The 72089-nt window shown below is 43.0% G+C and overlaps 3 protein-coding genes across 3 annotated transcripts; 2 read left to right on the top strand and 1 right to left on the bottom strand.

Moving 5' to 3' along the window:
- The first annotated feature begins 22951 nt into the window (after window positions 1-22951).
- LOC131284942 (zinc finger protein rotund) lies at window positions 22952-52784 on the top strand. Its single transcript, XM_058313801.1, has 5 exons — window positions 22952-23566; window positions 24139-24693; window positions 34655-34741; window positions 35121-35438; window positions 51375-52784. Exons 1-5 carry the CDS (start codon window positions 22952-22954, stop codon window positions 52782-52784), a joined length of 2985 nt encoding a protein of 994 aa, XP_058169784.1.
- Window positions 52785-57057: 4273 nt separating this feature from the next.
- Window positions 57058-58035, top strand: LOC131287327 (tRNA-uridine aminocarboxypropyltransferase 2). The gene is made up of 2 exons (XM_058316366.1): window positions 57058-57230; window positions 57290-58035. Exons 1-2 carry the CDS (start codon window positions 57136-57138, stop codon window positions 57990-57992), a joined length of 798 nt encoding a protein of 265 aa, XP_058172349.1. The 5' UTR covers window positions 57058-57135; the 3' UTR covers window positions 57993-58035.
- Window positions 58036-60408: 2373 nt separating this feature from the next.
- Window positions 60409-68141, bottom strand: LOC131288380 (synaptotagmin-4). The gene is made up of 3 exons (XM_058317510.1): window positions 68102-68141; window positions 61721-62399; window positions 60409-61087 (listed from the first exon to the last, which is right to left on the bottom strand). Exons 1-3 carry the CDS (start codon window positions 68139-68141, stop codon window positions 60409-60411), a joined length of 1398 nt encoding a protein of 465 aa, XP_058173493.1.
- Between the last annotated feature and the right edge of the window lie 3948 nt (window positions 68142-72089).

Raw genomic sequence — 72089 nt, 5'->3', positions numbered from 1 at the left:
TGTGTTTCCTAGAGATTTAGTAGGAATCTACCAAAGCTGAAAATAATAAAATGTAAAAGCTCAGAGGTGTAAGAACCGGATTGTTTACAATGTACCAAACGTTTTAAGAGTTCTTTATAGCGATAATCTAGCTTTCGCACATACAAGTGACAACAGTTTGTTTTGCTGCTTATTTTTCGTTCATTTCGTTACCTGGCAAAAGATTACCGAAATGCACCGCCACCAAAATGACGGTCGGTCTCTCCGCAAATTAATCCTTCACCCTGCAGCAACTGCTCACCTGGGTGTAATAACAGTCATTTGCCATCAATTGGTCGGCGGAGCGTAAATACTAGCGGCGAGCGGCCGTCGGCGCGGTTCTGATGTCGGCCGGACTCGGGGAACCCGGTGCCCTCAAACGCCTCCCGTAAGGTGTCTAATGAGATAGTTGGCAGGTACGCTGTAATGACAAATGTGCCTGCGGCCACATCGGAACGGAACGGAACGGAACGGAAACGGAAAGCGGGTGCGAGAGGGCGAGACCGACAGTGTGAACTAATGTCGAGTGCGTGTTGCTCCGGGGGAAGATTTGCTGCGCCACTGAAGAGGGCCGATCGTACACATTTTTTTGACAGCTTATCATAAGAATTATGTTTTGTTAGCAAACTGTGTGAATGAGCAATTTATGTTCAGCCCGGTAATGATATTTTACGGTTCATTTAATCTCGCAGTTCTATTTCGTTCGTTGCGTTCACACTCAGCGTAATCGTGTTATGTTTGTTCAGAAGTCATGCTTCCGGTTTAATTTAATTTGACACAAAAGTTGCAAATTTTGTCACGAAATAATAATGTACAACAAGAAAAGGCCGTTCAATAGTTAAATGAGACATACATGAGTTGCTTTGAAAAAATATTTTTTCCTAAAATGGACTGTACAACGACAGAAAAAGAGATTCACTACTCTTCCATACATATTTTAATGTTAGTTTTATTCAGAAATATTTTAATCGCACTTGAAATTAGGAAAACCATGCCAATAAATAGCAGAAAACGTCTTTTCCCAATTTTCTGTCGCTACTCGATCCAAAAACTAAAGCGAAATGATTTATGCACTGAATTCAGCCTTTTCGAAAAACCATTAAAAACACTTTATGCAAATAAACTCACGCCGGCATACGTTAACTCGGCGACACCTTCTGATCGCGCGAAGGAAATAAAAAAATACGATCCTCCGGTGCCAAATCCCAAAGGGCTGCCTTGACAGGGTGTGCGTACAAATCGGTTTATGATAAAGATGTCACAAATATGCCAGCCTCGGTATGGTGAAGTTTAAACGAAGCTATAAATGTGTTTGCGAAAACAAAAAACCGGTCTCGTTCTTCAAAACTCGAACGTCGAATGGAGACGAGAATTTGTAAAACCATTTGTCACCGAAACCCGGAAGTGGCGAATCAGCTGTGCTGCGTGAAGTTTAGGGGGAGAAAAGCTGAAAAATCTCCTGTGAGAAAGAAACCCACAACCCATGCACTGGTTTGAAGTGAATAGTTAGAACCAGAATAAAAAACGCGGTTATAATTCTAAGGCGGAAGAAAAAACCAACATTCGCCATTCCACCCTCGGGCGCCGTATCAAGAACACGGAACCCAGGAACAACGAACGGATTCGTAAGAATTACATACAAACTCGCGCGCGCATAAACTCACATAAATCATTGTTTAAGCATTTTTTTTTTTCTTTTCCCGACCTTTACTAACGCCCTATCTCTCCCTCTCTTACCTCCGATGTAGATCTTACGCTTAGTCGCACGTTTTCCCAGTATCGCTATTTGCTCCCGAAGGTTTACGGAAGGCGGCTGGCTTACTCCGTCACTGCTTGGCACACACTTAAAAGTCGCCCGAAGGGCCCTTTTACTCATTTCCCACCGGCCCACCAGGGAACGTCGGGGGCCCAGCAGATGCAATAAATTTTCTCAACCATGTCGCCCGTAAATGTGTTGATGATATGTTAGAAATTAATGAGCGTGCCGGTCTGCGCGGGATGAGGAAAAGTGTCCATCGGAAGCCGAAATTACACGTGAACGCTCTTCATTCATTGCGTTTAGCTAAAAATTACATCTGTATGTTTTGCAAAATTTTTTGCAAAATTAGTAAGAAATTTATATCTTCACTGGATTAGTTTTTTCAAACAGGTCTAACCGTTTTTCGGAATGCATTTCTTAAGTGCCGTGCAACCTATTTCCAAAAGGAAGTTTTTCATCCAGCAAATGAACTAGAAATAAACTGGCACCATCACTTTCAGCTTCCTTTATGGGATCGTAAGATCGAACATGAATCAACGATCTTTTCGAAAAACTATCCACATATGCAGCACATTGCATAATGCCGATGCAGATGTGTGCAACGCACATCAAACGCATCAGGCGCTTTGATGAGCTGCAGTTTCAGTGTCTTTTGCCTGAGCTTCTTACCCCGCTTCTTACCCGGAATGAAGAAGCGCATGGTTCCAAATGGCTCCACGGATTGGTAATCGAGTGGGTAATGACGGTTATTGGGAGCTGTGAGAGGGCGCGCGAGAATGATTGGAGCCCCCGTGTAATAGCCCGCGCAGCAGTTACGGTGCAGTTGCATCGGCTGATGACATTCGTCATTAAGCGACGTACAGCAGCGACCATCGGAATCGGAGAGAAGGAAAGGGGAACCATGGGATGCGGGTGGATCGCTTAAACGGTGACGTAATTCGCGCTCATCCGCTGTTTTTACGACCCCTCCGACACTTGACTGCAAATGGGGCATTGCGGCGAAGGTTCTGATGATGGTGAAAAATCGTTACGTTGGCACGTTCTCGAAGACGACTCAATTTCGTGGAATCTGCAAGATGTCGCAAACCTCCACTCGTTATCGGTAACGAGCTAGATGCTTTTGAAAAAAAACGAGTTTGAAAATGGCGACGAAAGAATGACAATAAAAGATGTTTTATCTTATAGATTATTATTTTACGGGTCGGTAATGTGGTTGTTGTATTTGTCTTGCTTGCGATTTAGTTAATAAGCAAACAAAAAAGCTTACAACCAAAGGCGGATCATAGGGTGAGCACAGTAAGCGCTGCTTGGGGCTCCTAGTTATCAAGGAGTATCCTTTTTAACCTTATTTTTTTTTTAATTTTAATGTTGGAATAATTTTTATTATTTTTCAAAAAAGTTGGATGTTATATCAAATGCATGATGAATTCGCTAATGAATTGTGCTTTGTTAGGGAAAGGTGAGTAAACGTCACATCTTTGTGATTTTTAAAGTTAGTATATAAAATACTGATGAACTAACATATATAAAAGCGAACAGTGTAAAGATTATTTTGCAGAGGAGAATAATTCTCAGAATAGATTGAGAATAATGAATATGGGTTAGCAAAAGTAATGCTCTGCACATTTCGAAGCATATTTATAATGCTTTGCATTGCACTAAGCTGTTATTTTATGAACAATTTGCTAAACAGATTTTATTCGGTTTTGAAAACACACAATAAATTGGATAGATTAATATAAAAGAAAAATTAAATTATTCGCCAATTTTGTTGATAAAAAATATCATTTGTAAAAAATGATTCTCTTGGAAAGTTCGCAAAGATGGTTTCGCGTGAAATATGGTTTTGAAAATAAGGCTTTTGGCATTCAAAACTAGGGATATTATTGAGGAAAATTTATGTTTTTAATGCAGTTGAAATTTTTTAAATTTTGAAATATAAAGTTGAATGTTGAATGCAATGTGTGGTTTTGGGGCCATCAACTTGTAGCTGCTTGGGGCCTCTAGAACACTTAATCCACCTTTGCTTACAGCATGTGCCATACAATATCCTGAAAAATCCTACGCTTATTTGATATCCTACGTAGAGAGTGAATCATAATATTAAAATCGTTTTATTTTTATAGACATTAGGATACTAAATTTCACAAGAGATAAGAGCATTCCTTTCCATAATGAGGATAAAATAAAAATAAATACAGTTTAGCTGTATGAATGTCACGACAATAAATTTAATTAACCGGTTAGATTGTGCATTTTTATTAACATTATTTAAGTATTATTTTAAACGTTGTTCTAAATCTGAGTGATGTAGCTAGGCAATTGAACTTTTTAATATGAGTTATACATCGTGGACACCAATAAATTCTTTGTTTTTATTTATTTTTTTAAATCTTCCAGGTAGAGTTTTACGATTATCATGAATTTTGTTTATTTTAATGCCACAAAAACTAACGAACGATTTAGTTGAGATATCGAGAACTAAAAAGCGTCAAAATTGAAATAGTGTTATTCAGATGCAGGTTCAGTACCATGAATCTAAATGGTTCTTTGCATTTAATAGATTGCAAGATGCATCAAATGAGAAAAAGTTATGAAAACAAAATGGGTCGAGGGACCCCGTGTTTTTGGTCGCATGATCCACGCCAATGAAACAATCATGGAGATTCGTGAAAGATCCATGATAGATTCATAAAGATCCATTAAGGTTTAGAAAGATTCATTAACGTTTGAAGATTCGAATAATTCCATCTGGATGAATCTTAGGAGAAAGATAGATATGAATAAATCTCGCCAAAAGATTCAAAGAAGATAGAAAGAGAGCTTTCTATACAATCCAACACTCACTTCTGCAGCAATGGTATGTTGACTTCAAGGGGCATTAGTTGTTTTTTAAAACCATATTTTAAAGAATTGCTTTGCAAAGTACTTACAGTCAGGCAAGTATATCATAGCACGGCATCGTCATTCCTCCAAACTGCATTACGATTGTTTTGATGCATTTCCAATTAACGACTGCATTCTTCTGCAATCGGTTCGTTACAGTGTGCGATGTTTTTCTCCTCATTTCCAGCAGTCGGCAGTAATTAATCAAAACTGTCTCAATCGATCCACGGTGCCCATAAACGGCCCGGAGTCCGCCCGAAGCGAGAGGATCGATGTTTCTTCCCTCCGCCCCACCGGCCTCGCACCGGCAGCTATTTACGTCGTAATGATCTGGTGGTGCATCGATTTTTGGTCAGCACGCCTGCCCAAGACGGGACAAAGTCAGCCATTTACCAGCGATCCGGCCCTCGCGCGCTCCGGTTGGGGTTTTCCACAGCGAGCCCGCCTTGTGGAGCGCGATCATGTTCGCGATCAAACAAAACCCCACAGCGCTGCGTGTGGTACCGTCGTGCCGCCCTCTCTCCGCGTCGATCTTCTCGAGAGGGCAGAAAGATCCAACTGTCGCTGATAGAAAAACCCCCCATTTTGGGACGCAGCGAGCGTGCGCGCTCGCTCTCGGACATTGTTCCAATCAAAGTCATCCCTCGAGCCAAGCTAATGATCCGATCCGATTCGGAAACCGTTTCAGTGTCACCAAATGCAGACATTAGCACACCGTCCGCCGCGAGACGAGATCGCCTATCGCGCAAAAACAACACCACCTTGGCCTTTTTCCTGGCTTAGGGGGAGTGGAAAACTCTCCGGCATTACGGCGAAGTAAAACAACACACACTCATACACAAACACGAGAGTCATGTACACTCCTGGAATGATACAAACTACGGTCTGGAATGATACAAAACAAACGAAAAAAAACTCGCCCGGAATTCCTCGCCCGATCGTGACGATCCGCTTCCGACGTTACTTTTGCTCGGCTGGAAAAGCGCGCCGTTCTTGCTCCCGTGCGCTGCCACCGAAACGGGCGCTGGTTCAATTAATTGACACGCACGTGTCCCCTTCCCGTGTGCCGTTAGACACACCCTTCCACTCTCCCCGCCCGCCCCTTGTGCATCAACACCCCCAGGGCAATTAATTAAAATCGCGGGCACTCCCCAAAAATGGCAAAAAGGCATCGGCGTACACGAATTGCCGCTAATCATCGCCATCAGCGAACCGGAAAAGGGAGGCGCGGGTGCATCAAAAGTGCGCTGCACTCTTTTCCCACCCATCCCTCCCTCTCTCTCGCTCTGTCTCGCCCCGTCGATGGCACAGGATGATTTGATTTTAATTACCATCAACGCAGTGTGCAAAAGTGTCAATTGCGTCGGTTTGCGCACCAAACGAGATCGATAGGAAGGCAGAAAAAGTGAGAATAATTGCTGCACCACGGCGTGGCTAGTTGATGTCCGATGGGTGTCCATTGTCGAAGGGTGTGAACTGGCGAAGACCAGAGAGAAGAAGAAAAAAAAAGAAAGAAGAGCGGCACGTAAATAAATAACCGACCGACCGCCGGCCCTCCGCAAATCTCAATTATGGGAAAATAATTAGAGCGCGAAATGGTGGCAGCATCGTTCAAATCGCACTCGAGCACTTGTTCGGTCGGCGAGTTAATTGTGATCGATACTTATTTGGAGCGGCTGCCGATTGCTGCCCACATCCTGCCCGGGCCAGGGGGAAGGCCGATCATGTTCAAGAAACCGAAAACACACACACACACAAACACACAGCTTGGGTGGCTCGTGACCGCAGGACCTCCATCTTTGGCTTCGAGCCGCCACCGATGGTGAAGATGAACCTCCGGGCAACAATTGCTCGCCAGCGCAACATGGGCATGAAAAAAACAAATGGTCGCTATTTCGGGGTGCGATTGCGTGCAAATCACGACCACGCTCTGGCCCCCGGCGGGACGGTGGGGAATTCGGTACGGGCGGCTGTTTCGGGCTCGAGCGTGCATTTTTGCTCCTAATTAGCCCCCAAGCAATCAGCCGACTCCAGGGACTCCCTGGCCGGGACGGCTCCCGGTGTCGCGGTGGGAACCAACGAAATGGCGGCCTTCGGGAGGGCTATTAGGACGGGCCACGTTTTTCGCAAGCCCCTTGGAGCGGGGAGGAGCAAACATTTCGCTACTTAGGCAGCACATTCTTCTACACATTCCCCCCACCGGTGGCGTTCCTCGGTGTGTGCGAGGAAAAGTGCGACCGAAGCATCTCATTAGCGCAGCGTTTCGCCCGGGTTGGAAAACAATTAACAGCTCGTTTTTGGCAACCGATTGGCCGTTGTCCGTTTGTGGTTAACAATTGCAGGTCGGCAATCAACGTTGGGGCATGTTTCGAATGGTTTGCTGTCGGGGTAAATGGTTCGCAATAGAGCAATTAGAACCGATTGGAGGAATAATTTGCACCCAAAATGGACAAACGCTTGTGGCTTGGTATTTGACTAATGAATTGAAGGGAAACTGTTTTGTTCATAAGGTAACATCATAAAAGTGTATTGGATTTTTGAAATTTTGAAGCACAATTTGAGACAAGAAATTGTTCCTTGAATTCTATCTGAATTTACGAATTTCATATGTTAGAGACATAACTCAACAATAATATATGTGAAATACAGCATAAACTAGTTTTGATAATATAACCGCTAGAGGATCGTAAGATCTACGTTTTACATCTCTCCTCGTTGTTTAGGACATTTTCTAGCTGATAAAACCTTAAGCTACAAATAACTATAATTCCGTTAATTAGGATTAAGGTTCTGGATAGAATTGTCAATTACAGTTATTTTATGGTATAATTTGATGTTTGATTAAACATATATTTAGACAATGCGTTCAACTTATATCAATACTTTTTTTTCCAAATTTAATTAAGCACTGTATTCAGCTGCATTTGATTAACAAAAGAAAAGCAGTAAGTCAAATTTGTGTGCAGTAAAAACAAGAAGAAACGATGAATCCTGTTTGGAAGTATTGACAACGTTTGATATGGATAAATACATTTTATCAATTAATTATTCTTCATTTTTTTAGTTATCCTTGCATGTGCCTTGTCCTTATAAAAGGCCACTTACTATCACCTTACCAAGACTGCTGTATTTTTGGTGTTCGTTATTGTAAAACTCTGTGAAACTGTGCTTTAAACACTACAAATAAACAATATTTTACATAAAAAGGCAATGCACTTCAAGAGATTACTTCAATTTCCTGAACAGTTAAGAATCCTTCAATTGTCAGTTTCAAAAAGACAATTTGCTTATAACAGTCAACACGCAATAATTCCTCTACGATTAAAGTTGCCTTAGTGATACTGTGGAAACATAATGCATAACTAAATGAAAATCAATAAACACACACAACAATCAAAAGCTTGTTCTCGAATTACGATAACATGTCATTTACAAACGGGTTATCAGCAAAATCACTTTAAGACATAAATTGATAAGAAAATCGAAAATTATCGTGGTCATTACTATTAACGAAACACCGAACCGTTTACGGTCGTTCCTCCTGACCGTTGCAGCGCGTTTCGTTGACAATCACAATCATCTTCTTGAGTTGCGCATAATCGTTTGCATAATTTTGCGATGCATTTTAAACACTCTTCGCTTTTATGAGCGTTGTATTAAAGACCCCGGTATGCGGCATCGTGCTACCATTATCCTTCGAGGACAAATGCAATCAAAAACACTTGTTGGTGGTGGTGATAATGGACAATTTAAAACCAACCCTGTTCCATTTTCCTTCACAATCGATGTGCCGCGAAGTATTGATTTCGAGTGAAGAGTGATTTATTTCGAATTGAGATGGAGAGTCTACTCGCGGTTTATCGGAATTGATTGATGAAAGGCACTAACCGGTTGACCGTTTTTCACAGTGATGACTATGAAGCTGCTTGAAGCTATGTTAATTTACATTGAACCATAATTCCTTCAACACGGGTCGGGTCACGTTTACCTGCTTGTCCCGGGGACGGGAAGAAGTGCTGCCGAAATGGAGCCTATGTAATGAGACCTCGTGCTTCCCGCAACAGTATTGGCCCATAAGCCGTATGGGCTAATTACAACAATCATTACCATGATCAGTACCATCAGCATTACCATCATAATTATCGTCGTGACGGTTGGGCGTAGAGTCCGAGGTTAATTCGAGAGCGTTATAAAACTATCGATTAGCGGCGTTCGATACTAGAAGCGTTGCGTTTATCCCCGTGACTTGAAGTGCTTATCCTCGCTGTGTGGTGGCGGTGTGTTGATTAATTGATTTCCATTACCATCATCCGCGTAGGTGGACGACTTTAAGGATGTACGTTATGCCAAAGCGAGCTCGATCCGATGGATTGTCGGGCCCCCGTTGGCCCTTCCTAGGCGATTCCTTTCGAAGGACCGTTTGTCCTTCACGCTCAGCTGTCACCCGGATGACGACCGGCGGGCTCGGCAATGGGAGGCGCTGGCCAATATATCATTCGTCGTGGCAATCCTCCGCCAAATCCGTCATCGTGCAACTGTCATCGATTAACATCGGGACATGCGGGAACGAAGAGAGGCTGCAGGGATGTAGGAAATTTGTCTTGTCTTCCCGCAGACGCCCGATCCCGAGAACCCGCAATCGCACTTTACGTAATACGCGAACGGCATTTTCTCGTCCTTCCACCCTCCACCAAAGCACCCATGCAAAGAACGAGGGTTCACGAGGGCGATTTGAGACGCTTCCAGCGCGGGATTGTCAACGTCATTCACTCAATCCGACGAGCCGTTGTGGGCGTATCCGAGGGTTTTCCGCTTCTCCGATGCACACCAAGTTCGTTAATCAAATATTAAAGACACGCGTAGGAAGCATCTTTTGGATGTGAATTTGTATCTGCAATGGATAAACCACGAGAGAATAAATAACCCAGACATTGCTGCCGAATTTGGAAAAGATATGAACTATATCTTTGTCCCGTTTTAATGAGCTGAACATCTGAACCCCTGTTAACAAATACATGTTTTAGATTGATTCATTTGAAAATTAAAACTTCATTTGAATATTAAACGAAAAAAAAAATTTCCTGCCACTGACTTTATTTATAAAAATGAATTCTTAAAATACGATTTATAATGCTATGTCACGATTAAGTCAATCTTGCCTAAGCTGATGAAGTCAAAATTAATCTAAAATCAGGTTAATAAGTGCTTTTTCGTCAATCACAAAGTAAGAAAACTCCAACTTAAAACATTCTAACTTGCATTTGAAAAATTGCCACCAACAATAACGTGCCCAAAAATTGTCTTCTGTCGCAAAACTCGACCGAAACCAGCACATCACTCACCGAACCGATGATAGCTTTAAGCACCTCCATCAAACGCATCACGGTAGATTACTTGACTTTGTTTTCTCTCCTCTCACAGGCCGCGGGGTGGTGGTGGGAGGTGCCTCCACACCCCTGCCTTTTTGGCCCCTTCGATTGTGAGAAAAACAAAATCAGCCACCACCCGGGCCAGGGTTCGTCCCCAGCCCGGCCCGGGAATTGTTTCACCATCGAAAGCGAAACCCGACAGCAAACAAAGACGTATCATTAGCATCGAAGACAATTAATCAAATAAAAAAGAAGGAAACAAAACAAAACTGTCTGAGCTGGGGCCGGGTGGAGGGACGGAAACAAACATTATCTTGGCGCTCATCGCGTGGCTTTATTTTGCGATATCCTTCTCCACCCGTGGCCTGTGGTGAAATAAACACGGCTGCGGAAAAGAAAATCCAACCATCGCCGGTTTGGGAGGAAAAACGTCCACGGGGTACCGATGGAACAGATCCTATCGGTGGCCGTAGGATGCGAAGGTCGTGCCATAATCTCCATCTTCCCGTTGCGCATCGGGTGGAAATTTGCAGCCTCACTTTTTCGCAACCGAACCCGGCACGTCGGAACAATGGCAGCTGTAGGGAAACGACATGGCTCTCAGTGTTGGACTGTTGTCAGCCAACGTTAAAGTAACTACCGAAAGCAATCGCAGAATGGTGGTGGTGTACAAACTTAAAAAAAAAAAAAAGTAACGTCCAAAAGAACACCAGAACGCTGGCCTCCACCTAGCGTGGAACGCTGCTTGTTAGGCAACAAAAAGTGCATCTACAAATAAGACGTTGTAAGTGGCATCGTTGCATCGGGGACCGGAGAGCACACAACCACACCGGTGGCCGTCAAATGCCACAAATCTTCATGCCAATCCGTAATTGCACGACCGCATCTGTCCCCTTGCGCTGGCCGATGGGTTAGCAACTTCATCGATAACGACATCGATCGGAAGGCATCGCCGACGGGGTGGCCAAAGCGACGCCATCGGATGCACCTGAGTCAACGCACGATCTGACATCCTGACGGGATCCGTTTCCGACGATGACCTCCCGAGCGGGCTGATCGGGATCCCATCATACAACCACCCTCCGGAGGTCCGGAGCCTCCACGCAGCGGGATCATTAGGGCGCGGTTTTTCACCCGCCCGGCTGCCCAACGTTCCCAAATTGCATATCGTTAGGAACGGTTTAAATACGAATTACAATAAATTGGCAATTTCCATGACACGTTGTCGACGTCGGGGAAGAGCCCAGCGCCAGAACGGTCCACACGATGCGAAATCACTTTTGCTGCACTTGTCGACATTCGCAGCAAACAGCCAAAGCAAAGTGGCAGTAGCAGCGTCCTTGCGTTTTGCGCTCTTCCGGCATTGCTGGGCGCGAAGGAAGGAAAAATGCAAAATCAATCCCATCGATAATTTCGCCCCGTTCTCTCATTCTCTACTGCTCGGCTGATTTTCCTGCCGATGGGCCTCGTTCCGAATGCGAAGGGTTCCCCGCCTTACGCACCGTTGGCATCGATCGTTTCCTTCCGAGCGGCCAATTGATACATCGTACCATGTCAAGCATCACATCCTTCCACGTTGATCGTAGAGCGGGAGAGAGCAATGCCAATTCGCCACTGCCAGCGCCACCGCCATTCATTATTTTGAATTTTATTTTATTGAATATTGATAACCGTACTTCCGGCCGAGTTCGGGGCTCGTTTGGTTTCACGTTGTCGAATGCAAATGTTGCCGGGAGCGGAAGGATGCGTGTTCTTGGAAGAGAATGAAGCCGCACACAGTGAGGATAATCCTAGCAGTTAACAGTTGTTTTCTTTTAATTTTGTCTTTATTTTCCACTCGCTGCTAAGAAATAAAAATTGAAAACTTATTAGCGGGGAATTAATTTGAGCGATAATATAAAATCATTTACGCATTCTATAGTATTGAATGATTTTGTCATGCCAAAATATAAAAATATTGAATATCTACTGTAAATGCAATAAGAGAAAATATGTAGAATAAAACGAATATACAGTATTTTTTAGAGTACAAGGTCATTAAAAACTTTCGTTGCTTATATCGTAAAGATAGGATCTAATACATTCGTTTTCAAAAGTAGGAAACTAGACCTTTCAAATGAATCGAAGTTTTTAAACAAAGTTATTGTATTTTTGTTTAGAAAAAAATTCAAATAAAATATAAAATTAATCGATCAATTGATATTCAATCAAGAAATGTAAAGAAAGTATTATAAATCATTGTGTTCGATACGACATTTTGACGGCATCCAGCGCATGATATACCCATACTATTATATTAAAACTCTATTTAACATCATGAGTTAAAACGTTACTACAACGTACGTTACCGGAACATCGAAGAATTACATGGATGATGCCATAAACCTTCAACTACCAGGCGCCATCCTCCGATTAGTCTGATCGAATCAATTCCCGGTTTGACCGAATCCGTACTGAGACAATCTTTCCCCGGTCACAATCATCAAACCACGCTAGTCCGCACCGCTGAGTTCCTCAAGCTGAGAGCAGCTTTGCATCCGGCAATTTAACGAGGATGCTGCGTTTAACCGCATTGTTTGCCCCTTGGATGCCTCAATCTATGGAGCCACTAGATTTTCTCTCCCTCTTTCATTGTTGTGATGCATGTATTGTTTTTCTTATCCACTTCTTCCGCCAGACAATCGATTTCTCATAATACCATCCCCAGGTGGAAGAGGAAATCGATCGAAAAATTGTGTATGATTGATGTGGTTCTGAATGATCCAGGCTCAGAGGGATCGATGGACGCGAAGGCAATGCGAAAGATCCAATCCGGTCCCACTCGTGAAGAGCATTCGATCGAACTGACCTGCTTCCATTCGCATGGGCGCGTGTGCGGTTGGCTGTGGTTGGAAGCGTTTTCTACACGGACGATCAGATTGATCGCGTTTTCTCAGTCTGCGAGTACCGTTTTCTGTCCACCGGAAATCGGAAGTGGCCGTACCGTACGATACTCCATTAATTATCCTTCCTGTTGGTCTGCTTTGTCGCATTGAGATTCGCACGAGCGATGCGTTGAATGGTCGATAAGGGAATAGGCAACGAGGGTAGGGCAACAGATTTCTTAGGAAAAGCCATCAGAAGCAGCTGCAGTCCCGCACTAACCGGCTGCGGACTTTACTTGCTTCGCTCTATCTGTTCCGAGTGCGCAATGCAACGAACCGCTGAAGATATGGAACCACATGCGCACATGTTTGACGAGGGCCAGGAATTCGATAATTGTCGTTAAACGCTTCCGAACAGCATTCCACGCAGCGCAAGCCACCGCCCGACGTGGACAGATGCGCGAACCGTTGAAACTTTTCCGTTTGCCAACGACCATCGTTCGTGCAGATTTGCGGCGTCGCTCATTTTCGGTAGAAACATACGCATACCCAAATGATTGAAAATTAATTTTGTGTGCACGCCAGCCGGGTCCCGTGAAAACCGTGAAAAGTGTCCCCCATCAATTATTTCATCCCCAGTTTTGGTGACCCACCTTCTGTTCCCGCATCGAACGGTGCAACGGTGCGAATGCACTTGCAAGCGTTTCCAGTGGCGTCGGCAACATACGGCGCACGCCGGTTCTTCCCATTCCCGCGCGCGCGCTTCTTCGCCTTCGCTGGCTCCTCGCGGAAACTAATGTCTTCCGTCTGGTGTATAAATTACCAGTTTGCCTGGCCGAGCCCGGGGGTTGGACGCCCGACGCCGAAGGAGGGGGGAAATCACACACGCTAGGAGTAGAATTTGAAATTCAGAGCTCGGTTTCCGCTCGGTGGTCTACTGCCGGCCACACCGGCCTTCAGCACTCCCGTCAGGCGGACGCGATTTAGACGCCGGCTGCAGTGCACTACCCGTGTCAGCGGTCCGGTGTCCAGAGGTCCCGGACAGGAAAACAAACATACCCCCGCCAAATGCAACTCTGTGCAACGGAATGAGGTCGATTCGATTTTTCGAATTCTCCGCCAGCGACGGAACTGGATAATGTTGAAGCCGGTGGTAGCCGTGTTTTTGAGTCAAAAAAATCATAAAACCTAAAGCTCAGTTCATTGGAAATTTATTTAACGGGTTGTGAGTTGCAATGTCCGGCAGTTTTCTAAAGGAAATCGTAAAACAGTGCCTCTGTTTTAAGCATGCAAAGTTTTAAATTATTATCGAATCGTATACTACTGCAACAATCCTGGAAGCAGGTTAAATGTTTCAATGAACAATATTAAATGTAATTGCTATACGCAATACTACTTAAGATTAAATAAGCTGCAATAAGCTGATTTAAGGTATGAGGATCAATTTGATAGTATTCAAAATTAATTCATACTGGTTCGTTCCGAGTTCCGAGCTCCTTATTTGCTCAGTTACAGCACAGCTAAGAAACATGTAACAAATAACAAATCATCAAACAGGAAAAGTGTTGTAAATTAAAATAATTATTTGTTTCAAAATCAGACCGGTCAACCAGTTCACAAAAAAAAAATCAAATTTTGAAGAAAATAAATTAACTCGGCGCGTTACTTTGTTACTACACAATAGGTGTATACAACGAACTAATTTATAATAAAATGATATCCACAGTCCAGTAGAGACAATCTAAAGGCACGGTAAATGTACATTTAGGCTTTCACTTAAAACGTATGCAACAATCACTCTTGCCAAATCTGCAATACTCTTGTTTTCTTTATGTAGAACATTGATTTCCACCATCGTCAAGAACTTCCCAACCGAGTCACCTTTTTACTCTACTCACCCATAACAAATGATCGGACAGTTCTTTGGCAATCCCTTCCTGATGAGATCCTGCTGTACTGCTAATGAGCCATTTTTCCAAGTATTTCTAACATCCGCTTCATTAAATGCCAAACATACGCCATTGTGTGCCATTTTGAAATCAGTCAACATATCGTCCCAATGATGTATTGGTATTGACGTGGGGCACGATTCTGTGGTTTTTGGTAACTATAAATTCAAATTGAAAACCTTCCAACCAAAGCGGTCCTTCATTAACTATAAATGGCGTGTCCTTTTCGCATGTAATGAGCGCAAATCTTGGCACGAAACCAAAAGGCTTTCCGCTCCTTAATCAACCCGCGGTGCCAGGTGCGTGCCTCGGGTTTAAGAAAGAAAAACAAATGCATTGCACATGATTTGAACAAAAGCCCCCTCGCAAAGGCAAAAGTCTTCCCCAGGCGTCATTAGACGGTGCATGTTCTCACTCCACAAATTAGCCACGAAAATAAGGCGTGGTGCATGATTCGATGCAACAGTGCACAAATTGTCCATGCTAGCGACACAATGGGCGCACGAACACCGAACCGATGGTCGGTAAAAACGGTGTGTTTCATAAATTAACACGACTGTTTCGTTTTCTTCTCCTCGTGACTTGGAAGCGTCGAGCCAAAAAGCCACGCCCTTACGTTATTTTTCTTTTTCTCAACCGGAAGCTCTCTCTAAAACACGCTATCCTTTTACGGTGGGGCTTGGGGGCAACACGGCACCCTCAAGAGTGAGACGAAAAGAGTGTTCGTCATACGAGAGCCTGAAATTGTTTACGATTGATAAACATTCCAAACCGCCCCCAAAAAGGATCAGAAGTACACTCTCTCCCGTCCTTTGCAAAACAGAACGAGAGAGACACCAACTTACGAAGGGAAAACCTTGCAAGCTTAACTGCTGTTTAAACTTGCCTGGAATTCCCGGTGGCGGGAACGGGAAAAAGTAGCCCAGATTCGACAAAATATCCAGCGGGAACGAGCTTATTCGTCCGATCTGTCAAAGTGAAGCTTTGTTTACGTTTTAGTTTGTTTACGTGATCTAAATTGGCGGCAGGTAAAAGTGGAATTGTGAGTCATTATCAAATATAAAGTTTATGAATGGTGTTGTTGAGTTCCTCCTCCAAAATTTTGCGTCGAAGACTACTCGCATTTTGGTTTCTCTCCAACAACATCGGCCGCATCCATATACGTTGCCCATACCGACGTTGTTGTAGCAAGCGAATGAAACTTTTCATGAAACGTTTCAATTAAGCAAATGCGTCCGTTCCCGCCGGGTCGTAGTTTCGCGTTTTTTAAACATAGCGGGAACGAAATCCGTTTTTTTCATATGGAGTTTCCCGTCGTCCAGCGGGATTCCCGCTGGACGGCGGGAATATTCGTGCGAATACCGCTGTGTCTAGCCGTCGCTTTAGGTTTATCGAGCTTTGCCAAATAAGGACGAGCAAGAGAGAGAAAGTTTTCTATTATAGGGAGAATGATTGGAGAATCTGAAAAAGGTCCTGAAACAAAGCTGAAGCTTTGTTCAAAGGAAGTTTGCATGGAAAAAGTCCAACCTGAAATTTTCGAGCGTTTATCATTGATATCTTTTCTATCTTACAATCAATACAAATACTTGTTACATTTCACTTTAGTCCAATGAAGCTTTTTATATTTTTGTACTTTTATCAATACATCGTAAATTGATCAAATAAAATAATGAAACCGATTTGCATGGTGTAAAAAATATATGCCATGATTTTGATGATTTTTTTCCAAAATTCTAACACGTTAGGTATCTGAAAATGGGCAAATATGCAAGAACGATGTATCGTTATCATTTTTAGAAACATATCGTTAAGTTTTAACTGACCATCGGTAGGTGCAAGTAGTCTCTCACAGACACTTGAGGCAGAATTTAAACAACACAATGAACCAACATTGAAATGGCTCTGGTAAAATTAGAATCTCATCAGTGGCATACACCGGAGCGGCCACTAGAACAACCTGCTTGAAAGTGGATTGAATTACGTCAGCGATTCGGCCATAACACTGCTGCATGATTGTTTCGATTAAAATGTAAAACGATGCCAGCGTGCGGTCCGCCGTTGCTCTCTCCATTGGCCACTGCATGATGGATGAGAAGAAAAAAACGGACTACACTCTAAACAACACCGGCCGGGCGATCCGCATCGATCAAAGATAAGACGAACTTTTCCACCCTTTATAAGGGTTCATCTCCACATCCCCACGCTTTCTCACCCGCTGTGTTTGTTTGTGTATGTGTTTTTGTTTTTCACTCCCCGTTTTAACGGGGACAGCATAATATGTTGGTGGATAAAATGCGTTTGCCAAACGGGGAGCAAAAAGCGCAACTAGCACGGGGTGGAGCATGTGGGGTGCCGAGATGTGGCGCCTAATGGCCACAAACGGAGACATTGCGCTCGCGTCGCGAAAAACAAGTGGAAAAGTGGAAAGCCGCAACGTGAGCAACGTTCAAATGTATGACACGCATCACGGCTGTAAAGGGAACGAGAAAGGAAAGCGAACGGTTTCAGTGAGGAATTACATCGAAAAAATAAATAAACATAGAACAGCCAACAGACGAGCGGAGTCGTGGAACGAAGAGCGCCAGCCCAACCGACGATTGCCGGTCAATAGCGCTGTTATTTATGGTGTGAGCTAAAAGGGTCTTTTTTCTTATTAGTTAGTTTTCCTTCCCAAAACGATTTCTTGTATCTTATCATCGGTGATCGCAGAAAATGGTTAAATTACGTACAACCTATTTCATTGTAAAGGATGTATTCAAATTGAACCTGGACCATCTACTCTTTGTATTTTTTCAAACGGAAACGATTGGTATCAGCTAAAATCTCGTACCATTTTTGATTAAAAACATAATTAACCTATCTTTTTAGCATTCCACTTATTCACATTTTATTGTATTTTATTAAAACAGAAGAACGAAACCTTGAAAACCAAATCGTTTGAAGTATTTAAATCGTTTGGCATTCATAAGACTTGTGGGATGCACAACCCTCAATAGTATATTGTATTATCTAAAATTTCAAGTCTGGCTGTGTAATTAAATTATTTTATTGTTTCTTTATATATTTTACTACTTTACCGGCGAGGTTTCGTTTTGCGGAATTCACCAAAATAGAGCCGAAATTGATAGGCTAATGATAGATGATTTTGAGTTAGGTGCTGCCGTTCAAGTGATACTGAATTTTTTTTTATAAAATAATGAAGATGTTAAAATAAATCATCTTGCAGTATTAAAAAGATTAAAAAACGTGGAAAGTGTTTAATATAAATTTCTTCTCCACGCAAAGCTTTGTGCTCTTTTTTCAAAAACAATTTCTCTTTTAAGTTCTCTTTACGCAGTCCTTCTCTTTCTTACTCGCATAAAGGACTGTTGATCCTGGCAAGTACAAGCAGGGAATCTGGTTCGTGTCCTAGACTCGCATTTACCTTATGAAAAACACCGCTACATGACACTGTGGCGCTGCGCGCGTCGCGCGCGTAACGGAAAGTTTTTGAAATTTACGTGCATTTCTCTCAGTTGATAGCCAAGGAACTTTTAACGTGAACTGTTACTGAAATATCAAATTTAATCAACGACTCCAAGAATATTTTATCACAGGGAAATAATCCCGATGAAAATGCCAGAAAATAATCGTCCTTGATGATATTGACACTGGGCTACACTGGATCGGTCACACTGCTGATGTTCAATGCAAATTTGTAAATCTTTTCATCAACTAAGGCAACGAAAACAAATACATGAACGAAACTTGTATTCATATTTTTTTCCTACCAAACGCCTGTCAGTCATCGCGATGATGTATCGACTAAGATTACGAAATAGGGATTGTAGATATAATGCAAACTAGAGGAAAAAGAATCCTTGAGATATGATGGAAGAAATTCCCTCATCCTGAATATCGGGTGCTACTTTCCAAAATCTACGATACGACGCTGGTTGCCAATAAACTATCGAAGAGTAGCGAAACCAGTCTAGAGAAAACTCTTACAGCTCCATACTAATACTTTTATTTTCATTCAGTTGTATTTTTTTCTTTACTTGTGCATATGTGTTGCATCATTTCGTATCACTGCTACTTTTATTCGCTACATTCTAAGATTTCTCACTCATTCTGAAACGAATCGTCGTAAGTGTGCCTATCTCTTTTTCATCCCGTCATCCATATCCTACAGAGATGTGTTTTGTCCTTTGGCGCCCCCCGCTTTGGTCCACTTGCATTATTGCCTTGAAACCTTTTCCCTTTGCTCGGAATTCAGAATTCTGTTCCTCTCTTTTTACCACTTCCACCCACACTCCATGACTTCCGACGTATTAAATCTTCTATAAAGCAAATAAAAGACATAGTGAATGCATTCCGTACATTTTTTTTCCTCATCACATCGTCGATGTAGCAATGTAGTCCAACCCTCACGGCCACAGTCCGTAGTCCACCGTCTGCAGAACAAGCTTCTATTTTTAGTCCAACGCTCTCCCCGACAGGATCTTTGCTGTTTTCTTTAAGAATCCGTAGCACATACACGATGCACATTTCACAGACAGACATGATATGAATGCAATCTTTACTTCCCTATGTCTCCGCTAGCACATAAGGATTCTGTGAGCCAATTTCAGTTTATATTTCAATGCTCTTTCACTTTTGTTACTTCGATTTTTTTTTCTGGTACACTGTCTTGATACGTTTTGAAGATTGGATGAAATATTCTTTTTATTGTTTGGTTTTGTATATTAAAATAGACTTATTCGACCTCATTCTAAGTAAAATTATGTTTAAAATAAGTTTTATTAACGATACTTACAAAACCAAAATAAAATTTCCTCAAAAAATACCACTTTTTGATTAATCTAATGAACATTGTGCAATTGTATCTTTGATCTATGTAAAACATGACATCGATTTTTTGTAACTTTGTCTTACAAAAAACCATCAAACTAGACTTCAACCATAGGAGAATAGCTGAGGTTGAGACTAAAGCCGCCGTTGAGCCGTTTTAACCTAATACAATACGAGCATTGCCATTTAAACAGGCAAATAGATACGATCAATAAAAAAAATCGGCTATATCAAAAGAAGGAAAACAGAAAGAGAAGAAGCGCGGGTTAAAAGTAGGAAAAAGGCACAAATAGTCCAAAACAGAGATAACGCAAAAAGTAACATTGAACATCGAACCACGCTACAAATAAACAACATATACGCGCACACACAAGATCAACGAAACGTTTCTAAAGGACGAACGTGGGAAGCATTGGGCATCGCATAATATAAGAATAAAAGAAGAATACATGCAACGAGCAACACCGTTGATGAAATGTAAGCAACAAACTTATACACACCCACACACTGTCAAAAAGTGGCTCATACACAAACACATATATGCATGTGTACCGGCACAAAATCAACAGCTTCCAGCTAAAGAGAAGCCCGTATCGATGGGAAAACCGGACGCAAGACGAACGCGCCGGCAAGAAAATCGAAAACAGGATGCCCTGCCCGTAGAAGCTCACGGGGGAGGAAATGCGCGGCTCACGGATGCCGGTACGTGAAAATAGACAAGCAATAGCGTAAGTAAGCGACAAAGAAAAACAAACCGTAACCCACCGATGTGGAGTAAGGAGTCGCTCCGATTTGCACGAGCGAAAGGATGTGGAGCAGAAGGGTGACTTTAACGTACAGAAGAGCAAAGAAAAGGACCTGAAGGAAGAAAAAAAAACCTTCACACCGGATCACACTACACTTGGAATAAGAAATAAACAGCGTGGAAAAGGACCGAGAAGCGCGAACTTTTCGTTGCGAAAAAAATATAAATAATACTACGGCAACAAAAAACAACACGAAACCGAACCGGCTATGCATGGGAAGGGAAAAAAAGACCACCAACGAACGGGCGAACGAAAAGAAAAACTAGGAATAAACTCCCCTGGACACATGCACATACAGCTTTGTCGGGATGCCGGGAGGATGAAGGCGGCCAACAACATACAGTCGAAAGAAAGCATTCGAAGCACACTAGAAGAAAAAATAAACCTCGTGAGTGAGTGTCCTGCCCACGGAAGGACGCGGGCAAGGAAAAGCGATTGAGAGGAGGCAAGTGCTCCACCACATACACCCCCACAATCCGAGCCCCAGGCGAGGGGGTGGATGGGCGTTGGATGGCGCGGTAATACGCGGTGTGTTAGCCGAACGGGACAGACAAGAAAAGTGCACCTGACTGCCAGAGAGAAAAAGGGAGCCAAGCGAAGAAAGGGGCAAAAAAAAGGCGCGCAGAATGTAGCGACAACCCAGTGGAGATGGGCAAAAAGGAATTCCCACGGAATCGCACATCGCATCCACCTCGCATCCCCCCAATGCACTCACATGCCGTGGCCGAGCTCGAACCGAAGGAAGGAAGCGCGAGAAGAAGCGTTAAAAAAAGCCAAATGAAAATAAAATAAAGCACACACACAAAAAGTCAACGCTGGGAGGGAAAGCATCCTTGAAGCTCCTTGCGGGCGCGCCGCGTATGACGCCGAAGGGCGCGAGGGTAGGAGGACACGAGTCGGCGGGTCGAAGAAACCGAGGAAAATATATGTGTGTATATATAAAACTTATATTTTTCTCGGCAGCATTTTTCTCGGTTTTGTTTGAGCGGAGCGGCAGCCCGAGAAGTAGTATTATGAGCGTCAAGACGTTTGCTTCGTCCTCGTCGGGGCTGCTTCTGTTGCTGTGTTGCTTCTGCCACGGCCACCGCTGCTGGTGCTGCTGCTGCTGTACGCGGCCAGGACCACCCGATGGGTGACGCTTTTCTTGTGCGCCGCGTCGCGTCTCGGCAGGCAGGGAGACCATTCGGTGTGTGCTCGAGACGTTCGATACCGATCGCCAGTGCACGATGGTGGTGGCGTTTGGCGCGTTCCGCCTTTAAGTAGCTCGGCTCCGTCGTCGGAGGACATCCGCTTTCGAATCGGGACGCAACACTATCGGTCGGCCGCAATCGCCCCGGGATCATCTTCACCACCATCCGGTGCCTTAAACATTGTTCCGCGAAAGTGCTACCTTCCGAACCGGTGCTAAGTCAAGCATCCTGACCTGACACGTGAAACTAACGTTCCTAATGCTTCGAGTTTAAGCCCTTGGCCACGCTGGAGCAAACAAGTGAAACCGTAAAGTTCCTAACATCATTGTACGAGCCTTACCATTAAAGTTGTAAATAACGAGTGTTTGGTGGAAAAGCAAAACATCGAAACGATACAACACACAAGATAATTCAAAGCAATGTCGTAGCATCAGTAGAAATCTAATCCACTCACATTCAACAGTGGCATCCAAAGAAGCGTCCGGTTTAATCCCATCAAGTTCTGTGTCCCCCAAAGATATGTCCCATCGTATGCCACCCCCCTAACACCCACGCCTTGAAGGCTTAGTAAACTTATCGGCAAAAGTTTAGCCAAAGTTGACCCGAATCTGCTTCAACGGTTGTACCAACAAACATCCGGATAAAGGCCATCGTGAAGCATCCAGCAGCACGAGGGTACGAGCGGAGTGGAGTGTAGAGCAGGGTCAAAAGTTTTTGTTTCAAACTTTCCTCGCCCCGTCCTTGCCTCTAACGTGATTCGTAGCAAGCGAGCGCAAAGTGAAGGTTTCATGTGTTCGCACGGGTAAATTTTCAAAGTGACCGGAAAAGTGAAAGTCCGGTTCCGGTTAAAGTTTAAGTTTCCTCATCGTTTGCCTTTGGTTTGGAGGTCGTGAGAAGGAGATAGTTGAATGTTAAAACGAAAAAAGAGCATAGTTTAAGCAAAGGGTGTGTGTTTATGCAAGGAAATTAATGGAAAGAAGTGAGAGTGAGAAAACAGTGAAGTTAAAGAAATTATTGTGCTACTGCTCCAAAGCAAGCCAAGTGTCAAGTGAGTTGTATTAATTGATTCGAGTGAAAGTGCAAGGAGTGAGAAGGTGATAAATATATCTCACTTGTGAGTGTTGTGAGTAAAGTAACCGGAAGAGGCTCTGCGCTGGAGGATCTATTTGAAGGTGTTATATAGAAACTTGTTCAACCTTTTGCAAAACAACCAGTGAAAAAGTTCTTGGAAAAGTTCCTGTTTCTTGTTCTTGTCTTGATACCAACTTACAACCAACGCAATGACACCTTCCAAGCTTCGCATCAAGGATGATCTTTACATGCGACTATCGCCTCCTCAAACCATTGGGATGGCGATCAAAGCCTCTAAACGGAGGGGCTCTCCATTCTTCCACCATGAGGACGAAGCTCAATGTTATCCAGATCGTGTGGGAGATGAACGAACCAACATCGTCAACGACGAAGAATGCCTCCCGAGGCAACCCGATGCCGCGAAAGAACGCCCTTCGTTTGGGGAGGAAGACACGAGTCAGGACGGCACATCCGATGGACGCAGTCCACAGGCTGCCAAATCTTCCTTCCTGTTCCCGACCCATTTCTACAAAAACCTCTTCGCCGCATCGGCTTCCTTGCTAAAAAAACAACATCTCAAAACCACCTGTGATGTCGGTGGACAGGATACTGCATGCGACGGTGTGCTTGGAGATGAAAAAGCGCAGGATCTTTCCGGCTCCCAGCAGGGATCGGTTCCCGGTGTGCAGGATCATTCTTTACGTCATCTTCAAACGCATGCCTTGAGTCAAGATTTTTCCGCAGGCCAACAGCAGCCCACGCACGATGTTCAAATAAAACTCGATCGAGAGTTTCGAGTGAAGAAATGCACTGAAGATGAAGAGGTCAGTCAGTGTCAGTTTGTACTTTATGGCACCCAAAATAAAAGAATATCTGATTTTCATAAGATTTTCTTCGTTTGTGTGTGTTTTTCAATTATCATTCTGACATAACCATTTGGATAAATTCTCGTTTTATTGCATTGAAGAATGCCTCGTTCTTCACTAGCTTGGTTTCGGTAATGCTCATCGTAAGGAAATTGTCGTAACGTTATATTTTAACCGTTTAGTACGAACATGAAAAATAAGAGGGAATGATTTGGATGCCGCGAGTAAATGTTTATCTATAGCTAAATGATGAATGATTAGGCAAAACGATAAGTATAGGAAATAACGATATACTAATTGGAAGAACATGAAATGAAGAGAATAAATCGTGGATTTACATACTTTTCAAGTCAATGAACATATTTAAGTTAAATTTATTTGGTTAAAAAACATTAGGAGAATGTTTCCTATCATCAATTAATTTCTGAAACCTCGTTTTCTGCAAACCATTATCTTCATACCCTTGAGAACCTTGACTCATACGATGTTCAATAACTTACTCACACTTTCCCCACTCTTCTGCCCGACAGAAACCATCGAACGCGTTCCCGTGGCTTTCGGAGGCGACGAACAACAACGACTACTCGAAGAACAACAACAACCATCACCACCACGGGACACCTCCACATCTGCACCCTCCCCATCATCCCCATCACCCGCACCATCCGCACGCGCACCCGCATCTCACGCACGGCGCCTCGGGCGGAGGAAGTCAGTCGAGTCTCGCCGCAGCCGCCGCCGCTGCCGCTGCCGCCGCCGCCGCCAACTGCAACCGGCACGGGCACATCCACCCGGAGGACACCAAGTGCCGGTCGCTGCACTGCGGACCCCCACCGTCGCCGTCCGCCTCCTCCAGCCTAGCGGCCAACGAGGGAGCCACTCCCGACTCCAGCAGCACCACGGCGACCGCCACGGCCATCCCGAACTTCAACCAGATGCCCGTGCCGGGCGGGGTGCAGGGCCAGAACCCGACCCAGGGCCTCGTGCACTGGATGAGCGCGGTGATGGCCGAGCACATGACGTCCAACCCGCACCACGATCCGGCCACCGTCGGGATGCACTACATGTGGAACGGGCCGGTCGAGGTGAGTAAAACCATTGCGGTTTGATACACTAACATGAATGTAAAGAATGCTCCTGTTTTTGGCTTACAATCTTCTGCCGGAAAGAACAGTCGAATTTAAACTACCTGAAAGGTAACCATTTTAAAAGAACGATTCAAAAAACAAATTCACTCTTTTGATCGGGTTTTAATTGACGGTGACTTATTTGATGATCGTTAGAAATCAAATCGTTAATATTTTAAATGAAAGTATTATGATATATAAGTATATTGATATTTTTTTTTTACAATTTTCTAATAAATTTTCTATTGAATCTTTCAATCCTAACATTTTTTATTTACGAAATACCTCAATAGATTCGTCTACATGATATGCACAGTGTTCAATATATTCTCATACAAAATCGAGCTTCAACTATTTCAAAATACTAAGTTGGATATTCTAGTTTTTGTTTTTAACCTAGAGCTACATTTTCATAGATTATTTACAGAAGAAGATTTGGAATAAGGATCAACCGTTTTTTTGTCAACTAGTTTGAAACGTGTTTAATACCGTATTATAGTACACCCACGCCTTCCATAGCTATTTTATAGAATAGATAGAATAGGTATGGAAATTCAAAATAATTACATTTAGATCTGGTAAACTGAGAGGCCTGTCTTTGTGGATAAAAAAAAAACAGTAAAATTTATGCATTAACATTTATTGATCAAGTTAACAGTGATAAAAGGTGCTTAAACACATCATCCATCAACTACAACTTTTCTGTGTTTATCTTTTTAATGCCCAAAACAACACATTTTAGAATGTAGATCGTTCTCACCGTTTTTGTATAAAAGTTAGAGTTTTTTTTATTTCTTTCCGGGACTATATCATCTTTTATTGAATATAACATTTGATTGAAAATAGCCAACTAACAATGTTTATGCCTTGTATAAACATAGTAGAATATTTTTAAAATATGTAAAAGCTCAGCTCTACAGCTTGATGAAAAAAGAGTATGAGAATATATTGGACACTCTGCAGGTTTATAATAAATTTTATTATTATGGTTTTCTTTTAAAAACACACCGGCATCAGATACGCGTCCAAAATATCTTTGATATTAGATCAGCAATCTCACAGGCTATAAATATAGATAATTTCACAAGGTTTTTCTCCTATTGAAAAATTGTGCACCAACAACCATGATTTAACAATCCAGCAAATCCAACGCAACTCTTTCTAAGCATTCCGTTTTTCTCCTTACATGCGCATGTGTTTCTCTTCAATGTGGTTTGCTTTCAAGGGTTTGGGCGAGATGAAGCATCCATACTCCCTAGCCTCTACTATGGAGAGCAAAAAAACCTTCCTACACACACACAATGGTTCAATGGAAAAGACGAATGTGGATGGGAAATTGGAGCGGAGAACCATTCCTCAAGACACACGTATTCGTTTATTCGCTTTTTCTTGCCCGCACCTCTGGGTACGACTATCACCATCATCGCCACCATCACCACCGCAAAGGGCAAGATGATGGAAAGTAACGAAACAAAAACAAAAACATCACAAAGGAGCGCTGCGGGCCGCGTTCGAGGATGTGTAAGAAAAACAAACACCAACATAGCAGGGAATATTTAATGTGGGACAAAAAGTACCACATCCATTACATCCGTCCACCGCTCGTTGTTGCCCCAAAACGAAGCGACGAAGCGAGTGAGATTTGGTGTGATGAACCTTTCCAACCGGCCGCCTCTTGAGGAGGGTCAGGATTGTTGTGCCATGGGGGGTTTCATCTTTATCCGTGCTCTCTGGCGGGTATTTTTGTGTTTTATATTGCACTTTCTTTGTGCTTTTAGGAAGCGCGAAGCTATCCATAGTGCGTTCGTTTCGATTATGTTTTTCTATCGTTTTATGAAACGCCTCGAACTATGTTTGGTGAAAAATAAAAAATTGGCTTTTTTTATTTGGAAATACATTAAAAGTTTCAAGGTCGAACAGATATTTGCATTGCTTGTTGAGCCGAAGTTGTGTCAATACGTGAAGATGTAAAGCAAAATTAACATGATCACTGTTACGAAATTTGACGGGAACGGTTACAGTTTTTTTTTCAACAGTAGTCGATCTTTGCATTTTTAGCCATCACGTGTTAGACAACGTACAGAACAACTCAAATCCGTTATAGTAACCCAACACCTCGTCAATAGTTTTCTTTTCGCCCGAAGGTGGAAATACCAGGCGCCTCCATCGTGCATGTTCCAACACACACAATAAATGCACCAGTACGTGCACGATTGCAAACATTTCCTAACTCAACTACGTTCACAGTTCACCACTACAGATCAACACTAGTGCACATGCACTTACACGTCGCACGGAGAGCACACATCCGTGCTGCATATACCGTCGGAAAAACTCTGCGAACGTAACAATGCTCTCAGCTTCTATCGAGTACTTCTGGAAAAAGAAATGCATCTTGTCGATTTTTTTGTTTTTCTTTTATAGATCAGCTCTCGGAAGTGTGTATGTGAGAGACTAAAAGGTAAAATCGTTTAGCGAATCCTTTTTTTCTCTATCTACCCTGCTCGTACATTCTATCTGCTTTCCATCGAACTCTTTGTTCGTCCCCTTATGTTGTTGCTACAGCATCATTTTTAAGGTGCAGGAAAAAATGCGAAAACAAAACAAAAGCGATGAACAACACACACATACATGTAAAATGGTGGGGAAAACTCTACCTAACAGGGATGGTAGCAACTAAACGTGATGTATTGAAAAAGTGCTTCGATGCCATTTTTTTCGGCAGTAGTGCATTACAAGAACCAAACACACACACTTTCCTACACTCGTACCAATACACACCTCTGTAGGAAAAACTAACCTTGTACAGCTCTGGAAGTATTGGTTAGTCGAGTGGGCTAATACAAGCATGCTCAATTTGCAGAATTTCCACACTTTCGTAGGCAATTGGAGAAGGATTTGAGGCAGCGTCAGAACTATGATTTTAGAACATAGTGCCAAACGGAATGCTTTACGGATAGCTTTTGTTGATCTGTACTGGAATGATTTTCTTGTTCAAAAGTCCATCAAGGCTGAAACTATTTACATGATGTTAAACACTCGCAAAAATAAGTTGATAAAGATGTAATGAACAGTTTATCTGAGCTTCAAACTTAAACAGTAATAAATATGTTATTGTAAATCGGAAAATGATATAAGAGTTAAAAAGGTAACAACTTTTTAAAATTATTTGAGACAGTTTGAAAATATGTTTTCCTTCAAAATAGTGTATCATCCTGTCGGATCGAACTAGGAATTAATCCATTTATCTTATTTTTCTGTATTCGGTATATAACAGCGAACCTCGTAGTCGATAGTCGTATATTTTTCATACTATACCAAGCACCATAACATGCATTCCGAACCTCGTACGATGCAAGCCATAAGTCCAAAGGTGTCTCCAATTACCTCGGTGTGTCGAACACTAGAAACCTTTGGATTATTTGTGTTCATGTCCTTTCCGCTTCCGAAGCGTCAAATCTCCTATGACCACATACATCTGCCGACGCATCCATCGACCGGTCGCCTATATTCGCAATAGGTGGGTGTTTCAGGACATGAAAGAATCGCAGGCATTTGGCAAACACATGAGCTCAGCATTTGGCTTTGATTTCCCGAGCCATTTCCCATGTAATGATTTATGGCTTTCACCAGGATTCATTACATCTCGCTGATTTTTTTCCCGAGTTTCATTTTCAAACATCCACCCCCAGCTTGCGGCCGTCAATAATTCAAGGCCGGATGCTCGAGCGCGTCGTCGGCGGGCAAGGCCAGTTCGGGTAGCAAAGATGAAAAATAGGTTCTCATTTTTCATGATTAAATTCAAATATTTGCAGTTTACACACAGCCGCGCCGATGTTGGCTGGGTGGATCGTAATATAATGTTCGAGCAATGATTTTTGTAGCGCTTTGTTACAATCACGCCTTCTCGATAAACCTTGTCGAACAGAGTTAAATTATTTTCCGATAGTTTAGAATAAAAACAGTATACATAGCTTCGTATGTCACCATCAAACAAATTTTGCTCAAATGGCCGGATTTTTTTATATTACCGCAATCTAAACTATGTTTAGTTACCCATTTGATAGTTTATGAATAACGATTAAAAACCAGACGGTATAGTTTTCATTTTCTACCATTATGTTCTATTTTATTTCATTTATTTTAATAGTAAAAATAAAGCAAAACATGTTGCAATGAGAAGGCTAGATAAAGTTTGATTGTTGCATACTGCTTTGAACAATAACTCCCCCAGGTATCAAAATCATCCACTCTTTAAAACCACAACAATAATAGTTTTGACATCCTATTAGAATATTCTAAACATGAGCGGAACTTAAAACATCAAAAACCGATGAGTGTAACTCGTAACTTTAAAATTCATAATAAGATCTTACACGATCCAATACGGCCATTAACAGAAGTCTTTTGATAAAACGAAAACATTTCATAGAACAACAATTTTCTTAAGAAAACAATTTCCTCAAGATTCAAAATTGACAATAAAACTATATTGAAAATTGACAATTATAAAGAACGATACCAACGTCACTATTTATGATCTACATTTTTAACGATGAAGAACATTTGTAAAAAACATGAGATATTGCATCTTCCAGCCGGTTTATATATCCAGGATACCTGTTACGATAATTTTAGTGATGTTTATCAAAGCGATTCAATTCATTTTGCGAATGTACCATGATCAAAAGTTTTGTGAGTCGCTATTTTATTTATTCAGACCGCTATGACAGTTTTGACTGTAGATCAAATATTTGTAGATTTTTTCTGGTAAGTGAGGATATGTTAATTTGTATGTCAATTTAATTTAGTTTTCTATGTAAATTCAAACAAATATTTGTTTGTACAATCGGATATTGGCCTAAAAGAAAAATGTAGTGGCTTATGCTCCATAACAGCTGTTGAAAATCCTATAATTTTATGTATTTTCAGAAGTAATTTTATTCCGACTTTCATATTTCGTGGCCACCTTTCTTTATAGTTTTGTTGAAATTTTTTGTCAACTTTACTTCTTCCAGTTGTTTGCTCAAATATTGTAATAACTAATCAAATGAGATTAAACAAGAAGAACGTCGCTTGATTTCCTTTCCCAGAACTGATTCCCTTATTTTCTTTATGCATATTGTAAAGACAATTCTCTGATCGTCACAAACATCCCGTTGCGAGGAATACGAAACGAAACAAACTTTCAATAAACAGTCTGCTTGCAGTTCCCGAAACATGCAGAAATGTTCGCACTCCGCACGTAGTTAGTGTGGCTGTCCAATATAATTTTTTTCATTATGAATCGTACCACCGCGCGTTCGCACCCTCCCGTTTCACATGCACCCGTCGCCCGGCAATGCCCAGTAGGCAATTTTTCTCTAGCTCTGCAAACAAAAAATCTAATTAAAACTACGAATTTCAAACGGGTCTCGACAAACACCTTCCCCTTCGGCCCCACGCAACCTCCTCTTTCCCTCGACCAGAAGCTTTCGATGTCCTTGTGCCATGTCCGGCGGCCTCCCGTCGCATTAATTCCTCTTCAAAGCACACGCTGATTGCGTTTCCCGCGGGAGATTCTTGTTCTCTTCTCCGGAAAAATGCGTCCTCCGTACGGTGGAGCGTTCCCCTTTTCTCGTGCTCGTGGAACGCAACCGGCTAAACCGGGCCTCCCGTGAAAGTAAATCATTTAATGTACATTCGACCAACACGCTATCGCCATTTCCGAAATGAGCCGGAATGGTGCTGAAGCTGCCCCGGTGCTGGCAAAAGGGACCCGGCTGCCACCACACCGAGGCACGTACACGCGTATCCCTGTCCACAAACACACACGCACACATATACGGTCACATACGTGAGGCGGGGAGATGTGTGTATCACTGCTGCCCGGTTCCAGGATTGTTCCCGTGTGCTGCGTGACGAGCACAAGGATGATGCGATGCAGGCTCTAGCTTCGGACACAGGACGCAAATTTGAGCTCGCAACGTTTCGTTTTTTCCCTAGTTTTCATTCCTATTTTCCAATTTAAACTGGATTGGTAGGGAGCCCCGCGCGTTCGGACACTCCACGAGGCGCTCTCGTATTTCGTTGATTCGAAAAAACATCCAGCACCGAACGCACTTTCCGGGTCTGTCCTTCGTCCTTGTTTCGAGCGAAACGGGTTCCAGCGTCGCTTCCCACGGGCACTGTCGATTTTTCAGCGCTTTTTTCCCGGACAAAAACCCGGGAGCGAGGGAAGTGATGGGAAAAAATCCGAATCTTGGAGCGAAAAAGAACGGACACAAACGCGGCATCGCTCAGCAGCAGATCCTTTCTATCGTTACCATAGATTCATCAACACGTTTCAAACTTTCCCAACGGCTCCGACACGGACCGGTGGGGAGAAATTCTACTTCCTGCCCGTCAGCCCACACGTCCGTCCTACCCCCCCCCCCCCCCCCCCCCCCCCGGGGCCTACATGAAACCGATCACCCTTTGCCGTCGAACCATGGCTTCCATCAAAGTGATGCAATCAGAGGAGAGACCGGGACTCTCCAAGTGCCGCTTCCCCCTGGAGCCTGGCCTGGTGTAGGAGGACGAGCAGAGAGGTCCGAGGGAAGCCCGAGAACCGATGTTGATGTGATGCTTTTCCCGGTTTCGATCCAGCAGCCCTCCGTGGCGCACCCGTGCGAGCTAGAGGCAAACCGAGAAGATCCTGTTTGGCCACCTTCCAGTTCCGGCCGGTCCCATGGCCGGTTTAATTTTCACCATCCACAGCTGCGACGGTGCAAGCGACCGGGGGCGCAGAGGAAAAAATGAACCAACAAACACCCACCCTGGCCAGAACCAAAGCGAGAGAAGGGGAAAAAAACGCGACGGCACTCGGCCAAGCGAACCAACGACCGCGCGGACGATCCGGCGAACACGAGCGAACGGAAAAAATTCAATTAAAAAATAACTTTGATATAAAAATTTTCCACCCTTGAGCTAATTTTTTCCAGTATTTTAAATAATTTTTCCACCCTCTTACGCTCCCGCTCGACACCCTTTTACCGCACGTTCATTTTGACTCGCTTCGTGCCGTTCGCGCTTTCCACGCTGGTTCGCGGTGCCGCATTTTCGCGAACAGTCGCGTTTTTCCTTTCGTCCACCCTTTACTTTCTTCTTCACCGACACCTTCCCACTCTTTGCACCCTTAAAGGCAGGGACGGCTGACACCCTTGTGCGGAATCGTGGGTCCCATCGAATGTGGGAGCCAAAACCGAAGGAAACTTATCCCTTCGTGCACCTCAACGACTTCCTTGCCTGGTTCTCCATTTCTCTTCTTTCCCTCCCGCTCCATTTTCCTAAACGCCGGGAAAAGATCATTTAACTATCGCGTGCTTCACTTTCGCGCGGGAGCCAATGGTACTCGTTGTTGGTGTTGGATGGCTTCTTTCCTGTAATTGAAAAGAAAATCGCTGGAAAGAATGCGTTTTGGGAAATTTATTAAAATTAATGCGACCTTTTCAATGTACCATCACTGGTACTGGTTGCCTTCGGTTATGCTTCTTCAATGTATCATTGATTGCACGTAGTTTCATGCAAGTACACAAAGAACTTATTATTTTCCCAAGCAGGCACATGATAATCAAAATGACATATAAACATAAAACAAAACCTAAAATGAATAAAGTCAATACAAAATGAAGGGAACATTCCAACGATTCCTAAAACTAAATCGCTTTGTATGTAATATAGCATTCAATTCTACATATATAAAAATTAATGTTTGTTTGCATAAAACTACGAAACTCATAAACGGCTAGACCAATCTTTATGATGTCTTTGAATGAATTGTTCCTTTTGTCCCAAGACAGGTTTAGAAATAAAAAAAGATGCATAATTTTGAAAGAAAAGTCAGAACATTTAAAAACAGACTACTTTTTTCCAGATACAAAATTAAATTCATTCAATTTTGTATACAAATGTTATTCGACTAACACCACCAACATCATCATAAACAACACCACTATCACAGCTACCACTATGTTCCACCCTTTTCCAGTAAAGTTTATAAAAAGCGTTGTAAACTGTAACAAATCACGAATAAATCATAGTTTTGTTTTATTATCTGGTTTTGCGATATGAGATCAGCAAGAATATTTCAACATATAAAATCATTATCATATAAAATCATAACATATAGAATCATTATTTTTGTTTAATGGTGAACGACTCATCGAATATTCTTTGAAATTGCTCTGTAATCGATTTGGGATAACTAAAATCTAATTAATCAGCATATGACAAATAAGGATCGAAATATATTTGCCAACATTATCCAAAACCTCCAAAACTCGTATCAATATTTGAGTATTGGTGTTCGGTTAAATTGGCCAAATACGTTTGCCAATACGTCGCCGTAAGCGACCTGACTGCTTTTTGCATTGAAGAAAATAAGATGTAAATAAGATGAGCCGATACGGGAATTGCAGTGAAACGTTCTGAAGAACATTTTCTGTCACAATTCCTAAACGTTTTCCGAGGCTTCTCCGAGAAAGAAGTACATCGAACGAAAATACCATTAGTGACAACGTGGACAGTTGTTTTTTCGGCTTGCGTCAATAGTTCCTTTGCGAGAAATTTGCTTTCGGTACATGTTCATCCTTATGTGATCTTCACTAATTCGCCTGAATTTAAAAAAAAGTTTTTAAAAATGGAAAGCAAACTGCACGGGAACAGTACAAAAAAGTTCATAAACGGGCTCTAGAAGTAATTGACAGAACATTGAAAGATCTCCGGAATAATAATCTTCGCTGTAGTGGCCGACAAATACAAACAAACAGTGGTGGACGAATTGAGCATAGTTTTAAATTAATCATCTGTGTTGATGCATTAAAACTGTTGCGATCGATTATGACTATGTGAATACCTGACAAAAAGTTAACAAATGCTTCTTCTGAACTTTTGAATAAACTATCGAAACTACGATTCGTCGAGTACACGATCAATTTCATCTTTCAAATACATCATTCGTTTTGGTTAAAACTGTACTATTCAAAATCATACTCCGCGAGACAAATCGATTGATCGCATTGAAAATGATGGCAAAGCCGTGAATTATCTAATGAAAATTCTAAATTCTTTGGACTTGCCTGACATGCCTCCTTATAATTTGTGAATTCTGAATTAGAATCTGGCACAATGATGCTTCGAAATCTTCATGCTCCAAAACTGTATGTGATAGTGGCAAGAATTTTGATGGGGACTAAAAATTGGCAGAATGATTTGTTATAACAATTTTATTTATTTGAGATTCAATAATAGTAAGAGATAAAGTTGAAAATATTTTTCAAATTGACAAATAAAAGTCAATTTTAAATTTACTATATTTTTTATCATAAAAATTGGACGGAACGAAGTTCGTCGGGTCTACAAGTCTGTTATAAAATTTGAATTTACGAGAATATTGCAAACCAACTATGATAAAAATGTTCTTGGTGATGAAGTTGTCAACAACTGCTTCAAAAAATTAAGCAAGTATTTTTTTCTTAGTTAATAGTTAAACAATCTTATTTAAGTGTCTTAAATCCGCTTCGAAATTTATTACTGATTGTTTAAGATCGATTAAGAATCAATAAATAGAGTGCTAACAAACTTTTGTTAACTTCAAATTGCATTGATCATTATCTCACGTAAATTTTCATTGATTAAAAAAGTCTTAACCGAATAAATAAAATTCAACAAAGTTTAGATATCACACTCTGTGCGAGTTTGAAACAATGCTGTACTTTCAAAACAATTGTTGATCGTTGTTCTGGCCAATACCTTTAATTACGAATATTTTCCTTCTCTCTTCACGCAAACACGTGCAACAAACAAATGTTCCTCGCGGATGTTGCGATGGATGAACGTGTACCACCACAACGCCCCCGTCGATCGCGCAACGAACGGTTGCGGCTTATTGCCAATTTAGCAATGTGGGCAGCACACGAAGGACATGGACTCGTACGGTGGCTGGCCGGCTCCCCGAAATCACATGTCCATGAAGCAGGGATACGAGGTACCGTCCTATGAACATCCGGTGACGAAACAATTCTATCTATTTTATCTTGCGATGTATAACGTTTCAGTTTTCATTTTGTTTTATTCTGCCTCATTGGAAGACAAATTATCATTTAAAATTGTTCCCGTATAAAAAATAAGGGTACAATTATTGATTGAATTTGGCTTGGAGAAATTATTTCATTAAGTTTCTAAAATACATTTATACATGTCACACCTTTCATTATGTTAGTAAAAAGCAATATTATTATAGAAAATTATTTGCTCCTATCTCCTTAATTTATTTTTTAAATATTTTTGATTATTTTTGTCAAATTTATGCAAATCTCCCTTCAACGACACATGCTAATTAAAAATCAATTTTCCACTTTTTGCAGGCCAAAATGAACCCGGTCGATCACCACCACCACCACCATCACCACCACCACAACAATCTGCAGAAGAGTCACATGATCGACGACGGTCGACTGCTCGATCACCACTCGATGCAGACGGGCGCGGCCCAGATGAGCCAACTCTACGGAGCCCGCGGATCATCCAGCAGCAGCTCACCGGGAGGTGGCCACGGGCACGGAGGGACGAACCCAGCCGCCGCCCTGCTCGTCGTACCCCAGCCCATCAACGCCACCAAAATCGGTGCGAGCGGCCTGCCAAACGGTACCGGCCGGAAGTACCAGTGCAAAATGTGTCCTCAGGTAGGTGTACGTTATTTTTCTACATACTTTCCCATACTACTGCTTCTTTCTAAATGAGCTACTTCGATGGTGTACATGATAATTTTGTCAGAAGAATAAATTATCCCCGGCTCCTCTCCCGGAACCGCAACGGTCCGTCCGTGCTCAGGCGCGTCGAAAAACGGGCACGAAAGGGAAAACTGTTACGGCTTACACCCATTTCCATCCGGCCGAAAGTGCCTTGGGAACGGTTGCCCGAATGTTAATAATTAACACATTCGGCCAACACCGCGCGGGCACTAATTGAAAGCACCCAGTACCTGGCAACGTATTCCTCTACCACCTAAATAACAACCTTGGCTTCATCCTTTTTAATATCCCGAACGCGAATATACAGATGAGCATGGGTCAAAACAAAATCAAACTTTGTAGATGCATTATTGGAACATTTTAAAAATGTTATAGAATCATTCATGTATGAACCAACCAGAGTGACGGTTTTCGGTTAACTGATAAATTACGTTATAGATAAAAAGGAAACTATTTTTCCTTATTTTTTTTATAGCAAAATGGACACTTTAATACTGTTTAGAATTAAGGTATGCTAAATAACATTCTTGAACCCTTCAAGGATTATTTGGATCTGTTGAGTTCATGTACCTTGAGTTTTTAAGAACGGTTAATGGGAAACAATTTCGAGGCACGCAGTTAATAAGACAGGGCAATTTTGTTAAAACATTCCCAAGAAGGAATGCAAGATAATGTATTGTTATTGAATGTTGAAGAATGTTAGTCAAAACTTTAATATAATTTACTTATTTAAGAAAGAACTTACCTTGTTTTGGTAAATCTAAATTCCTACAACTAACGTCCTGTCTGTAATTTATCGAGTTTTTAAATGCAAAAACAATTAACTGAAGCATTAACTAGCCGTTGGTGATTTGTTACACATTTAATCAAATGAACTTCCACAGCGTGAAAAGCTAGAGGGAGAGAAAAAACCGTCCCAATCCGATCCGAGTACATCCCAAATTTGAAACTTCTTCTGCCGTTGACGTTTCGAGCGGTCAATGAAGTGTCCTGTGCAGGACCAGGGATCCAGGAAAAAGAAAAAGAAACTCATTATCAACTAATTACAAACACTCAATCAAGCTAATGAAAGGAAACGAAATATGGAGTCCACTTCTCAACATCTTACTTCTCGAAGCCTCTTCGGTGTAGTTTGCGCTTACCTTGTCCTTCGTTTTGCGTTCGCCGGTTCGAGATCGCTCTCGCACTCCTTTCATTATCGCGCTGCCCGTGTGATCCGTCTTTCAATTTTGACCACTTTTCCCGGGCATCTTTTGCGAGCAATCGCTTTCAGCTTCTTTTTTTTTCGTCAGTTCCGGTCGGGTTCTTGCCAGTTGCTTATATTCTAGTTCCCTCCGAGGAATTGTTTTCTGCATCCTTTCTTAAGAGTTCCCTGCATTCCATGTTGACTGTGTTTTTTTCCATCTCCTATTCCCTTCTTCTAGGGTAGCACTTGAAACATAAACCGAACGAACCCTTCTTTATTTGATCCGAGGTGATGGAAGGCTTTTCCTCCGGAGAAAGATTGTACATTCCTAATAGGGGATGGTGGATCGCGAAAAATTAAGCGCAGTGAAAGGCGGTATTTTGCGGGCGTTTTTTTTTATTTCGCTACTTCGTTAAACTTAAGAAAAACCAACTTTGAAGGTTCCACTCCGTCGGGAACAGCCTTTTTTGTGTTGGTTGGTTGGATAAACCTTTTCCTTCCATATCTAAATTTAGACTGCTGATGAACATAATACTTCGAGCGTTTTCATCAAAAACAATTAAAACTTTACAACTTAGTTTACCGGTCACATCGGTCGCTGTTAACAAGGCTTACCCAGAAAGATCTTCGTAACGCCGCAATACATATAATACAGTTTTCTTCAGAAGCATACTCAAATTGAAAACACTTCTTTCAAACTGTTGGATGTACTTTGAAATAATTAAAATAGCCAAAACAAAAAAAAACTTCACACACTTTTATTCCGTTCTACGTTTTATGTCACCAATGTCATCGTTGGTTGATTTAAAGGCTAAACTTTCTAATTTCATCTTGACCTGTGCTGCTTCACCTTTCATTCATTCATTGTTGCATATGTGTGGTTTCCCAAAGAGGTAACTTTTCACTTCAAAATCGTATGTTTTTTTCTCATTGGACTGACTCACAGTTGTGGCTTCAGATCTCTTCCTGGACACAAATGGAACACTCAAATAAACCAAGCTTCCGTAAAGTAAAACTTTACCAATTCACCGAACGCTTTAGCAATGTTGGAACAATGTCGCACCACCCGAACGAACACGGTAGAGTGTGTGACAACTTCACTAACGACACCCGGGAAGTTCATCCCGTGCGCGAAAAATAAGGGCCACAAAAACGAAAACGACCAAATCATTTGTTTCAAAATAATAATAAAAAACTTTCCTATTCATTAGATGACAGATTTTTCATCAGTATTTGATTTTTTTTCTGCGAATGGTTTTGAAACAGATTTAAAAATGCTCTTGTTAGGAGAGAACAAGAAAAAAAGCTGTTAAATAAAGGAATAAGAGGAATTTCATTTTCTATAATATTCAACCTAACGAGAAAGCAGCTCAAAAATAAATCAATACAAAACAAAATAATTTAACGGAAAGGCAAATATAACTCTCACATTGGATAACTGATTGAACACGTATTTAAAAATAGGCCCATAAACTGAAAAAAATCATTAACTCGCATCGAAAGGCTACTGGTAAGAAAAATCACTCGCGTTCTACCTTATATGGGTATTTTTCACACCATCTACAAATTTCTTCATTTGGACTCGAAACAAATGTCAAAAATTCACTTTATCTGCCTACGGAAGTCTGCTGCCAGCGTCGGCGAGCGAAACCGCAGACACTCTTCCGCACATCCCTCCAACACCACTCCTGGCAAGGGTGGTCAGTCATGTCCCACCAACGACCTATCCTTTTCCGTGCTCCCGCATGATTCGTCACTGTCTCTTGCGCGATTTAACCGCTCCTTCACCTGCCTCTCGGTGTGGAAACGCAAATGGAAAACCCCGAAAATCCTTTGCCGCCCGTGGCAGGGAACTCTCGCAACTAAGCGACTTTTTCCGCTCGTTGCTATGTATTTTTTGGCATTCAAAAATAAAAAAGCTAAACTTCCCCCAAAAATTGATCGAACTTGCGCTAGAAGCGCACAACGGAAACAGCGAAACCAGACCCGAAATTTGGACATTTCTCTTCGTCCCCCCTTTCGGTTTCCATTGTATCTCCTTCTTTGCCTCAGAGCGGCTTCTCCGACTGACCTTCCCCGCATCCTTGCCATCCGAAACCATACACCTTACCATCGGCGTTAGCAACCCGTTCTTGCGCTGCCCTAAGCTCCCGTTTTCCATCCGACCGGCACCGAATTCGCCGATGGCTCTATCATTTAATCAACTCCCCCTAGCTCATGCCTCCTCCCAGGCCAACGTGTCCATCCAAAGCAACCGCCTAACCCCGGCATACCCATACACAACCACGCACCACTATCGGTGACCATCACATACCGATATACCGCCAACCCAACGCATCGACCGTTCGACGTTTGAATTCTTTTTTCACCTCCCCCCGGGCAAAGTTTTATTTTTCCTATCTTCCCTCCCATCTGCCGAACGAAAGAGGAAAATTTGTCGTTCTCACGGTAACCCGTGCAGTCCGGTGCGTTTCGCTGTTGTATCCTTCGACCTAAAGGGATCTGTGCGATGTTCCTTTTTCCGTTGCTACCAATGATGATGATGATGATGATGATGATGATGATGGTGATGGTGATGGTGATGGTCAGTCGTACATAAAAGAAGCGAGCATGATAGTGTGTGTTCGCGAAAACTGCGTATGTCAGGAACGGTTTGTTTGGCGTCTTATTGCACTTTTTTCGTCCTCGCTTCGTGCTCGATGGGATCGACTCGCAATGCAATCGCTTCCCTGTTTTTTTTTTTATTCTTGGAAAGCGTGCAAATAAGGATTTCCCGGAGAAACTCCACCACATAATTTCCCAGGCCAATATTCTGCCTCTATGGCACTCCGCATGCAGATTGTGCCTTGAGTCAACGGAATCGAATAAGCCAGGGATTCTTTGTGCGTCGACGCATCATCTGCAATCCACAAATGTGTGCAGTTTGGGTGCATCGTTTGTTCTTAAGGATGCAAAGCGTGTGTTTGTGTGTATTATGCGGCGTTCTCAATTAGGAATTGAGCTTAAAAATGGTTAAAGAAAAAGGCATTTCGATTGTAGCCTTCAATCTGCATAACATTTATAAAATATCAATCGAATAGAACAAGTGTGTATCGAATATTTAAATAGAATATACGATGAGGAATGAGGGGATTTTTTTCGACCATTCTTTCATTCTAAGTAAACAAAGAAATATAAAGGCCAACGTGCCAGTTAAAGCGAGGTTTCATTTTTTTCCAAACAAAACAACTAAACAAAAAGTCCGTAGTCTGCCTCGAAAATTGAAATAAAAAGAATTCTCTGGTAGCCTCTACCAGACCAGATCACTGACGTATCTTAATTTTAAAGAAAGCGAGCATTATCTTACATATTTTATAAAATAAATTCGATTATTCCTCATTGCGTTTGGCTGTTGATGTCTCATAATGTGCAATTTGATATCATCTAATCATTTTTATTGAAGTGTGGACTTTTATCAATTAGTTTTGAATGCTGTAGCAATGAAAAATTAATTTAAAATTTAAAAAAGTAGTTTGCATAGTCTAACTACAAAATATTACTGGCAAATAGTTTATCGTAAAGCGTGGGTCGTGAATTATGTTTTGGAGAAACATTGCTTTCTTAATGTAATATAGAACTTCACCGCGGTTTTTGTGTCTACACCAGGGGTCGGCAAAGTCCGATCCGCGGTTCAAATCCGGCCCGCCAAATTAGTTGATGCCCGTAAGAAAAAAATAGTGGTTTACACAAAAAATCCATCTCAATTTTTATCGGATTTGTTAACAATATCAGGATTATTTTCGTCCGAAAAACGAAGATTAAAACTGTTTAACGAGATGTTTCTGTTATATTTTATAAAAAATCTCGAAATGCAACAAAAATAATTATGAAAATGTTTTAAAACTGTTTAAACGATTAAATTTCAAATATTTTATCTAACTTTACTATTTGGAAATATGAAACTCCATTCAAACGGTACTGTTCTGAAAACACTAAATCCTCGTTTGAGGTATCCTGCCCGCGCTTTCGGTTTCCTTTTAATCATCTCGTCCTTTTTAGGAAATGTGTGCCGACCCCTGGGTTTAGACAATAACAACATAACGATATCGAAGAAAATTATTCCTCTAACTACTGTTTAAGCCTCTTCTACAAAATAAAGTAGAAAACAATTTTAAACAATAATTATGATAACAAATAAACGTAGAAAGATTTGGAGTAAGTAGTTCATCGTTGAAAACTTTCAAAATCGTCTTATATGCCAACAACTTTAGTATTCAAATTTTATTGAAATGTGTTGAAATTTAAATAATGATTAAGAACGGTAAAGTTAAGTTGATGAACTGATTTGAAAAGGTTTTTAAAATCGAGTTTAGCATATAACTTTTTTTTGTAATTTGGGCACTCACATGAGTTTCTAGAACACACTAGTTCGTCCTGGCCAATCGTTACCATGAAAACCGCATTTTCCGAACGGTGCCGCCAGACCACTCCGCAGTAGATGTTGTGTTTTGTCTGGTGAAGTAGTGCAGTAAACGGTGGACTAAGCGCCACTTCTCACCCCTTTCGCCACACACATACACACACCCACTGTACGCAATCAATAACGCCTCGAGAGACGCACAGCCGAACACAACGCATCGCAGCCCATCGGAACGCATCAAACTCCACCGAAAGCGCGTGCTGTGGTGACACGACGAGACGGGGTAAGGACGAGGGGGAGGAATGCCGAGGAGTATTTTCGGAAAGAAGACTGAAAAAAACGCTGAAAAATACGACGAATCCTCTCGTGGAATTATCTGTGTTGGTGCAGGTTCGGCACGTTCCGGAAAAGCGGTTTTTCTTTTTACCAAGCTTCGATTGAAGGAGAAAAAAAAACGTTCCCTCTCGAACCGCGATGGACGAAGGGAGTGGGAAATCACTCAAAGAACCCGTTCGCGTGGCGGACACCGCAGCCGCAGTGTTTGTGTGCGTGCGCTACAATATTTTTTCCTAGTTTTCCGCCTCCCCCTCCCCCACGGAAACCGAGCTTAGAGCATCAGCAGCGTCTGGCTTGCTCCGTAGCGTAGAGATCACATCTAGCGCACCTTCTCTGCCGTCTCGGCCGACGCATCCATCCTCCGTCTCTTTCCCATCCACGTGGAGTGATTTTTAAAAAATGCACGCACACAGGAAAAAATCAGCAAAAATCGCTGCTTCGGGTGCGAACCCCCGCACCCGCCCACCCGGGCGCTATATATACGCTAATGTTCTTTTTATTCTATTGTGCCACAAATCGTCCACGCCGCGCCCGCCCGCCTTCAAGTCAAAACGTGTGCCCGGACCCGGGCCACCACCACCGCATCGTCCAACACCGCGCACGATTTGCGCCCGAGTGGCCACACGAACGGCACCCGAGACGAACACAAAGCGGACATTGGCGTGCGCGCGAAACTACCCAAGTCGGTCTCAAGGAAAAGCAACGAAAAAGGCTGAGCGTTGGGAGAAGATGGACAGAAAAAATCCAGCCTCCCAACGAGAACCGCCGGGAAAAGCGAACGAACAGGGAGGCAGAGGGATAATTTAAATTTGACTGCGTAAAACACGCTGAGCCCGAGCCGAGGCGTCAATGAGCGGTGAGGACGAGGGCGGTGGGAAAGTGGGCAGCAAAAAAAAAAGTCCACGCAAAACTGGGGAAAAAATGCGCCTCCATCTCTTTCGCACTCGGACGCCGGATGGCTGAGCAGCGGTCCAGGACGAACCGGTGTCGGACCGGTCCGGCCATAAAAATTGGGGAGGGAGTGTGCCATTTTTTCCTCGACGTCGTTTTCTTTCTTTTTTCGTACCACCACGGGAGGAAACGCCAGCCAAGCCACGGTTGTGCCTGTATTGGTGGGAATCGCGCGTCGCGCGCGCGAATCAAACGACGAAGGGGACGAGGATGTCCTTTTTGCCTCCGTTGGCACCCACCCGCCCAAAGCCGGCCACCATCCGGCGTGAGGATGGTGCTGCCATGCCGCATCCTTGGGCACTCGAATTTAACCCGCGACGACGAGTTGCCCGCGTAGGAAAACGGGGACACGCTGTGATCCTTGCACATTACTGTACCAGGCGTGGGCGAGCGGGGCAGGAGTTGGCGCAGGAGCCGGCCATACGGATGTTTCGCTCACCCGCGCACACACACACACACATCCGCGCCGAGGCAAGGATGGCCCGGTATCGACACACATAGCCGGCTCGGCGCAACACGGATGCAACACATGCAAAAATCGGATTTTTTCTCCGCCAGCTCTGCTGGTGGTTCTGAGCTTCCGCTTTTCTTTTTTCCCCCCACATCACCCTCGCCCCATCTCCCTCTTCGGCAGGGCCGAGGTCGTTCGAGGTTCGAGATGCGAGGCATCCTCGCATTTTTTCCGTGCTACTCATTTCGTGTTCTTCGACTTGCTTTTTTTAATCGGCACTCATTACGGTCGGTGAACATCGGCGTGACGGAACCGCGGGAAAAGTATTGCTATCTAGCGTTAATTGGTTTTGCGTTAAGGTGTTTAATTTATGACAATAAAATACAACTAAGTAGCAGAAAAAAAACATCTGCTTTTGACAACATGGTGTGACTTTTGCTTTATCTCAAAATACAACATTTTTATTTTTATATCATGGAAAACACACCTTGCAAAGGAGAACTCGAAATATTGCAAAAAACTGCACCCAAATAGAAGAATATGTCTTGCAAAAATAATAAAATCGACCTACGTCTATCAGAAACTAAGATAACTATTAGTACGCTTAGAAGTACAAAACAGACACATGGAAATGTGTAAAACATCGAACACTGTGCAAATGTAATTAACCCCTGCACAGTCCTGCATTTTCGTGAAAATGGCACAAAAAATTGACACTTACTGTTTTATAAATGTTTGCATAAGTTTTGGTCAAAACTGCAGAAAACATAATATTTTCAAAAAAATTTGAGGATTTTATTGATGAAATTATGGTAAGTTTGCAAGCAAATGTGCAAGTATGTTTGTTCTAACACGTGTGTTATTAGTGTTTGTGATCACCAATAATTTGCACTAATAAGCAAAAATAAGGTTCAATTGCATCGAATAGTGTCAAATAAATGAATAAAATTTTGAAAATACATAACAACGAAAACTAGAACGATGAAGCGAAAGGACTGTGGCGATCATTAACCAGTTTCTTAACAAAAACATCAACTAGCCAAATACAATTGGTTTAAATGGGTTGAAATTGTTGTGACCTGTATGCTTTTTGTCGCCATTTTTGCAGATGTTTCTAATCCGTAAACTGGTACCTTTCACTATATTTGTTAGCTTTCTTTTAAGGACTTTTGTAGCATTTTTAAAAATATTTGATTGTAAAATTGATAGGAATAATCAAAAGTCAAGACTACTAACGTTTAGTTTTTGACAATTTACAACTTAAAATTAAGGGTGACTGAGAACGTTCGCTTTGTTCAAGCCTCTAGGGCGATATGCCGATGCTACCGGCGTTGGGTATCGTTTTCTTCGGTCGTTTTTTCTTTCCACCGCTCGACACAACCCTTGCGAGTTCGCCCAACTCCACCCTACTCTTCTTCCCCTCTTTCTCTTTCATCCACACCGATTCGTTCCGCGATACACCCCTCACACACAAATGCGTTTTATCCACCAACACGATCGTGTCATCGTCTCGTCGCTGGGTGGTCAGCACCCTGGGAGGGTTAAAAATTTGCACACGATTTTTTCTCCAGCCTCCCCTGCTTTGCCTGCGTTCCCGCTTTCGCCGTTGCCGCTCGCGACGCCACCCTTGAACGCCCAATCGTATCATCATCAGGAGCACCTTTCGTTTCCCACCTGTCCAACCCCTTCCGCCCTCCGATGGGCCATGATCCCTAGCTCCCCACCTCGTTCCGGGACGAGAAAAACCGTCCTCTTCACACCGAGCGGAGGCAGCATCGTCGGTTCGGCCAGTTTCGGCCTCGGCCTTCTCGGCTGGTTTGGCTCCTCGGGAGGCTTGCGGACGCGCTTGAGGTTTGGGTCGGCTGCTCGCATCGCATCGGACTGCGTGCGGACGGCGGGCATTGGGGGCCGGGCCGGGACGACGGACGTGCGCGGGGTTCCGGGACATCCAGCCCAACCAGCTCCTTTCAAATACACGCCACTTTTCGGGCAAAAAAATCAGTCGAGTTTTTACATTCTAATGAGTAACAGCACATAAAAATCGCTTCTCGCACCGACCGTAGCTCGCGACAACAACGGCCACGACCACGACGACGACGCGGTCCGAGATCAGCGCGTTCGATTGTTTCGCGGTGCAAAGCGGAAACGGAAACACACAATAATTTGTGGCGCGTTATTTAGTGCTGGCCGTGATTTCTCACCCCATTTGCCGACGCGACTGGCGCAGCTTTTTGTCTTGAGCTCGGCCAATCTTACGCCGTGCCGGCCGCTTCTTGCGCTGGCCGGATCGGAGGATTTCGGTAAGGTCAAATGCGGTTCGCGTGCGAATGTGACAGTTCCCGGTGGTGGCTGCTCCGAGCGTTTGCAGCGAGTGCAAGTGAAAATGCAAACGGCGTGGGAAAACCTGTTCTCCCCATTTCCACGCCCGGTCCACGCCAGTGCTAAGAAGGCATAAACCAACCCGATCCGATCGTTCGAAGGTGCACAGTTCGACCGACCGCTTTCGCCAATGCCGATTGCGCGCCGTTTTCGTCGCGTTATTCTCGCGGTTTTTTTCTGATGGACAGAACAAAATAGTGTCAGTGGTGATAGAAAAAAAAGGATAAACGCACACACACACACACACACACAAGCTCGCGGACATTCGAACCTGAATGGACGGATGGATGGGGTGGGAGACAAATGTTATAGAATCATACGATAGCATAAAAAAGAAACCCCTACACAACGCACGCTGGGAGGCAAGAAAATCCATCCAAATGCCGACAAGGGCAAATCGGTCCAGAAGTCGCGACTGTCACGGTGACTTTTTATTTCCGTTCCTGGGACCGGGATCGAATTAAATAAAAAATAACATTCACAAGAATTCACCAACACAAACATACGTCAGCCGCGCAAGGGGGTAGGCAAGTTACGGCGACGAAGACCGGCTTCCGGATCTGGGCAAGAAAAACCGTTCCACCGATCCGAGCGGGAAAAAGGAAACCAAAAGGAGCACGGCATCGCAAAAACAACCAGCATCCGCACCGAAAAACCCAAACAAACATCGACATCGGGATACGAAATGTCATCGAATGGGGCTAGGCAGAGCAACAACGAGACGAGAAGAAAAAAAGTTATTAGAAAACAAATAGGAAAATATCTCACCCTCCGCTTCGCCACACGTTTTCCGTTCCGCTTCTCCGTGTTGTGCACCGCGAACGAACAGTTTCGTCGCGGACGCGAACGAGTCACCGAGGGAAAATCAAAGCTCGCGCCAGTTATACTCTTTCACGGCGGGCCTTCATTCAACCTTTCCCTCCAGACCGGTCGGGAGGGAAAGGTTGATCGATCTGCGGGAAACGTGTTCGCAAGGCGTGCACCGATCCTGGCGGGCAGATCGCATTGCCCGGCGTCTGAAGAAACGTTTCACCAAGAGTGCCTTTTCCCAGTGATTGTCCCTTTCTTCAAAAAATCTGTTCGGCGTGTGCGGAAGATTAAAGATAGTTTGTGATGAGGCAACATAGACGGAAGTGGTAATTCTAACTGATCGAAGAGACCCTACTTTTGAGGCCAGCAGTACTGCTTAAGTGAAAATCAAAAAATATACAGGACAGTGAAGTGGTAAATTGTATATAACTAATCTTTATCTTTAGCCATCTGCAATTGATGATCTACTACCTACATGTATAGAAACATTTGCATTCTTATGAACAAAACAGTGTCAAAAGGATCCTTTGCTCGATCACGCAGGGATTTTTTTTTTATAGTGTTATCATGGTAGCATTTCACATTGTACTGTTATTTTCCTCAACTTAGTTGGAAGACGGAAGTACATTGGATGTACAAGCTTCCGAAAACATTCTATATGAATCTAAAAAATACATAAAGTAAGCCTTCCAATTTACAAACGTTGAATCTTACTAAATTATTTCAAACTAGTGATTTGTTTCATTAAAATTTAATTTGAATATATTGTAAAGTGATATGCTGTACGTGTGATATGAAGTTATGGTCGATATATCTCTACATTGAGAGAAAAAAACTATTTATATCTGCAGTTTTGAAACATAAGCTCTGAATCAAAATGTATAGACGACTCACAGAACTCTTCGCAACCCGACGGCATTAAATGTGTGTAGCCGTGGAAATTCAGATTTGCTTTGAAGTAACACCCATGACGGGACATAATGGAGGCGCCTTGTACTTTGTGATATTGATGGCGCAAAATATATTTTATAACAAGTGCGCTTACTGTGTATATAAAGTTATTTCCGTGTTAATATGAAGTGGTATTAGGAATGTTATCATAATGTTTTAATGCAATGAAATATACACAAGTGCTTAAGATTGGTTCATTTTAATTGGTGGTTTAGTTTTGTGATGCCTGCGGAAACTTCATTGATCACAGATGAAATATCGCAGATGCTATGTTAAATTCGTGTATTTTTCTTTCTCACTACAAAGTACAGTTCTCCGCTAGAAGAATTTATAGAAAACGTGTATAAATAGTCGTGTAAGAAGTGCAATACCCTGCGAGTGGTTCGAAAAGAACTTTTTGGAGTTCCATCGAGGTTGCTCCGTCCAATCCCTTCAAGCTGGAGGGACGCATCGTTGAGTACTCCCGGCCGGGAGGTGGTCTCGACTATCACAACTCTCCACTGATTGGCGAAATTGCTGCTGCCGGTGATTACACGCAGTTCCATCGGTCGATCGACCAATTGCGATCGCTGAACGAGCGTGGAATCCTTGCGTCGGCATCGAACACGCAGCTCACCGTCACGTTCACGCCAATCCAGACCAATGGCAATAATGTTCCTGTCGTGCTGGACTATAACCAGCAACAGCAGCAGCAGCAGCAGCAACAGCAACAGCAAGTGCAGCAGCAGCAGCAGCAGCAAGTTTCGCAGCAGCAGATGCAACATCAGCAACATCATCTTCAGCAGCAACAAAGTCAGAAAACTTTCCTTCCAAACGGAATTGTCGCACACCACGATTTCAAACCCGCCAACAACCTTAACGGAATCAGTGGTCCAGCCAACAACATATCTCTCGCAGTCAACGGGCTGCTGGTGGGCAGCAACGGGGTCCCTCTGATCGACGAGCGCCTCGGAAACAGCACTAACCATCTTGGAACCGATGGGAACAATCTGCACCACCCGGGACCATCTGTTAATCCATCCAGTGCCGTGAATGGTACGTCGCCGGGCCAACGATCGAACGGAAATGGTCCCCCTCACACCAACAATGGACCGAACACAAACAACAGTGGCGTCACTGCAGGTGGAAACGGACCTGCGAGCGCCACTGGCGAACAGATTGATCTCGAGCTTAAACATTTTATCGTCGAAAAGAAGGAACTGGACAGCTCTTGTCCAGCGTCGCCAACCAGCGGAGGGCTGCTTATGTCGCATCAGCAGCAACAACTAATGCAAGACTCTGACGATTTGTCCGATTCGAAAGACTCGAAGGTAAGGTAGCAGACCCGAGCTTGTTAAAGCCGACCAATCCAAAAGTTCTTCCTTGGCCAGTTTGGACAGCTATATAAAAACTTATTTTGTTACTGTGAATATACTTGTGTGAGTTGCGCAAAACATTGCCTTTTCCTGTTAAAATTGTGCAAACGATTGACAATTTTATGATTAGAAACAGCGACTTTTCACGATGTTTGAAAACAAAATTAAACCAACATGGGGTCTCCTGGTACTTCACACGACACAAAACATCACATTTTCGTGCTAAAATTGTGCAAGCAACTGACAATCGGATTTTATGATTAGAAACAGCTACTTTTGTATTTAAAAAAAAAATCATCATGAGATCTTCTGATACTTCACACGACAAGATGAGCGTAACGGATATTCGACACAAAACATCACTTTTTCTTACTAAAATCGTGCAAAAAATTGACCATCGGGTTTTATTATTAGCAATAGCTACTTTTTAAGATGTAAAAAGAAGAACAGCATTCACCTTGAAGCGAAAAAAAAAAAATTACTGACCGTTTATGCGAGCTTTTACTCTTCGAATTATTTTATATGTTTATGTTAAAACCAAGGTTCCCATGCGATGCTTTCCTACGTTTAATTAAAAATTATGGAGAAAAAACCGGGGAGCTTTATGTAAATTTTAGGTTACCATAGTTTAAAAAATTCTTTAATACACAAATATATCTTTTGTTGCCAACATTTTGTTTAACATAAGCCATCGCAAATTGATAATTTGAATATTATGGAGGTAGACTAAGAATATTTTAAATTGAAATGATTTATTGTCTAATAACAATGCGTTACATTATTCATGTAAACATTAATATGTACCTGTACATTTTCTGCTACAATTTGGCTCACAGAGACCTTCTGTTCATCCTAACAGCAAAAACCCAATGAATTCATTCAATGACATATTCAAATGTATGATCATCAAATCAAATTCATCTATCACTGTGAAAATGTATCAGGTATCGGTATTAGGAACGGCTGACCACCGTTCTATAATATACCGTCTTTCGGTATATTCTCTAGCTTCATCTAGGAGATGTCATGCCACACAATAATGGTAATGAACCAAACAGTATAACTCGTTTTCTGTGTTTGTTCGGCTTGTTGTTTCCTTTTTGCGACTTAAAATTGGTCTTTAAAGCAGGTCCACAGATTACATATGCATGGTCTATGGCTTTAAACACGTTCACATATTTTATCGTCTTTCATAGCATACACCTTTTGTAAACAATATTTAAAACATTGTTATACTACATTCAGTTAAACCCAAAAGGTAAACAAACATGCCATCATATTTTCTCTTACTGTTATCTACTTCACACAGTCTTTAGGGCGGCCGATAAGAGTCGTAAGATTTTCAAGGACATCCCAATTTTAAACAAAAAATCATCACACATTCTTTCCAAAGCATTAGATAATTTATTTGAAATAAAAACACTCAAGCATTCGTTTTCTTGCTGCAGAATAATTGAAAATGAAAACGAGTTTTGAATTCCTATCATACAAACCCCACAAAACCTATGAGGAATATTACTTAGCAATTCTACCACTAGTTCCAACAACAGTTTCCCAACGCAGTTTCACACCACCTCGTCCATTCAAATTTTCGTCTTTACCTTCCCAGCTTTCCCTGTGCCTCTCGCATGTCCCGTGTAAAGCTCCCGTGTTACGGAGTTTAATTACACTCTCCCATAGCGAGTACGGCTTGATGACAGCAACATGGAAGAGTGCTTCTACGGCATGTTATGGAGGAGTGTTTTTTTTACGCTAGAAATTATGTGCAAAATTTGCCAACAAACGCAATCATCGCACCCGCAATCTGACACTTCCGGTGGCCCTGATCCTTCCACCACTTGGCATCTGTAGTGCCGCAAGCGACTGAGCGTGCAGCTCGCAAGTTGGCCCTCGCTGTGTATCCTCTCAAAACTACACCTCGTCCTGCCCAGTTTGTTACAGGACTCGTTTTATGTAACGAAAGACAAACCCAAAGGAGTGTTCCCATTTTCTGTGTATGTTCATATTGTCATCCTGGGTGATGAAGATGTTAACTAAAACGTTACTCACAATATGGTGGAGGTGTTTGTATTATCCGTATGATCTAATTGTCCCCGCTATTTAGAGCAGATATCTCAGCATGTTTCGCATCCTTTCAAATATGATCACTCCAGCTCAATTGAAGCACAAGTTAAATTGTTATCAACTTTATAAAGGAAAACATTTAAAGCACTCCTTTCTTCCCGTTATGATGATATCTGTGAATATCGTGGTTTTCAATTACAAATGTAATACTACCACAAAAACTCATACGACATCAATATCGCTATCACGGCTCATTATCAAATAACTAGTTTTGGAAAAAAAGTATTAAGTTTTGGCGAAAATATCGAAAACCAAATACATCTAAACCATTTTAATTAAAATTCATATTTATATTTGCAGATTTATAGATTTGAGATATTAACCTAAAAATTAAATTTTAATAAATATTTGAAACATTAAAGATGACATCTGTCTTTGCTATTATCAAAACTCTCGAAATAATTGTATGCGTAATAACAAGCGATGGAAATAAAAGAACATTTACATTTGAGTTATCTAACTCAATCTAACTAATGTCCATAATATCAATCTTTTTTTTATAAATATAAAAATAGCAAGACATTTAATTATTCGGATAGTTTTTGCGATATGGGTTTTCAACACATACGAATAATGATGCGTCTGAAGATTGGTCTTATGATCCATATAAGCTATATGGATATTCAATTCAAGTTGCTAATGAATTATAGTAATTTTTTTAAACTGCTTATTGGATATCGTATGACGATGTAATATGCAAAAGAGGCATAACAAGTTACCTATAAAGTGGCCTTTCTTAGAGATTATTTGGCCTTTCTCCAGGTAACCAAAACAGTATTTCTCAACATTTATAAATACAATACAAATTTTATACAAGACACCAAATTGTCGAAGTAGCTACAAAAACTCTTCATTATTATCGTCTGTACTCCAATTTCTCTTTCAACTCGAATTTAAAAGACCGATTTTTCCTTATCCGTTCCAGATCTTCACCTCCAAGGCCGATCTTCAGCTGCACACCCAGATCCATATGCGCGAAGCGAAGCCCTATAAATGTTCGCAGTGCAATAAGGCGTTCGCCAATTCGAGCTATCTTTCGCAGCACACGCGCATCCACCTCGGCATCAAGCCGTACCGGTGCGAGATCTGCCAGCGCAAGTTCACGCAGCTCTCGCACCTGCAGCAACACATCCGGACGCACACCGGCGACAAGCCGTACAAATGTCGCCACTCTGGCTGCCTGAAGGCGTTCTCGCAGCTCTCGAACCTGCAGTCGCACTCGCGCTGCCACCAGACGGACAAACCGTTCAAGTGCAACTCGTGCTACAAGTGTTTCGCCGATGAGCCATCCCTGCTGGAGCACATCCCGAAGCACAAGGAATCGAAGCACCTGAAGACGCACATCTGCCAGTACTGTGGCAAGTCGTACACGCAGGAGACCTACCTGTCGAAGCACATGCAGAAACATGCCGAGCGAACGGACAAGCGGCCACCGATCGGAACGCGCAGCAGCAATAGCACGGTGAACCTGAGCGCCACTACCCCCGGAAGCAGTTCATCGGGAAGCAGCAGCAATAGTAACAGTGCGTCCAATGGCCAACCACCGGCCGGTGTCGTCGGGTCGACGCCGCTGACAGGGGACAGCGCTTACTGGCCGAAGGTGAGCCCAGATACGGCTGCTGCCACAATCAACGACGTCATCAACCAGCAGAACAATCACCACGAGTTCAGTCTAACCCCGAACGGCAGCCAGGGGAGTGGCAGCAACGGTAGTGCCGGTAATGGACCACCAAATCCCCAACCGAATGGCAACAACCCGGATCTCAACGTGACGCACCACCAGCGAGACGACACAGTCGATGAGCTTGTCGGAGGTGTAGTAGGATCTGCCCGAGGACAACCGGACAACAGTGTCGGTTCCTCCCAACCCAATGGAAACACGCCGGGTGCGGGTGGTCCATCTGTCCAACAGGCGACAGGTCCACAACAACAACAACAACAGCCCCAGCAACACAACGGTACCGGCACTATGAATGGTAACCTCGCGATCCCACCGGCCTCGACTCCGATGGCCAGCAGCTACGACACCAGCAGCATAGCGAAGGCGAACACCAACTCGGCGTTCACACCCATCAACGCGATGCCGCCGCACCTGAACAGCCTCCAGCACCATCATCAGCTTGCAGCAGCCCAGCGGCCGTCCTATCTGTACGATGCCATCAGCTTCCAGAACCAGAAAGCCGGCATCAACCAGAGCCCATCGAACGCGTTCCCGAACCAGCTCATCTCCCTGCACCAGATCCGCAACTATGCGCACCAGCCTGCTGGTGGACTGATGGCGGGCGAGCATCTGCTCGGCGTTACCGTCGGGCCGGGCGGGAAGGACAAGGGCTAATACGGCGACAGTGTTCCTTCCGGAGAACCGTCCGGTTCGATCGGTTGGATCATCTAAGAACGAAGAATGCGAAAACCCTCCGCAAGCCCAACCACACACAGAGAACATCCAGTTTCCTACGATCCATTCCAAGTTGTTTCTCCTGTAAATCCTACTGTAAATATCTATTCAGCCGATCAATCGGTAGAAGTAACCTGTTCGAAAAGCCAGAGGCTATGAGGTCAAGTATAATTATCGTCGGTAAAAATATCGTCTGCATTCACACTACTTTGCAGCATTCAGAGATTCGATTAGTTGAAGAATCAATCGATAAAAATAGCTGCTTACACATAAATTTGGTTTTCGCGTACAGTACAAAATATTAATTTTCATGAAGGATATTTTTGTAACGATCAATCGGAACTTTCTCCACGAGAGATTTTCTTAACTGTTGCATTTAAACAAACCTTAAAAGCTGCAAGATTGAAGGATCACAAGAAACACTGCGTATGGCTACAAAAGGAATTAAGATTTGGAAAGGCTAAAGAAGATTCATTCGTTCTTACAGGAACCTTAAAATTTGAAGAAAAGTACTGAGTTGGTTTGAGTTTAAATCTTGCCGGTAGTAAGCAATCATTGCAACAGTATCCACCGTTTAGAACCAGTAACTTATTCGCGAATGCAACTGATTGAAAGGAATCCATTCAATCGCGTTGGATTAACGCATAAACAGATGTTTAAGTTTAAGGATATCCCAGGGGAGGGCAAAGTTTATATATAGATGGGAAATAATTAAATTAAAATGACCGTCCATGTGAGACCATCGTATCGTTTCTCTGAACAGTTTAAGTTTACCAAGCCATTTTCCCCTTGTTTTTGCGTTGTACAGTTGGGCTGATCAATTTATTTACTGCATCCCGGGAGAGATTACAACATTTTAATACTTAATATGGATAGTTGGTTGAGCACTTTCATGTTTAATTTCCTACATACAACTGTGATAAACCAATGTGGCAAGATGATTCTACAAAACGGATTTATTGACGTTTCTTAATTTTTTTTAAAATGAAATCCAATGACAAAAGTTCACCTTTAACATTCCCTCTACGAGTTTGTAACTTTTTTATCCAGCTCTTAAAAGACAAATGTTGGCATACGATGTTTAAATGTAAATGTAAATTAATATCTTTTTCGCCAGAGAGAAAAATATTGTAATAATATCCTTTAAAAAACGTGAGGACATGGCTAAATTAATAGAGTACGGATGTGAATTACAGATTTCTCATATGTTGTGAGTATGAGAATATATGTAAATGGATGTGCTTCACGTACGGAGGGATACAATCACTAGGAGACATTTTCCAGGATCATAAACTATCTTACTAACTAACTGCAAATTAGATAATTGAGCAATCAACGACAGCAGATAACATCGATGAGCACAAGAGAACAATAAGCATGATGAGGTGAGAAAAGTATACATGGCCCTAAATAACCCTTTGGACCTTAGACATCCAGACGATGTTAAACCGCCGAGCGGAAACAACGAAACAGTGGGGCGATACTACTTAAGATACAAGGGCAGAAACAGATTTAAACTTATTCAAAATGAAACATACGATGGAATTATGATTCAACAAATCGATGGATTGTCCTAAAAATTGCAACGGAAACCTACGATAAGTTAATAAAGTACTGTAACTTAAGTAACCGAATTCAAGATATAATAAGTATCACTTGGAAGGAAGGAAAGCTACGCGTTCGATACGATCGCAAAAACACTGAGCGAAACTTGTAACTAGGTATGTGTTTATTGTTCTCGCGTTCTTTTATGGCGATCGTTAGAGCAAACTACAAGTAATTAAGAATTCTGCAGCAATGAAAGTATACGCAGAACCCGAAACTATTTTTATTTGTATCATTGTAACTGTAAATCCTTACAAAATTACAAAAAAGCTAAAATATGAAACTATTCCGAATTGAATAAATAATAAAATCTTATAAATGTATGTAAATTACTTAGGTGGTTATTACTTGGGTGGTTATTGTTGTTTTAACTTGTAATTGGTGGTATCCGATTTGAGTTGAGATTTTCATTTTAACGAGCTGTACGGATGCGAACATCCGGCGCGAAAGCCGTGGTTCTGTGAGTACAGCAAGTTCATGCAGTTGGAAAGGCATCTGAGATAACCGGTGCTCGGAACTCGATACGACGGCGTATCGTAAACTATCTAGAAGCCAGTTTCATTTAAAAAAGGTCCAAAATGAATCAGAATTATACAGAATGTTACGTGTATCTTACTTACCATGCGATCGTTACATTTAACAGGACCAAGCGTTCCCGAGATGACTGGACAAATGGTGCCGGTGAAGAATTGTGCCATGTGTGGAAGATGTGTTAACTAGAAGGTAGTATATTAGGTAGAGGTGTACAGGTTTTTATTTTATTGATTTTTTCCATTTCCATTCAACGGCAAATTTGAATGATGGAAGAACCGCGCATTTAAAGTATGCGTTCGCGCCGACTCGACATTGCGTTTGGGATAGCGTTTCTGATCCGAACGTCAACTTTTTCGAAATTTCCCAGAAATTGAAATGAAATGTGCCATAGCTGTTCAAACACCACCAAAGAAACACAATTCTGGTTCATACTACGGGCTTGACACGAAATTCTAAGAAAATTGCAACACATTAGTCTATCGAAACACGTTAGAATAAACCAGTCTGTGTAACCGAGCGTTAAGGAGAAGACGGAGATATCGAACAAATAGTAATCTTGTGTGTTCAACAGAATGTCCGTTCGGGAGCAGCAACCGGTGTTCAATCAGCAGCTGGAACAATGGCAAAGAGATGTGCTGGCACTGAAAGCGCAATTGATTTTCCGTGCACTAACCATCGCGTATGCGCTTGCTGCATTTGTTTCATCACCAAATAACAGAGAGGCCTACTACATAGCACTGACGGCAAACGTTTTCACCAATTGCATTGAACTTTACCGGCGCTTGCCTAGGTTCCAGTTTTCCGCTTCATACCTGAAACAAGTAATAATGGCATTATCATGGCACTACGCTCTATTTTCGCTACAATACTTGCACGAGCCGTCGGAGCCGCTTCTCATTGTCTCAGTTGTACTGTTGGCGAATTACCCGGAACTCTATGGTTCAAGGGAAATTACCATTTATCTGATTCAAGTACAAATTCCGCTACATTCCCGTAGACACCGACGTTAGTGAGATTTCCGTTTTGCCCATCACGTTACTGTTTGGATTGTGTGAAAATGTGGAAAACCTACTCCAACGTAATTGCAGAAGCAGAAACATAAAAAACGATTTTTCGTACATGCTTCAAGCATTTACTATATGTAAAACTTTCATCAAATAAACTACCTTGAAGTGAATAAATCATCGAACTCTTATAAACGTTATTCTGTTTGTGTTACTCTACGTTGATCCACTAATATGATTTTCATCCATAATCCAACATGTGATAACAATATTTGGAAACTTAATAAATTGATTGATTTGTGGTTAGTTGCCGGTCTTTATAAAGTTATAACTCCTTAGAGGTCTGCATAACTAGTTTAGCTTGCGAAGACCCAGGAAACTTGATTCGTAATAGTGTAAATTCTCGCTAAAGAAGAAGATTGTTAAGGATTTTTCTTAATTAAATACATGCCACATTTGAATTTGTTCCATTTAACAACTCGTATAGCAACGAAAGTTCCTATATAGTGCCAAGAATCTTACATGCAAAAAATATTTTGTCCTGTAAAATCCTTCCATTTCGAGCTGTAAATTGTGTTGAGTTGTAAATAAACTGGCAATTTTCAACCCCTCGGGCATGTAAGGTTTTGTTTTTATGAGCTTGGTCATATGGTAAATATTATGAATCAATCACCCAAGACTCTTTCAGACTGATTCATGAATCTTTTGGGGTTCGAAGCTAAAAACATTGATGAATCTTACGAATTCTTTCATTGTCGTATATCAAGCGAAGAATTAAAAATGGTCACTACCCGTTTTTGCATTTTTGGACCTTACTTTTCTGTTCAGCAAACATAAATCAATCTGTGGGACTCATGAATCTCACAAATGCATCAAAGAGTCATTCACATTCATGAATCTGAATCGGAATTATACAACTCTAATTTTGATCTACTGCACAAGGTGGCTGGAATGAAGCAACACTTTCTTCTCAACTTGAAAGTATTGCTTCGCTCTAGTCACCTTCGGTTAAGCTGTCATTGCAAGCTCATCATAAACAGAATTGTTTACTTTTGTGTTAAAGACAGTCTTACTTCCTCGATGACCATTACGGATAGTGTTTTGTTAAACAAATATCGATTAACGTTAGTTTATATTCTATAAGAACGATGAGTGAGGCTCTTTTAGAGACCGCAGCATGGGAAGATTTAGCCAATATACCAGCAGACCCTCCAAAAATGCGTCCCATGTGTTCTAAGTGCTGGTATGAATGCTGAAATTACTATGTTATGCACTTACAAAAGCCACGTGCAATTTTTACAGCCGCCCTGTGGCCGTCTGCTGGTGCTCAGCGTTGCCTTCACAACTACTAATTCCCGGTGGTCGCATTGTTCTGCTGCAACATCCTGCGGAAGAAAAACGATCTTTACGAACTGCCCCCATGCTTTCAGTAGGCTTGGCACCCGGCAAATGTCTGATTTACAAAGGCAAAAAGTTCCCTCGCCACGATCACGAGTTGGAGTCCATTCTGGCCGATAAACGATCGTTACTTCTTTATCCCAGTGCTCATTCGGTTCCGATTGAACAAATTGACCCGAGCGAAGGACCCTACAATTTGATCCTTATCGATGGAACGTGGCCACAGGCAAAAGCTATCTACACCTGCTCCACTGCACTGCACGGAATGCGGCAGGTAAAACTTATATCTTCCGGTACGAGCAACTACATCATACGAACCCAGCCAACAGACGGTTGTCTCAGTACCTTGGAAACGGCCATCGAAGCACTTAGCCTCTTGGAGCGAGACGAACGGTACCGAGAGCAGCTGCTGCAACCCCTGCACGCACTTTGCCAATTTCAGCTAGCAAACGGAGCGGTCACACACCAGTCCAAGGAGTTTCTCATCCGCCACAACCAATATCCCAAACTGATTGGCCGTCGATTGAACCGACTGCTGAAGCGAGCGGATAATTTTAAGGACGAGCACGACACTGAAAGCGATGACAAAGTTAGACCATCATCGTAGAATGTGAAAAGACGAGACAAAGCATTTTTCGTTTTTAAGATTTTATTATACCACTTTATATTGTACTGATTTCATAACATAAAATAGAGCATAGCTTTGTTATATGTATATATACATTCACACAGCGGAATTATCGATGACCATTTCCAATCTGCCTAGCAGTTGCGTCTAGTCTCTACTTTGAAGTGATCATTTCGTCGATCTCTGTTGTTGGAATATTCACTTTTTTTAAATCTAAACCATTAATAACAACTAGTGAACTAAAGTAGCATGCGATCCGCAGTAAACTTACACGCGTGAAAATCAAATCATTTTTCATGTTCCACATTAGCATTATGGGTGTTCCAATAGGTGAGCTTTTAATTTACAACCCACTTACATTTCATAAGGTGCTTAAAACCGAATCAACCGTCATTAATTTAATGTCGTAACAGTATTCCAGATTCAACACTATGCAGCTAAGATAGATATTCAGTGGTTAAGACATTCCTTCTTGATGCGTCTAACCTCTAGTACAGACTCATTCCCATGTAGTTTTATTTTTGAGTGCCTTTTTCTTGGAGCTTAAATGCAATCTATCTTTCCATTTCAATTAAATTTATGTTCTGAACAGATTTGTATGCAATTTTAAATTTTGTTTCTTACTTGATCGGTTGCGATACTCGCTCTGCTTAAGTTTGCACAAATTAACCAAAACTAATCTGCGACCTGCTGTCTTCATCTTTCCTGTCTCTGTTCGGAATCTCCAATTCATCCAGCAAATTAAGCGTCTAACCTCATTCGTTAGAAAAGCTACATCCAAAACTAAACACTAATGCCCTATTTATTCACAGCATATTCTACGTTGTTTGATTTTTTTCGGTGCGAATTTGTACGCCTTTGTAGTACTTAAATAACTGAAACTGAAAGGAATGGCTATTAACCAACCCCAATGGTTGGTGATGTATGTACAAAGAGGCTAGATTTTATTTTAAACCATATTTTTGGTTGATATAAAAAACGACTTGAGGAACTAAACCAACGGTTAACAGATGGAGTTGATAAGAACAACAAATCGTCACCTAAAAAAGTTGCGCCAAGCTAAAACAATACAATTGTAGTTTTAATTTTCGCACAAGCACTCACTCCGCATTTACCATATTAGACCGTACAACGACACGGTCTCACGGATGCGCGATCGATCCTACAAACCCTTTGCCTCGATCAAGCCTTTGGTAACACTTATCACTGCATCCTTATACTCCTAAACTAGTGGTGTCCTTTGGCTCTTTTACAAAGAGCCATGCAATACATTGTGTTTCTCATGTTTATGAATTTTTTGTCAGAAATTACAGCTTCAGTGGAATTCCTAAGCATTGACTATAATTGCTGTTCTCATATAGAATGTTTATGTAGTCCAGTTTGCTTGCCTGTTGCTCGCTTTCTACGGTAGAATAAATACGATGTTTCTAATATATACTCTGATGGACACTGGTTTGAGATTCTCATCATTGGTTTTATGCAATTTTGTTAATACTTTCGTTGGGGTGTACTCTGTTTCTGCTCTACTAGAAGAATGGGGACTTATTTTTCTGCTTTCTGCACAGTGCTTAAGCAGAGGTCATATAGTTCAAGGTCCTGGGAAGAAGATCCATTCTCATAAATTTGCTTTTCATCCAAGGAAATATTGTTGAAACATATTCGATTGCGTCGCGATAAATGTTGGTCTCAAATTAAAAAGATCATCCAAACGGCCCTTCTTGAATGTTGCATGTGTTTGGGGCCAAGATAAGCATTCACTGACTGGCCCCGTCCGCCATCCTCCTGTTGTAATGGTCAAAAGCTCTTGCCTAGTGTTTGATTTGATTGTATTCTTCCGTCACTTCGTTTCCGTTAGTGTATGCATCCTGTGGTTTTTGCATTAATAGACTTCATAAGTGTTCAAACACATGGTTGCGCTTAGCTATCCAGGTTGCTGGTGCGTGCATGTGTCCTGCTAGGCAAGCGGCCCTACGCTAGCCCACCGAAAGCTATTTTTTACTACTTTATATCGACGGCTGAAATGCTGTGGATTCACAAGGCGGAAATAGTCTGATTGTGTTGATGGTGACATGAATCCTGTGTCGTCCCAATTGCCCGACCCGCTATCGTGTGGGAAATGGTTGGGATAAAAAGGTTGGTTTACATTTGGTGCATTTAAATACCTCTCCGATTGACTTTGGTTTCTGGACTTTCGAGGATTCTTCTTGTAATGAATAATGAATGTAGAAAGCTTCTCATGTCCACTGCATAGCCGCGCCTCCAGTTGATGCTTCAGTTCGTTTAAGTGATTCATCTGCGTGTCAACCGATTTAACGCCATTCTCAAAAGTGTTTAGTTAGGTTGTTTTCAACCCGACCGGACCCTTCTCCGTGCTGTAGGTTCCCCTAGAGCCCGCTTACTCCCGCAACTTGTGCCAATCGGCAATCTGGCGGCGCGGTGAGTTGCACACCTCCTTCCAGTGGTTCAGTGCCGACCCATTGCTGCGCGGTCCACCTAGCTCCAGGCGTCCGATCACCTCGTTCTTGGTCACCCGGTCCCAGTCCAGCAGCATCAGCTCGAGCGAAACGCCGTCCAGCGAAGCCCCGGCCCCCTCGGTGGTGGGAATGTCGAACGCGAAGCTCTCGTTGAATACCGGGCTGAGCGTTCGCTTCTTGACGTGCGTTTTCTTCTTCGCAATTCGCTGGCCATTGTAGAGCAGGTAGATCTTCACGTACGGATCGGCCAGTCCGGTCACGTCCATGCGGGGCAGATTGCGTGCCTTCAGCAGCACCACGGTTAGGCGGGCCGCAGCCGGTTGCCAGCAGAGTGAAATCAACAGCTCACCACGGCCCTGCGCACGGATTTTCAGGCTGCGGGGTTGGATCTCGCGGCTCAGCGCCACCTGCTGGTTCTCGATCTGCTGCAGGTCGATGCCGCTCAGCGGGCACACCACCTCGCCAATGACGTCGTCCCGGCTGTAGCGGTCGAAGCTCAGCACCACAAAGTGCAGCGACATTCCGGCCAGTTCGGTCAGCGTCAGCCCGTAGAAGGTAAAGTCCTCATCGTACACCGGATTGCGGGTGTTGCGCAAAACCCTGCGAAGATCGTAGACGAACAAACGGAAAACGGATGAGCATTTAACCATTTCGTACACCACCCGAAAAAAAGGGCACCCATTCCGACGGTTCCTTGCCCTTGGCAGAGCCTCCGGATACCGAAGACATTAGTATTTATTTTTGGAACCCATCATCCCATTTCCCCTAGAAATGTCCAAACTGAAGAACAAAACACAACGAATATGCTTCTCTCCACCGCAAACCAGCATTGCTGACTAAGTGGATTACTTTTCAATTCCAGCACCGTCGTTTCCTGCCGAGGCCGGAAAAAAAAGTTTCACCATTTTTAGCTATATTTAACGCCACAGCTGTTGCCATTTCCACGCCATTTTATCTCTCGCTGGCGAAACACGGTTTGTCCAATGCTCATCTCTTGTGTGCCTTCTGGCAACAGTGCCGGGACTCGCCTTTGTCGTTTGCTGACCTTCAGGTTGATGGAGGGTTGTGTTTTGTTTTTTTCTCCCTATTTTTCTCTCCCCATTTAGGTGCCTCCCCATGAAACGTAAGGTTCGGGGTGTTTGGAAAAGTTGGTCATTTATGTTGCCCATTCTTCTTTTCTTTTATTTCACAATAAGCTTGGTTGGTGCTTTTCGCCCCCGTTGGGAAACTTACCTTGTTTTCACCTTATGCTGCTTGTCGGGCAGCAGCTGCAGCTTCACGTACGGATCGGTGGCCGTTTGCTTGCCGTTTGCACTGCCATTGCAGAGTGTTCCGGCCGGCATGGGGGACAGCTCGGCGGCACCGGAGCCATGGTTCTTTCCGGGCAGTCCGCGGCACCGCACAACCGACACGACCAGCGCGCTCCGATCTGCCAGGAAGCGTAGCTTGAACACGATCGCACCCAGCTTGCCGTGCTCGGTGCCGTCGCCGTTCAGCTCGGCCGTCACCGGGTCGCCCATCTCCGACACATCCGGCGACTTCGGTTCCAGCTGGGCGTTCTTGGGGATGAGCTCGTTCTCCTCGGTGTACTTGGTCGGCGGGACGACGCTCGTCGTGGTGGTCGTGACCACGGTCGCCTGCTCGGTCGGGGACTGTGCCGGTAGGTGGCCCGGCAGCGGTTTGACGCTCGTCGGCGACGGGGACTTCTTCAGATACTGCGGCGGTTGGCCACTCGGCGAGCGGACCGCCTTCGGGGGGCGCGGTGGCTGGAAGGGCAGCGACGACGCCTCGTGGTTGGTCTTCTTGTTCTGCCGCCGGAAGCGACGGGCGCAGAAGCACGCCGTCACGGCCAGTATGGCGGCCGCCGTCAGTCCCAGCACGGCCGGCACAACTGAAATGAGCACAACATAATCTGAACGAGCGCGACCGGATGACTAATGACGTATCCTCACTGCCCGACGGCGGGGGTGGCCGAAGCAAACGGAAAAACGACCGGCGATGGCCGCCTTACAAAAGTTCGCTGGCAGCCTCTTTAGGCCTCCTCGCCCCGGGGGTGGCACCGGTCGCTTATGTAGGCTTTGAAGATCGTAAAATTTGCGACTAAAAGCCCACAAGTACCATAAAGCCGTGCGGTGACCAATTCATTTCGCATTTGCGGCCACTTTTCGGGGCCCGGTAACGGCCCGGGACGATTTGTGAGCCCCATTGTTCAAACCCCGGGAAGCCGTGACGATTCCGGGGATAAGGTTAGCTTACGGGATCCTTAAATGATATGCGCGGGGGCAATAAAATTACACCTTACGTGGTTCGCCCTCGGCGTTTGTACCGTATTTGCCAGTGATAATGTTCCATAAGAGGACTGTTTTAGAAAGGGGGTTTGAAGGGAGTACAATGAATTCATTGAAATTATTAAACCCAAAACTGTAAAGAGGAAATGTTTCGTAGGGGACTATTATTTAAAATAGCTCAAGGATAAAAGAATATGAATATAGTGAAATGATTAACATATTTCAAAGGAAAAACAGTTACATAGTGTTGGTACCTTGCACCTTTGTTTCTTGAAAATGATTTAATTCGTACTGGTCGAAATATAGCTTTTCGTTACTTGCGATTTATGTATTTTTACATAAAATTTGTATAGTCACGTACATTTCTGTAAAAATCCCGAAAAATGAAAAAGCCATGCAAATGCGTGGCCGGCATTATGTAGCGTAAAATATTTGCAAATATTTTACCCTCCCTTTTCGGTGGTCACTACAAACCCCGCCACGCCTCGCTAACTACGCCCACAGGGTTTGCTATTTCACGGTAGCTTGGCTTTTCGATTACGCAAACCCGGTAGCTTCCCTCATTATCTTGGCCCACGGACTGTTTTTCTCGATAAAGAACTCAACGCTTGTAAAACCCAGCAAGCACGAGCAGAGCGGATACCTTTCGAAGGTTGTAATCAATTTGCAATCTGGATATCTACCGCTTGCAATCTTTCAAACATCCAGCTTCAGCCTTCCCCAAACACAACTCACATTTCGACAAACGCAGCTCCAATTGCAATACAAACATATTTTTACGACCCGCTTCGTCCGCGCCCACGATCGATGTATTTTCGTTCGACTATAATTCTGCCCTTTTGGGGTTCGAAATAATGAACCGACACTCTAAACACACATATTCAAACCGACATCGGCAGAGAGGAAACCTTTGCATTACATTTTCACGCAGCGGGAGCACTAAAAATGCGTAAAGCACATTTTCCAAACCCGCAAAACCAACGGGAGCCGTTCCGAAAAAAAACACTCTTCGACGAGGGTGCAAAAAAAACATATAACATAAAACAACCATATGCCAACACCGGTGGAAAGCTCATTCCAGACTCCCAACGCCGAATGTGGTTCAGAAAAACGTGGTGCGCCGTACAGAAAAGTTCCCAAACCACCCGACCACCTTATCGGAGCTTATTAAATATTGACACATCTAACAAGGACAGGTGAAGTAACGAAGTAGTACTGTTAGATAAGTAAAAACTACGACTTGTAAAGTAAACGTGATAGTACGTAAACAACTTGATATTGTTTCCTACATTCGTTTAATTATATTAACATATACAAACTGATTTAGAAAAACTATAGAATTGATCCATGTAAACCTCGGGAAAAAGGAACGACATGTAAAATTCAAGAAATCGATCGTAGAAAACGAAATTCCCATCTTAGCATCTTTCAATGAAGAAGTTGGTGTTACAACTAAAAAACAACGTCTCTTACATTATTCATGTTCACCAAAACTTGCTGCCCATACCCACAACTCTCGGAGAAGAATTCAACCGAACGTCCCTGAAGCGTGAGCCGGTGTGAGCCGGTGTTGGGTTTGTGAAGGCGTTTCGATCCTGGTAGGAAAATTTTTGGTGGAAATTTGTTCTTACAGCTGCCACCTACCGACTTGACAAAAAACAATTGCTACAACGTTGGTCCAGGTACAAACCAACACAAAAACCAAGAAAGAGAGAGCTCATTCCATGGGATTTTGGCGACGTGCACACGAAAATACTAAACAAATCCACTGTTACAGCATTAATTAGATTATCGGTGGCCGTGCTGCTCTTCACTGTATCGCCCTGTATTCAAGGTACGAATGAAAATTAGGTGCGCTAAGCTTGGCTTTCAAAATCCAAATCAACGCTGGTGTATGGAATGCTCGATATCGTCGGTTGAATGCACGAAAAGTATGATCCTGGTTGTATTAAATTTGGCGAAAAGGTAATCGTATCATCGGCTCCCTTACACCATTTGTTTGTTGTATTTTGTTCAGTGATTCATGAAATTTAGCTAGTTTAAAACTAACGACAAATATAGCTCTGTACCACAAGTTGTTCAACTTTGATTATTTTGGTTAGTTTCATGAAAACCACAATGAATCGTGTATAAAATGTGTATAAATTTGTGGTGTATCGTAGTTTTTCTATCTTGCGCATGTTTATTATTGTCCTAGTAGGACTCATTTCTAAGAGCACAATTTTATTGTATTTTAAATTAATTGATTTTGAAATCTCTACTCAAACAAATTAATACTCCTACGTGGCGATGCGTAAAAAGTATGCCACCATCTTTGGATTTTCGTTTAATTTATGTGTTTTTTTATTTTAAAAAACAGTTAAATTTCCAATAAACCTTAAAGTGTATTTTTACATTAAATGAACCATCCTTCTTTCGCACTATGTTTGATTTCTCAATACCACACAAGGGCACAAATTGTTTGTACATCAATAAGAAATTCATTAATTCCTTTAGACTTTCCGGTTATCACGTTCCACTTAGGTAGTAAACTTTATATTTAAACTGTAATTGTGTGTTATTTGGAATATCTCATAAAAAAGGTCTCTTTCGCAACATTCGTTTGCTTAGAACGTCGTTCAATTCCGATGAAAGTGTAATGGATTTTAAATTAAATATTGGATCACATAACTATGAAACTCTGGGTGATTTTAATTTCACCTTCCTTCCCCCCTCAGGCAATCGGGCCAAAGTTCTACCGTAAGTTGATTCTCGAAGGAATGCGATCTCATAACTGCCAGCTACGCAAACACAGTTTTCCCAAGCACCTTTACATGCCCTTCTGTCGAGCTGATTGATGGCGTATTTTCATCTTTACGGCCATTGCTCATGGTCTCCTTACGTGAGCCCATTACTGTGGCTGTGCCCTCGCTGCGCCGAGCTGGATGGCAACGTCCAACCGGTCCCACTGGGACCAACCCCGAGAAGACGGACTCGGTAACGTTCTGTTTTCCATCTGCAACGCCACTCCCGGGACCCCAACGTCTTGCTCATGAGCGTCCACGATGACGTCAGCCAGCAGCAGCCACCTAAAGAAAGTACGTTCGAATGTATCTTGCTGCTTCTAATTGTTTGAGATGTCGTTTGAGTTTTCGCACATTGAATGGATCTTTATTCCAAGAGACAGACCATTGCTGTCTGATGCTAGATCTTTCACCGGAATAGCTTTCGTTTATGCAACGCAATTGTGTAGAAAAGGAATCGTCCACCTCTATGGGAGATGGCAAAAGAAAAGAATGTGCCATTTACTAGGATACCCCATACGTTATGCTGGATGTGACAAGTCGACGTGCACTGGAAGCGTGTCACTTTCACCACACATTCGCCTCATCAGCGCGCTCGCATTCCTTGTAGGATGTGGACTCCGACCTGGCAGCCTCCGTTCTCATCCACACAAGCCATCCTTGGCTTTATTTTGTTCATACAAGTGCAAGAAAGGAAGTTCAAGGAAAGTCTTAGATGGAGGTTAAGGAGCGCCCCGGCGCCGTGTCAGGATTCCCGAAGCCGATGCCAAGGACAATGCAATGCTTTCTCGGAAAACACGCGGCCAGGCAATCGTTGGCGTGCGGTCTTTACTGCTGCTATGGTAAAGGCTGCACGTATCGAACGGTTTCGAGCAGCGGGAGGCTCACGGTCGAGGATGCCGGGCCGGATAATAGCCTGAGAACGGAAAGGAGATTGCATTCGCTGCGAAGGCAACGACGCCCACGTGCAATCGATAGGATGGCGGCCAGTGGCAGGCCACCATCGCGAAGAGGGGGTGGTCCGGCGGAGCTTAAGCAGCCATCTTGAGGATTACTCTACGGGGAGTGAGTGCCTAGTGAACGTGACTAGCAATCTCAATTTATTTTATAACACCTGGGAAAGTTGACAATTTTTGGAATTTATTGCAGTACCATATATCAATTAGTGCTCATGGATGGATGGTTTGAACAATGAAGGTTTTCTAAAATGGAGCAGTTAAATATTAACTACACCTGAGCTATTGGACTCCTATAAGAACCGTGCATTAAACATCTATGATTAATACAAAAATAATTTCATTTTATTTTCTTAATTTATCATCAGTCAGTAAAAACCAACAAAGTAAAATTCCTTAGGAGCGAGGTATAAAGTAATACCCACCTACCTTTTCGAAGGAGAAAAAGCTTGGAATGGTATTTAACAGTATCCATTACAATGAAACTTCGATTGCGAAGGCAAAGGTCAACGTAGAAAGTAAATCAAATTCGTACGTCATAGGGGTAAATAAAATTCATATGATGAAATGTTTCAGCCCATCTCATGTTAATGTGATCATAATGCTTTAACTAGTTTGAAACTAATTTAAAACTATAACTCCAATATGTGCTACCAAGAAAATGTTGTTTATGTGATCCCCATAATCAAGCGCCATCGAAACACGTTATATCGTTGAAAAGAGATTTCCCCAAAACGGTTTTGGGCCCTTTTCAAACACCTCAATTAGTCGGGTTGACCACAACATTAAATGCCGCCATTTGCTCGGTCACTTGAACGGTCGCCAAATGTGTATCGAGACGAGTATGTGCAAACTGGAATGAGGTTGAAATTTTGGCAAAAGGCGCAAAATTAACGACATAAAAATTTACCGACGCTGCCAAGAGCATTTTGGTAGCATCAAACGAAAAAGACCTGGCTCGTAGATTAATCGTAGATTTAGCAGTAGAACGAACCTCTTTCGTCGCGCGATGCTGGGAAGGGTGTTGGAAAATGGATTTCCGATAAGTCTAACAGATAAACTAATGGTTCAACTAGGCTGTGCGGACGCTTTGGTTCCTGTCTGCTCCATGAGTCATGAAGGTACAGGTGAATCAGGCTCGCTGCCCCGCACCGGAAGCGAGACAGTCAGGGTGGCTCCAGAAAATTGCCACGGTCGTGCGGGAAAACACGCAACTGCAGGCGCCAGGCAGTCCGGTGCATCGGTTGATTCGAAGAATGCCACCAATATGGAATGGTCTGTTACTTCGTTTCTACCTTTGGTCTCGAATGTAGCAACTTCGCATTGGACGCGTACAGCCATCCAGACCCTAGTCTCTCCCTCCTGATCCCGATTAAAACCGTAGCGAAGTGTATGATGGAACCGATATCGATTGGGGGAGCATACAAAAAGTGCATCCACTGTGCGTTTCAAGCCCATGTGTGTGCTCCTCCGATTGTGTGTGTGTGTGTGTGTGTGTGTGTGTGTCTGTTGTAGCAAAAACACTCCGTAGTTGCTTCAGCCATCCCGCCAGCGCGTCTTTTCGTAATCGAAATAGCTTTATATTACCAGTTTCCAGCGTGTTCATGTCGGGGCCGTGGTCGCCCATCTTGTTGATTATTCCAGACTCCGCCGTTGTGTCGCTTGGGTGTAGGACCGTAGCCTACGCCTGATAGGCAGCAAACAGCGGATTAATCCACACGACACTAGCCTAGTAGCTCAAAACACCAGCACGGATTACACAATTTTTGAACCAGGACGAGCGACGCAAAACTGGGTAGTTCGATCCCTTCCGGATCAATGCCCACACAAACACAGTCGCGCTGCAAGGGAGAAAGGAACGCCACACACTGTCCCGCGACGTCACACGTCCACCTGAACGGGGGTGGCCCTTTTTCGTCAGCAATTTTCCACCACGAAAACCGCCCGTTCACTCTTTTGCAACGTTTCGATTTCGAAGCGAATTGCAAGATTCACCAGAGCCAATTCAGCGATGGTCAGCTCGACAAGACACTCGCCTGCTGGAAGATATTCGCAAAATCACACGGACAACCACTAACCAGTAAGGACCGTTTCCTCGCACATTCACGGTACGTGTGACCAGAGGAAGCCAACGCGTTTGCCAAGCAGATCGATAAAGCAAGCTGAACCCAGAGTGGGACGCATGCGTTCTGTGCACTACGAAAGCTCTCTTCGCTTTTCCACTGTTGTTTCCTATACATAGTTCACCATGGTTTGGACACCACAATCCATTCTTTCCAGTGTGGGGTAGAAACCTCAAAACTTGTTTGAAATCTGTTTTGAGTGTTCTCAATTTTAACGAATTGTAAGCGTTGGTCGTTTTCAAATTGCCTTAAAAATTAGGCATTTAATATTATATTATAAGGACATTTCTTGTTAAACAGCCAACGGTTTGTTCTATTCCTAAGAGAAATTATGGGAAATGGGCGAGAGCTCCCCATTGAGCAAGGCGAAATGTCACCTACGCGAGGCGACGCCAAGCCGGTTCCCCGAAAAAGAACAACATCCTGCGCACGTTGTGGGATTTTTGGGCGTAATGAAAACAACACCGAAATGATGAGAGTTTTTCCGAGCTTTCGTGGTGAGGCTCAAGACTTACAAACGTCAATTGTGTGCTCGGTCGGTTGACGAAAGCTTTCGATATCGGGCAGACTATTACATAACATACAGTTTGATTATTGCTCTGTTTTGATACGTAGAATATCAATAGCAATTTAACAAGCCGTGACAAATTTTGGAATCTGTATTTTCTATTCGTGACTGAACGCAGCAAGTTCGTTTTTAAAAATTCATGAAACGACTTCATAAATCAAACTGGCTTCGGGGTGCTACAAGGAAGGTTTTTGTAGCAGCAGCTCTGTCTCGATAACATAAAATTAACCCAAAATATAATAACACAGATCAAAGATATTTGCTTTACAGCTGGATATGTCCGGCTAACGGATCAAAGAAACTAACATGTTGTAAACAATAACGTTAGTTTAATCTGAAAATAATCACAGGCATAGAACTTCAAAACTAACGTTAGCGAAAGGTTCAGATCAAAGGCAGTCTACAGGTAGCTTTTTAAAAAAATGAACATATGAATTCTATGAGTGAGCTTTAGAATTAGAAAGAGAAAATAATAATACCCAAAACATTTTATATAACGAATGTTTACGTTATATTTAACGACTAACACTACAAGAATATTTTTAAGCTACTTGAATTCAATTGCAGCCCGTTCAAATCATGGATAACGGAAAATTCGCACACTTCCCTTAGATTTATTTGGTTTTCTTTGAACATTCCTCAAGTCGCATTATACTTACTTTGCCTTTGCCACTTCCGTTTTCACAAAGCTTCAGTCCTAGTTCGGAAACCTGGAAAGAAACTCAACTTTACACTCGTACGGTAAACTTGATGAAAGTTTCTTGCAGAAAAGCTATTCACGTGAAACACGTGCACCATAGTGTTTAACCTACATCATATAATAATCCCATTCTTTTAATTTTTCTCGTTCCAGACGACCTCTTCCGCTTTACTGCGAAGTGACTAAACGTGTATATCTTACACAACCGTTGTGATAAAGATTTTTCATCACGAGTTGGAACTTGAATCTAAAGGAAGAGCTACACGAGGTAAGTCAACTATGCAAAAAGCCCTTATCGCACTCTTTAAAAGTTAGATAACCTTTCCCATTTCCCATGACAATTACGAACGTTTCTGGATGTTTACTTAAAATTATTTTCCGTCCTCATAGATTTATTCAAAAGATATAAATAATACATTTATCGAGAGAAAGTAGACGTGGAAGATTCACATGCCTCGATGTATGATGTTGTTGATTCCTGGCTCTAGGACTTCTCCGCTTCCGCTAGCCGAGCGCTGGCGCGCGCACAGTTCCGGCAACACCGGAAGGGTGGCGCACCGGCGCGACTGCACAAACCCAACCCTAATGCAAAATGACGTGATGAACTTCTCACTTCCCACTAACAACAACAACAACAACAACTACGACAACAACAAGATGAATTTTCTAAACTGCTTCTGGATGGACTGCTCAATTTTCTCCTTTCAAATGTTCAATGCTCCCGGCGATGTTGGACGAGCATCTTCTCTACCCTGCACCCTGCCCTAGGACGGTGATGGTGTCTCGATCTCATGTGTATGTGTATGTGTGTGTGTGTGTATGTGATGTTTGGCACACACTTGGCCGTAGCTTCTCTCCGTGGTGTTTTTCGTTGGTCGGTTGCTTTTCGATTTCGGTGACAAATCGCTCGATGTGTTTTACCTAGCATTGGCGGTCGCACTGAGATGTTGACGTTCGCTGACAAACTAACGGAGCGGTCCGCTGCTACCGGCCGACGACCAACGAGTGGCGGCCCAATTGGCCAGCGTGCTTAGTAGCCAGCCAGCTCGGCGAAGGTGGAATCCATTTCGTCGGCCAGAGACTTGTACCGGTCCTTGTTGACGCCCAGTTCATCTGTGAATTGAAAGAGCGGGCACGCATTAGTGGCATTCGTGGGCATTCGCAGTCGGAGCGCTCGAGACGGTGGGAGGTACCAAAAAGAAAATGAAAACGATCACAGACAATTACACGTAGTTTTAAAAATCAAATGAGCAAAATAAAACAACATTATCCACAACGCTCTGCCCGCCTGCGGGCCTTTCGTTCGCGCGTTCGGCACGTCCAGCAGTCGTCGTGTGGCGACGAAACCGACCCGCAGTTGCTGATGCTGTGGCCCGGGGTGGAATAACATGAAAACAGGACTGAAACACGCACCACAACTGACTGGTGAACGAGGTAGACAAAAATGGCTAGACAACAGGTGAACAGGTTACCGTAGTGTTTTTTAAAGTACACATGATAGTAGATGGTTAGTAGATACTACACATAAACACACCAGGACGGACCGGTCAACCCGGCGGAGAGAAGTGCAGGATAATAAAGCGTTAAGAACTTAAGCGGCAGATATTGCAGAGCGAAAAGAAAAGAAATGAAAAAACGATTCACCCGTTCCGAACCGAACGATTTCGAACGGGATCACCTGTCTGTCACCTGTCATTTTCGACGATGGGTTTGCGGTGACGCGAGCCTACACTTTCGGGGGGCCGAAGGTGGTTTGGTGTACAGAGATTTAAGAACGAGAAAATCTATAATAAACACATTCACACACGCAACATTTTACACAGAGTGTTTTGGTGATGGCACGATGAAACACTTTAGACCACACAGTGGAATGCTTTGCTGAATGCTGAACGGTTACACCACAGAACATCGGATATGTAGCAATGGCTGTCCGAAAGTGTGTCGCGATCGCTTATTCCCTCACCAGCCAGCCAGCCAGCCAGTGTCAGTGCTGATGGGGCGATCGAATGAAAATGAAACGAGATCGTGGTTTGATCGTATGCAAATTCGTATGATGTGCATGTTTCGATGTACGAGAAAATTGTCGCAGGCTGCTCTCAGAGATTGGATGGAGTGGACATTTACACATGAACGCACCAGGGGGGGAAACCGGACCGGACGGAACACAGTTGGGATGTGAATCTG

This window comes from Anopheles ziemanni, chromosome 3 (genome assembly GCF_943734765.1).
Source record: "Anopheles ziemanni chromosome 3, idAnoZiCoDA_A2_x.2, whole genome shotgun sequence".
Taxonomy (NCBI): domain Eukaryota; kingdom Metazoa; phylum Arthropoda; class Insecta; order Diptera; family Culicidae; genus Anopheles; species Anopheles ziemanni.
Note: the sequence above shows the minus strand (reverse complement) of the source record. Positions and strands in the feature narration are given on the sequence as shown.

Excerpts from the sequence above, each read along its gene's own strand:
- LOC131288380 (XM_058317510.1), bottom strand. The coding sequence starts at position 68,141 with ATGGGCGACCACGGCCCCGACATGAACACGCTGGAAACTG. Across the intron at positions 62,400-68,101 it reads CATGAACACGCTGGAAACTG|ATTATGTTGTGCTCATTTCA; the intron begins GTAATATAAAGC and ends GCGCTCGTTCAG. Across the intron at positions 61,088-61,720 it reads CAGCATAAGGTGAAAACAAG|GGTTTTGCGCAACACCCGCA; the intron begins GTAAGTTTCCCA and ends CGATCTTCGCAG.
- LOC131287327 (XM_058316366.1), top strand. The coding sequence starts at position 57,136 with ATGAGTGAGGCTCTTTTAGAGACCGCAGCATGGGAAGATTTAGCCAAT. Across the intron at positions 57,231-57,289 it reads CCCATGTGTTCTAAGTGCTG|CCGCCCTGTGGCCGTCTGCT; the intron begins GTATGAATGCTG and ends CAATTTTTACAG.
- LOC131284942 (XM_058313801.1), top strand. The coding sequence starts at position 22,952 with ATGACACCTTCCAAGCTTCGCATCAAGGATGATCTTTACATGCGACTA. Across the intron at positions 23,567-24,138 it reads AATGCACTGAAGATGAAGAG|AAACCATCGAACGCGTTCCC; the intron begins GTCAGTCAGTGT and ends TCTGCCCGACAG. Across the intron at positions 24,694-34,654 it reads TGTGGAACGGGCCGGTCGAG|CAATGTGGGCAGCACACGAA; the intron begins GTGAGTAAAACC and ends TTGCCAATTTAG.